The sequence below is a fragment of the Salvia splendens genome, chromosome 7 (genome assembly GCF_004379255.2).
Source record: "Salvia splendens isolate huo1 chromosome 7, SspV2, whole genome shotgun sequence".
In the NCBI taxonomy this organism is placed as follows: Eukaryota; Viridiplantae; Streptophyta; class Magnoliopsida; order Lamiales; family Lamiaceae; genus Salvia; species Salvia splendens.
In genome coordinates, this window is record NC_056038.1 from 4,859,302 (window position 1) to 4,920,249 (window position 60,948).

Consider the following 60,948-nt stretch of genomic DNA (forward strand, 5'->3'; position numbering starts at 1 on the left):
AAGATTGGTTTTCATGTTTTGTTGATAAGGAACATTGATCATTCTAATGAGTTGTGTACTGGAACTCTGTTGATAATCACACGTTTTGGTAATCATGTTTTTGAGGCGAAAGTTTTGATTGGTCATAACGTTGGTGAAAAAGTTTTGATTCCTATAATTTCTTTAACTTCTGATCCAAAATTGTCATTCAAGTTTTACGCACTGTCAATTCCCTTTGACTATTGTCTCATGGGTGATTTAATTTATAATATTTTAGTACGCAACCGTTGTGATTAAAGACATTAAGGTTACTATTGTTAATATTGTAATTATAATATCCGTGTTCCAAATTATTCATCATTTTGTATTACCATTTGCATTATGGGTATATAAAGAGGATAATCGTAAATATATATTTCCACGTGCATAGAATTTATTTTTTGAACACATATGTTTTGTTGATTAAAATTATTGAACTATTTATTTATTTAAATTATATGATTTTTTCGTCTCATATCCTCATTTGCACATATATTTTCTTTTATTTATATCTTATTCTAACTAACCCACTATTTATCATTAATCGTGTATCTCATATTTGTCATTTGTTTTATTTTATTTTACTCCACTCATATCATAAATTAATATTACATAAAATCGTTTGCCAAACATAAATGTTATATTTCTCTTTTTGTCACTATTTATAATATTTTTAATCCTTTATAATGTTATGAATACTTATTATAATTAACACATTTTTTCAATCATAAATATTATTAATTCTCTTTATCCATTTTTCAATCTCACTTTTTTTTCTTATCTTAAAATTTAACTTCATTATTTAAAAATCTTATGTCCCGTGCATAGCACGGGTGATAACACTAGTAATTATAAAGCTTGACACCTTCCTACATATACAACACACACAACACACAATTTCACACACTATATAATTTCTTCAAATTCAATTTTATACTTAGTATCAATTAATACATCATTTTTATTGAATAATAGATTCGAAATTGAATTACAATCCAATTTTTTCAAATTCTAGAATTATAATGCAATTCAATCTGATCCTAAACATTTTGGTCATCCAAATTCCAAACTATACCCTTACAAATACAATACCCGCACAATGACCTCAGCCTAATCTGCAGCCATGGGCTGTGTCGTTCATGCAGATCCGCACCATGCCCTTGGCCATGGCCATATTCTGCAGCCACGACGCCTCCATTGCATTTGCGAACATGGATGTGTTGCGAATACCCTTGAATAAATCATTTTGTTATACATGCAAAATAGTATTGTGGAAGATCAATTCAAATAAAAATTACTGCATTGTTTGCGATTGAAAATGTAGTTGCAAATATAATTGAACTAGTGTTATCACCCGTGTTATACACGGGACAAATGATTTTCAAATAATAAAGATATATTAACGGCTAAATATATTAAAATAAAAGGTTAGAGTGGAGAATATGAATATAATAAAACAAAGGATAAATTGGAAATATGCTTCCATTTCAGAAAATATAATAAGACATTAGAAAAATATGTGTTATAGTTGAATAAAGGAAGCATATGGTATATAACACTTTATTAGATGTATTTATATCCTTACACAATATATTTGGAAAACACAAAAGTAAAAAAATATGTATAAATTTGATCATGATAACATAGTACTCCCTCCGTCCACTATAAGCGATTAACATGTTTTTGGGGCATCCCACTGAAAATCTATTAAAAGGGTAAATGACTCCACTACTATATAATGTATCAAAATAATAAAATGACTCCACTACTATGAAACAGAGGAAGTAGTTTTAAATCAATAAAATATGAGTGTTAATGAGTTAGTTGAGTGTGAGTTCCACTACAAAAGATGGTAAAAGTAAAAGGTGACAAATTTTTAGGGACGAACAAAATGAGAACAAGTGACAATTTTTCATGAATATGGACAGTAATATTTTTTTTATATAATTTTAGTAATTCAAGAGATTTGGTGTCTTTAAAGAATTTTCATAAGTTAATATATGAAAATATAAACACAATTTGCAAACAATTGAGTATGTATTAATAACGAAATAATTTTACTTCCAGGTATTAATTACTTTCAATTTAAGTTAGATAATCTATTTATAATTAAGTTTCAATTATATATGCATCTTTCAATAAAATTTAGAAGGACCACTTTTCTGTAAAACTAATCGAATTCATCAAGTTAAAAGATTTATTTTATTATATATAACAATTTCCAATAATTATACCTATATTTTTAAATTAAAAATCTAATAAAAGGTAAAATAATAATATACAAATTTAATTACAAAAGAGAATTTAAATTAAAAGATATTATCATTATATTTAAAACATAAATATAATGATAATATAGCCATAACACCCAATTTGGAACTCTAAAGTTTTATAAATTTTTAATCATAAAATTCATCAAGCCCAAATAATACATTTCATAAACTAAAATACCAACACAAATAAAGCCCAAATAATACACTCCTTAAACTAAAATACCAACACAAATAAAGCCCAATTAATACACTCCTTAAACAAAAATACCAACACAAATAAAGCCCAAATAATACACTCCTTAAACTAAAATACCAACACAAATAAAGCCCAATTAATACACTCCTTAAACTAAAATACCAACACAAATAAACTCAAATAATAGTACTCTATAAATTAAACCCTATATGAAAAAGCGGCGTCTCCCTCTCCCCCCAAATCGGCGCTGCACTCTCACTCTCATCTCCCTCTTTCTCTCTCAATTGGAGGAATTGACTCGTGCATCCCCACCACGCCGGCAAGCCCATCAACCTGCATCGCCGCCACGCCTTCCGCACTGCCTCGCCGCTCCTCCATCGCCCTTCCTCTGCCGGTCTCCTTGTCCGTACTCTTGCAGAAAATGACGTCCGGCGATGAGGGAATAGAGGGAGTTGTGCCTTAGGGTGTATTGTAGAACGGCAGCTGATTCTCCCAACACCCACTCCGCCGGTCTGCTCGCCCGGAGAAGACAGCCGAGGACGCGGCTGTCTCGGAGTTTGATCCCCGCCGCGGCTGCTACTTGCCATCATCAAACGCCGTCGTCTCCTGCAGCAGGTCGCTGGTCCGGATTCGTGGGCAGCATTGCGCAGCCGAAGACTCGCAGCCTTGCCGCCGATAAGATCTTTTCACCTTCTTTTTCTTCTTCTCATCTTTCTCTCTAATTGCATTGAAGTATTGTTATTTGTTTCTGTGTTGGGATATATAGAGATTTTGTTTGTGTTGGTTTACATAGAAATTTTGTAAATAGTTTAAAGATTGGCCGGTACGCTTTATCGATACTTGCAAGATTACAGCTTTTTATTTCTTGAAAATCGTAGCACAGTTGTTATTCACTCAATTTTTCTCTCTTGGAAACTGCTGAAAATATAGGCTGCAGCAAAAAAAATCAGAAAATAAACTCCAAATTTAGCCAACTGGATTTTCCCAAAGTGCCCTCTCACATACTGTAATTTTTTCCCGCCAAAAGGATAAATTTGTCTTTTCATTGAACTGGCACTTTAGATTATGATAGATTTAATGCGATTTGAAACCAAAGAGCCTAAAGTTAATTTTTTATTTTAGATGCACTTAAAGGATAAATTAATTTGAAATAGAAGAATTTGCAATGTTACAATTTTATGCAAGATGTAACTATCTGTATACTAATATACTCTTATAAAAATAGAGTGAAAATGGGGCTAATTACATGTTTTGATTTTGAAGCAACTTAATACAGTATATGATAATTTTGTACATGTATATTAATTAATTGTTTGTCTTACCTTCCCCAGAATGCATAATCAAACACATTTCATAGTCTTTCATTAGTACTACACCTTTTCTCCTGTTATATCTATTCATTCAGCCCATTATATGATTATATCCATTCATTCTTCAAACAAACTTGGGCTGAAGTTGGAGCTTCTCCTTTTTTAAATCTAGTGATGTGTTTAGGTTTTAGTCCAGACCAAAGGATAGCAATTGAGGTGTGAAAGAATAGAACATAAGTTATTTAGTATCATTAATACAAAAATGCTTTTGATTAAGTTTGTTATCTAATTTCGATTATGAGATTTCTAAGAAGAAAGTTGTTTTGTTAATTTCAAACAATATAATTAAATCGTGTGCAGAATCAAAATCTAAGTATCCTACTTACAGCTGTGCCACCAAATTATCTATTTATTTTTAAATAGCATTACTAATTACATATAATTTCGTAACTGTATTAATACTTAATTTGAGTTTGCCGTTTGATTTACTAGTAGTATATGGTCCAAGTCCAAAACTTAGTTAAATGGGCTGACCCATAAATTGGCCCAATCTCACATCAGAATACCATACACTTAAAAATTAAAATTAAAACAAAATATGGTAAGTTAATTATAAGTTGATAGGAATGTCCAAATAATTTCATTGGAATACATTATGCTTAAAAAGTAGAGTATATATTAAGTGCTCATAAATATTATGTCAAGTTCGGCGAGCGGACCGGCCAGCGCTGGGAATCGGCTAGCCGGTCCGCTAGCCGCCATTGTGGATGCTCTTAGGGCATCCGCAATGGGGCGGACGATAGGTCGTCCGATGCCTCGGGCGCGCCATCGTTCGCCACTGTGGGTATGCGGACGATGCCCGATGCATCATCCGCACCCGATTAGTGGTCAAATCTATTGACATAGAGCATATAACACAATTACTATGGATTTGAAATTAAAACAATTTATAAATAACACAATTCCATTTTTGTTGCAGTTTTATTGAAAAAAGTTCAATATCTCGGAACATTGATGAATGCAATACAATTCCATCTTTTTTACAGTTTTATAAAGAAAAGTCAAACTTAGGACATTCAATTGCATAGATGTTGATGTATGATGGCTTTTTTGGGTTTTGGCTATATGAGGTTGCTTAAATGTTAGGATAGCCCATTTATCTAGTAGTGATAAATTGGTTTTAAAAAACACTTCTATTTATTATAGATATTATTAATAATATTAATGTTTTAAAATAGTTATCTTAATATTATAATTATTATTATTTATGTATTGTATATAACCTTACGATTTATTTTTCATGTGTCTGTCATTGCTCACCACTTTAGTGGTTTGAGACTTTTTGATAATAAAAAAATTACAAAAAGTTTCATTGCGTATTGAACTTTTGTCGATTCGTGTAAATGGTCGTAGTTTTAATTGGATGTTTTATTATTATGTAGGAAGGTATAGCTAGCTAAACTTGTTAGTACATGGTCTCATAATAGCATACGTATATATAGTGGATCCCAATTGATAACGTACGTACTCAGTGACAGAGCCAGAAATATAAACAAGTCGGTGCTGAAATATAAAAATTTAGATATATATTTTTTTAAATAATATCATTAGAATATTTAATTTTACTTATAACCTTTTTACAAAAGTTAAAGAGAACAACATTTTCTCAAGTCAAACTATACACCAAAATTCTAAGACACTTTGAAGACAAAAATTTTATATAATTATTCACCATAAAATTATACTCCTACTAAAGATTATAAATTTTTAAAATATTACCATTTTCTCGTATGAAACTATATGGCCTAAACTCTTACTCTCATAAACAATTTTATAAAAAAAATAGAGTAAACAAATGAAAAAATAAAGAGAACATCATCTAATATAGAGTAATTGTAACACCCAGAAAAAAAAAAGAAAAAAAAAAATCAATACTTCAAATTTAATTAAAGATTCTACAGAGATTTTCTTCCTCATATGCAAATAAATATCAAATAAATTCAATTTAATTCAATTTTTTTTTAAAAAGAAAAATTTTGAAACTTCCCTCAATCCACGACTAAACAACCGTCCCTCCCCTCTCTTCCATAAATCTCTCTCCCTACTCCCTAAATCTCTCCCACATCCCAACCAAATTCTCTTCCTCTATAATATTTGCTGCACAATCCGTTTCTCCTATCTCTGCAGCAAACAAGAATAATTCTTTAATTTCCTACTCAAAGTAATCTTGCAAACTTCCTCTATGTTACACGTTTTTTTTAATCAACTCATTCGATCTTCCCGGCAGAAATCGAGAACCAAATTGCAGAAATCGAGAACCAAATTCGAGAGAGGGAGCTATCGATAATTCTCTCAAAATCCGTTGAAGGTATACTCCCTCCCAATTTCAAGTTTCAATCATCAATTTATGCATAATCATAGCATCAACCGAACTAATCGCATAACTCAAGCATTTAACACAATTGAACTTTCCCACGGCAAAATCGAAATGCGAAAAGAACGTAATTTGAGTGCAAGAACTTATCTTTCGGGAATGTTCGGGTTGGTTTCGGGGCTGTTCGGAGGTGAATCGGGACTGTCCCGTTTGAAGTTGAGGGCTGCGACCATGTTTTGGGGCTGCACGACCACCGACGGAGCAGCGGCTCTCGGCGGATACAGCAGCAGCCTGACCCGGCGGCGACAGCAGCAGCTCTTCCGGCGTCTGACGGAGGCAGTGGCTGGACGACGGCAACGGCGGATCGGCGGCAGAACCTCTTCACTGCGACGGCGACTCTGGCGAAACCGAGAAATCAGAAGCCGACGACTCCGGCGACTCCGACGAAATCAAGGAAGAAGCCGACGGGAATTTGGAATTTTCTTCAGTCGACCGAAAGAAGAGAGAGGGACTAAGAAGAGAGAGATAGGCGTGGGGTATGGGAGTGAATTTTGGGCCTTTTTGTTTTTTTTTTTAAAAAAAAGATTGGGCCTTGGTTTTTCTTTAAAGGAATTGGGCCTCATAAATTTTGAATTGGAGAAATAAGGTGGATGGAGATATTATAATTAAATAAATCTTTGAGTTGATAATTAAATTAATTGTGGGCAATTGTTTAATTAATTATCGGAATAATTCTATGTACAAATAATTTACCCCAAGTTTCGAAATAAATGTAATTGCGAGGGGAAATACTTGCGATAATTCGGTTAAGCGCTTATATAATTTTGGGATTTTAATTTAAGCGCTTATATAATTTTGGGATTTTAATTCGACATCGTGGTTGAAAATACGAGGAGCCAACGGAGAAATTTTGGGCATAAGCGACCGACCAGCGTCGCACGCGATGCCTTGGGCGGCCGCCGAATAATCGAAAATATCCGAAAATCGAGAAACAAGATAAAAGACTTTAATGAGGGTGCATGCATTCTAATTAGCAGTTTTCTCGCTCTGATTGTTGTGTTATTATTTTATTTAGATAAAGAGAATTGTTCTGTGATACTCTAATCCGGAAAGAGGAAATACTCAAGTGCGACACCTTTAAGCGAACAAGGTGGGCTTTCGAACTAAAGTGTTTTCAAGAGCTTTCAATTTAATATATCGGTTCGAGCATCATGTTATGTGTGATTGATTTATTTTATTTATTCCAATGATGAGAAGAGATGTGTGATCAAAGTGAAAGTGTTGTTGCGCATGTTATGTGGTGCTATGTGTTGATTTATTGAGTGATATTATAAATTGCCTGGCTTTGTTGATGTGATGTGAAGATTGCTTATCTATATAGTGCAAAGATTTATGTACTATAGTTTATTCTTTAATATTTATATATTCTTTGTGTGATTTTAGGTTAGAAGTTAGAAAGTGATCTCTAAGTTTATCCAAAAATGAAGCAAGATCTGTTCAGATACCTTCCATCAGAAATCTTCATTGATATCCTACTGAGACTCTCTCTTGAAAATATTTCAACTTGCAAATGTGTCTGCAAACCATGGCTCAATCTTATTGAGAGCGATACTTTTCTCAAGTTCAATCTTTCTAAATTCTCCCCCGCCCTAGCCGTCTCCATTGTGGGGACAGATTCAAATTGGTTCAATGTTTTCAAATTGGAAGACGAGCATGAGCCCAAGCATAAGCACAAGAAGGATCCAATTATCAAGTTTAATTTCCCTCAAGCATCAACAATACAAGGTTCTGTCAACGGTTTGCTTCTTTTGAAAAATCCTTTTCGTAGTCATCTTTATGTATGTAACCCGACTACCCGTGAATTCGTCGAGCTCAGTGGGCGTCTTACTCGTCCTCGGGCAGATTGTTATGGATTTGGAGTGAGTAGAATAAGCGGACAACATAAGATTGTCTATTTTAACCCTAAGTATGACGGATGTCATGTATACACTCTTGAAGCGGGATCTTCGTGGAGATGCGTTGAAGTCACTTCACCCTCGTTTGATTGTTGCCACAACTCCAATGGTGCATTTGTTAGTGGTAATCTCCATTGGTTAGTTTCAAATCTATGGAGGGAGCCTCCTTATATTTGTTGTTTTGATATTGAGACAGAATGTTTTAGCACATTCTCTGCGCCCGTCGAAAATTTAGAGAGAGGTTTGTATGCTTGGAAGGGAAAGTTGTATACTTTGGGGGGTCGCCTGTGCTTTTGTGATGATCACCCATTCGACCATGATGGTGTTTATGTGGTCTGGTTGTTGAATGAATACGAAACAATTGATAAATGTTGGTGCCAGGTACATTTTCGCATCATGCAAAAAGGACCTTATCATAATGATGCCTACCTTCAAGGTGTTTATGAGGGTCGATATTACCATCGCAAACGTCTTCAGCCTATCAAAATTTACAGAAATGGCGACTTGTTGATGTTATGTGAAAGGAAGTTTTTTCTATACTACTCCAAAAAGAGGAGTGCTTTGAAAACAATTGGTTTGTTTGGTAAAGTGGATGATGATTGTTACTATATCAACTCCATTCTCTTCACTCCAAGTTTTCTCTCACTTAAAAGAAACTTGGGAATGAAGAATGTGATCTCATTTTAGTTTGTATTTTTTTCTTTTATCACTGGAACTTTAATTTACTTATGCTAACTGTTTTTAATTGAGTAAACTTCAAATTAAATCATTAGAAAATGGTTTTGCACATTTTAGGTCATTGAATTCGAAAAAATCACCAAGTCTCTGGAAAATTACTAATCACATTTCAGGTCATTCTTAACTTTTTCTTTCCTATTTTATCTTTGAACTCTTAAAAGCATAATTGAAATAAATTTATTTGTATTTTCCGAATTCAAATTTAACATTTGAAATTTACATGTACTCCCTCCATCTCATAAAAATATGGGCAATTGATATGACACAGGAATTAAGGCAAAATTGGTAAAGTAAGATAAAGGAGTAGAATGATAGTCAAAATAGTGTTAGTGGATAGTGAGACCCAAATCATTAGTAGTGTTTAATGATGGTATAAGTTGTAAATAGATTGATGTATAATGGTAATAAAGTGGGATAACTTTCCAAAATGGAGTGCATATATTTTTGTGGGACAAACGAAAATGTAAAATGCACGTATTTTTATGGGAGAATACTATTTTTTCATAATTTGCGCATTAATTTTGCATGATTATAAAAAAGAATTCCAAATTTTCTAATCATATTCTAAATAAATTAATCATAGTTTTTTTCATAACTATTATGTATCGCATATATCAAGCTAAACCCCCTCTAAATATTAACTACACGTTTATACATTCTTACAAGATAAACATAAAATATACGCACGGTAGATTCACTAATTACACCAATTATCAAGACATCTTTTGTATTATTGATGAGAGATGGTCAATCTCCCAATCTAGCAAACCAATTATACAAATCCTTGATGAGTACAAGCAAGATACAGATAAGAACACTAACACTAGTCAGAATGATCGATTCAGACTCCAAACGATCAACGAAGTATCACCTGCACAACTCAAGTAAGATAATTAGTAATCAAAGACAAGATCCTTAGATGATATGAAAAAATACGGTAGAGATTAAAGAAAACAAGGTTTGAAGGATATGTGGCTTAGGTCGCAATAACAACTGCACCGGGCTAAGAACCTCCTCAATCTCAACCAACCAAAAGTCACAAGGTGAACACCGCACTCTCAGAAACACAACCAGAACGCTCAAGACCACAAGAATCTCTCAAAACACATTGAAATGACCGAAGATTTCTCCTTCGGCTTAGAATGTAGAACACAACCGATCAACCAAGCGCCAAACTTCGTGAGACAACACAGGAGATGCCACTGTTAGAGAATCTCAGTTCAGATCTCACAAAAAAGAGAAACAACGATCCAAGAAAAAGATCAGAATCGATTTCAGAAGACAGAGAAGGCTCTAAAGAGACGGTGTAGCACCAATCCCTAATGGCATAGAGAGAGAAAGAGAGTGAATGATTGGAATAAGAAAGTGAGAGGGACGGTTTACTTAACCCTCACAGAACACGAACATAGCTTCAATCGGACGACTCTCATTCAGGATTCTCGTGGATTGCCATCGGCTCACCCCAGGTAAGTAATGGATTGATCCGGACTTGGGCCAACACCATGCATCTGGGCCAGACATGTTAATTCATATGACCGAGCCCAATAGGAATTAATTTGGAGCCCAATAGAAATAGGTCCACAAACTATATCCCACACACACTACTACCAAAGGTTTGATAAACGTGAGTATAAAGTCTAGTTTGGTAATATTCGAGTTTAAAGCCGAGTTTTAGGAACCGGGATTTTACCAAAATTGAAAAAAAAAAGAGCTCCCAATTAGAAAATCTAAATTTGAGATTAATTTTATTTCAAAGTAATGGATATAATGTTTATTATAGTGAGATAATTAATTGGATTGGAAACCCACCGTCAATTGTTAGTCTTCTACTGATCTACTCTATAAAAGGGAATAGAAATCGGAAACCCAACGTCAAGATCAAAAAAACACACCGATCCTCATCAAGAAAAAACCCCACCATCACCAGCCATTAAGGAGTCGATCCTTTCTGCATGTACGCCAATGAAGAATCCGGTCGAAAAAACCTCTGATCAAGGAAGCGGTAGCATAGGGAATGCACAAGCCATGAACACGACTTGGTCGACCAAGAAACGGCGTAGTGTATCTGCATCCACGATTAAGGAGTCGATCCTTTCTGCATGTACGCCAATGAAGAATCCGGTCGAAAAATCCTCTGATCAAGGAAGCGGTAGCATAGGGAATGCACAAGCCATGAACACGACTTGGTCGACCAAGAAACGGCGTAGTGAATCTGCATCCACGATTAAGGAGTCGATCCTTTCTGCATGTACGCCAAAGAAGAATCCGGTCGAAAAATCCTCTGATCAAGGAAGCGGTAGCATAGGGAATGCACAAGCCATGAACACGACTTGGTCGACCAAGAAACGGCGTAGTGTATCTGCATCCACGATTAAGGAGTCGATCCTTTCTGCATGTACGCCAATGAAGAATCCGGTCGAAAAATCCTCTGATCAAGGAAGCGGTAGCATAGGGAATGCACAAGCCATGAACACGACTTGGTCGACCAAGAAACGGCGTAGTGTATCTGCATCCACGATTAAGGAGTCGTTGCTTGCCGATCAACAAACGGCGGAGTAGTAGCAATGAGGCGCTGAGAATATTGGAGATGCAAGAAAGAAAGGAGAAGGAGGCTGTGGAAACCGCTGGCACAGAGGTGAGGAATCCCACCAAGAAACTGCAGCCGAGGAGGTCGCTGAGAATATCGGAGATGCAAGAGGAGAAGGAGGCTGTAGAAACCGCTGGCATGGAGGTGAGGAATCCCACCAATAAACTACAGCCGAGGAGGTCGCTGAGAATGTCGGAGATGCAAGAACGAAATGAAGGAAAGGGAAAGAAGGAGGCTGTGGAAACCGCTGGCGTGGAGGTGAGGAATCCCACCAAGAAACTGCAGCCGAGGAGGTCGCTGAGAATATCGGAGATGCAAGAACGAAATGAAGGAAAGGGAAAGGAAGAGGCTATGGAAACCGCTGGCGTGGAGGTGAGGAATCCCACCAAGAAACTGCAGCCGAGGAGCAATGCGTCGCTGAGAATTGGTAATGCAGAAGTGTCGGAGATGCAAGAAAGAAATAAAGGAAAGGGAAAGGAGAAGGGAGCTGTGGAAACCGCCGCCATGATGGTGAGGAAGCCCACCAAGAAAGAAGTGGAGGACGATGCTAGGCGCGTCACTGAAATTATAAAAAAGTGGACTGCACTTCGATGGGAACCTGCATACAGCTCTAAAAGTCCTCCCATTTCAAAGAAATTCTACAGGCTCGAGTCCAAGTGTGACGATGATTTGAGAAAATTGCTATTGCCCGGGGACCAAGCAGCGGTGGTTAAAGACGGTCTTTCCGTTCCGACCGTGGACGATAAAGGCAGGAGATTTAGCGTGGTCTTGAAGCAGTCAAGTGGCTATTTGTTTTTGACGGGGGAAGGATGGTCGGAGCTCGTTCAACTCAATATGGTTGAAATGAGAAGTGTTTTTCAAATCTATAGTTACAGGGATGGCCGTTTGAAATTTGGTATCTTTTTTAAGATACCAAAATGATGTAATTTAGATACCAAAATGAAACAAAATACATTCTGGTCACTTCATAACATATCAAAATGCTTAGTCTTCTTATCACTACATTCTGGTTACTGGCATTTAAATTTAATTTCATCAGATCAAACAAAATTACAATATGAAATAAAGTAAGTATATTAAAAAACAAGATTAAAATGAGATCTTGAAACTTCGGTTTGGTCCATGGATAGGAATTAGAGGCTTCAAATGATGGATTTTTCTGTCGTTTTCAGAGGCAAAAAGTTCTTGAAGAGCTAATTCAGATGGTATTTTCTTCATGTCGCCGCCGCAGCCATAAATTGAGCTGTTCTTTATTTTCACTTTTTTGTGTGTTTTTCGTTGTCTTCTTCACTCACTGTTTCTTCTTCACCTGTTGTTCAATATCTGTAAGTGTGTTTGCTAATTAAATGGAGTATGAAAATCAAGGCCCAATAAGCATAGGTGAAGTGATAAAAGCCCATGAGGCCCAATACACATACATTTATTTCTCAGCTCACAGTAGTGGTGTGGCGTCGTCGTCTTTGAGCTCAGAGTAAAATTTATCTCAGATTCTCACTGCAATTCTTAGTTAATGCTCCGTAATCTGTAGTTAATTATTCAAATTTTGTTTACTGATGCAGAAATTCGACGGGAGGAAGCTGAAAATTGAAAAATGGCGCTAGGGTTAATATTCGACATGCAGTGAACTTGTATTCTTAACCAGATTACATTCAAAAGTACAATAAATGTTAGATTCTCTGGGCTCTGTTTCTTGTCGAGTTAAAGCTTCAAGAGCCTATCTGAGCAAAAAATCTGGCTTGGTATTTGTATGCAGGTGGTTATGTTGTGGTTCCTGAAAAGTTGCCAAACTATGTGGTGCCAGATTTGATGGGATTCAAGGTAAATAAGTCGATTTAAGGTTTATCCAAAATATAAAAAATGTGATTGCAACTCACATGTATGCTACTTTATAACCCACTAATCCTTTTAAGTTATGCTTAGTCTAATTTGAGGTGACTGTATTTGGTAACTTGTAATTTTATGAACTACCTGCAAATGATGGGGCAAAGCTCTATCCATTCATATGTAAATTACCAGAACGAAGACTATTGTTTCCTGATAATCAGGTAGATTAATCCAGGTGATTTCATCGAGTAATTAGTTTAGTTGCCAAACTAGCAAGGTACATATACCTGTACGAAGTTATATACATTCAACATAAAAATAATTGAAAAGATAGTAAATTACATGTAGTATTGGTGTGATGGGGTACGGACTAAACAAGCCCAACAGCAATGACGGCCCATCAGCCCGAAGCCCAAGGAAGAGTATGAGTTCGGCATGACCAAAGAGTTCGGATGAGTTCGGCATTACCAAAGAGTTCGGCCTCAGCCTACAGCTCGGTAAAAGCCAACCAATCAAGCTCTGCTCTCAGGTCGGCATCAAGCTCTACTCTCAGATCGGCAACCAAAGCAGTTCGGTCTCAGTATTCGACCGAACAAGGAGTTAGTGGACCCATGCAGGATTTCCACAACTTCCAACACACCCACTACCACGTGGCGTCAACTCAGGCCACGATCTTAGGCCATGACCTACACGACATCCACGACCTAGAGTGATGATGTAAGCCACGATCTTAGTCCAATGTATAAATAGAACTTAGATCTGGTAGAAAAGGGTTAGAATCTCTCTAGAGAAATAATCATATAGCAAGTCTGTGTTGTAAGCTGTAATTCGCAGATCAAGCAATACAAACCTGCCCCCATTTCTCCCCGTGGACGTAGATTTACCTCAGTAAATCGAACCACGTAAAATTCTCTGTGTCGTAATTTATTTTTACGAGCATTTATCATCATCAAAAATTCGCGGAATCATCACTGGCGCCGTCTGTGGGAAACAGAGAACAAAATTTGTGATAAAGCGAATTTTTGATCCATTTTTTCCACCCAAAAAATGCATACCAGATCGCAGAGTACCCGTATTCCTGCCCGTGAGAACCAGGAGGAAGCCAATCCATCCCATAGGTCGGGAAAACAGCCTAGGGATAAATCCACCACCAGTTCTCATGGTGGAGGAACAAGCCGCTCCAAAAGCCGTCACACCGAGTCTTCCCAGCAGCCCGATTTGAACGAGGCTGTCAAGCTGTTTTTGGCGGAAAAGCAGGAGGAATTCTTAACCTTCCTGCAAAAAAGCCAAAAGCAGCCGGGGACAAAAACGGCGGATTCTCCCTCTCCCTCCATACGAGACAGTCACTACCGCAGTAGTGTCATGTCTTCCAGAAGAAAGAATCCTCGGTACCGGAATCACAGGAGAACTCCATCTCCTCCATACCGAAGAAATGTCGGGTTCGCCATGTACGGAGTATTGAGGACTCCGTTCTCGGACGATATTACCCGAACTCCCCTTCCACAGAACTACCGAACTCCGTCGATAACCTATGACGGACTCGTGGATCCTCATGACTTCCTGGGACGCTATCAGTATAATATGGCGAACCAAGGTCTCAATGAGGTCCATATGTGCAAGCTGTTCCCCGAGCTGCTCATCGGGAACGCCAGAAGGTGGTTCGACAGCCTTCCTCAAGGCAGCATTAGATCCTACCGAGATCTGATGGATGCTTTCCACAGGAGGTTCTTTCAGAAAGCGGAAGCCCGAAATACTTCGGCTCAGCTGCTTTCTATACGTCAAGGTCGCGACGAAAAGATCAGCGACTTCCTGACGAGATTCCATAAGGAATGCCTACAGGTAGATAATCTCAATGATCTACTTGTCATTTCGGCATTCCAAAATGGAATCCTGCCCGGAGCTCTCTACAGAAAGCTCGTGGAGTGCGGTCCGCAAACAGCTCAAGAGATGTGGGACCTTGCGGACAAGTTTTCTCGTGCCGATGAGGCAGACCGTCGAAAACGGTCTTTAGACAGCTCATCTAGAGAAGACAAAAAGAAGCCCGGTCATAGCGATCAGAGGCATCCTCGCCGAACACCTTCTCCACTAAAGGAGAGATAGCGGTCATCCGAGGTGATCGAAAAAGAGCAAGTGTGTTCGCAGATTGCGCTTAAAAGTGCCTAGCAATCAGTTCGGCACCATCAAGCATAGCAATCACAGCAGCCGGAATCAGAGGCCGGCGAAATGACCGAAGTCACACCGGAGCCGAACTCGATGGTGTACGGCACTGAAGCCGTGATTCCGGTTGAGATCGGCATATCCAGTCCCCGAACTCAATTTCTCCTCAGAAATGAATGGTGACGGACTAAGAGCCGAACTACATCTGGCCGAAGAAAGAAGAGAATTGGCCTGCATAAAAGCAGCCAAGTACAAGGAGCAAGTAGCCCGGTATTATAACCAAAGGGTGAAAAAGCTGCAATTTCAAGTGGGAGATCTCATCTTGAGAAACAACGAAGTAAGCCGAGCAGAAAAGCTGGGCGAACTCGAACCCACATGGGAAGTTCCATATCGGGTGTCAGAAGTCCTCGGCAAAGGGTCTTACAAATTGACTCACGTGTCAAGAGCACAAGTACCCCGAACATGGTACGTTTCCAACCTCAAAAAGTTCCATTTGTAAGAGACAGTCCGGTCAATGTGCTTTCTTTGGTTTGCTTGGTTTTTGTTCGTCTCTATGTGCTTTTTATTTGTCTATATGCCTTGTCTATGTGCGTGTCGTCTCTTACAAATGTTACTGAGGTATCTTGTTCTTCGAAGGCTGATCCCCTTCTTAGAACATATACAAGCTAAACGATTGTGAGTCAAAGCTTCTACAGAAGATACAAGACCACAATTCAGCTTAAACAAGCAGTTCGTCCGAAACGAGCTGCAACAAGCCAACGATTGTGCGTCAAAGCTTCTAAAGAGGATACAAGACCACAATTCAGCTTAAACAAGCAGTTCGTCTGAAACGAGCTGCAACAAGCCCACGATTGTGTGTCAAAGCTTCTAAAGAGGATACAAGACCACAATTCAGCTTAAACAAGCAGTTCGTCTGAAACGAGCTGCAACAAGCCCACGATTGTGTGTCAAAGCTTCTAAAGAGGATACAAGACCACAATTCTGCTTAAGAATCAAGCACTTCGTCTGAAACGAACTGCAACAAAAGTCCGATTCTCGCGATAAAACTTGCCTGAATTAGGACAAGGGAAAGTCCAATCCACGCGATAAAACTCGCCGAATTAGGACGACCAAGTTCGGTCAAAGCAGTTTACCTCATAAGACCGAGGACGACCATGTCTAGTCAAAGAGGTTTACTGCATAAGACCACTTCGGTTAACTGGGAAAGTCCGATCCACGCGATAAAACTCGCCGAATTAGGACAAGGGAAAGTTCGATCCCGGCGACGAAAATCGCCAAATTAGAACACAAAGACGAGTCCGGTCAAAGATGTTTATTTCATCAGACCAAAGACGAGTCCGGTCAAAGATGTTTATTTCATCAGACCAAAGACGAGTCCGGTCAAAGATGTTTATTTCATCAGACCAAAGACGAGTCCGGTCAAAGATGTTTATTTCATCAGACCAAAGACGAGTCCGGTCAAAGATGTTTATTTCATCAGACCAAAGACGAGTCCGGTCAAAGATGTTTATTTCATCAGACCAAAGACGAGTCCGGTCAAAGATGTTTATTTCATCAGACCAAAGACGAGTCCGGTCAAAGATGTTTATTTCATCAGACCAAAGACGAGTCCGGTCAAAGATGTTTATTTCATCAGACCAAAGACGAGTCCGGTCAAAGATGTTTATTTCATCAGACCAAAGACGAGTCCGGTCAAAGATGTTTATTTCATCAGACCAAAGACGAGTCCGGTCAAAGATGTTTATTTCATCAGACCAAGGACCAAGTCCGGTCAAAGAAATTTACTTCATAAGACCGAGGACAAGTACGATGAAATTTTTTCGCTAAGCTGTAAATACAGTGTTAGAAGCGAAAACAAAATTTCATTTATCAAATCTTGTTCAGCATACAACTCCGCTACCCTACAAAATGGCGTTACGCTATTACAAAGGACTATTCTACTGTCCAGGGTTGCTGAAGTTAAGCCACCTATCTGCAAAATCCTCTGGAAGCCGATTTCGGTTGTTCCGAGCAGATGAAGAATAAGCAGGTCGACGAGATGCTATCCTCGACCCAACGCCTCTTCCCCGAGCTCGAGAAGTCCTAACACCTCGGCGATGAAGAGTCTCTGCAATAAGCATCTGCTGATCTTGCTCGCTCATAGTCACAACTCCTCGGCGAATTTCAGTCCGTCCCTGTCTTGACGATTCCGGTTGCTCCTGAGCCCGTTCTCGTCTTGACGTTTCCGGCTGTTCCGGAGTTCGTTGTTGGCTGGGAGTAGGATTTTGAACAAGGGAACCAGAGGTTTGATCTGGAGTGCGAGCATCTGTTGGCGCGATATGCCGAAGGAATCTTTCTATGGAGGGGCGCCGAGAAAGAACAATGTTGTACCGAGAAGCCCAGCGCCGCAATGATGTCACGACTTGTTGGCAAGCCGAGCTCTCCAGCGCATTGTTCCTCCGGAGTACATTATATTCCTCCCACAGTTCGTCAACTCGACTCTGAGCATCTGATATGGTCATTCCCCCGCGCACACGGATGTAATCCTCGTACGCAGTCCTCTCAGCAATGGTCGTATTCAGCTCGGCCTCCAGATCATTCTTATCGGACTCTAAGTCCTTATTATCGGCCTCCAGCTTCACTAAACGAGCCAGAAGCTCGTCATTCTTCGTCTGATCGGCTATAGCTCTTTTCTCAGCTTCGTCTAAAGCCGAAGAGTACAGCCGTTTCCAGTGAAGTATCTCCAGCTCCTTGAGAGTTAAGAATACAAAGCAGCTACGTCAGTTCGGCATTTCAGCTTACCGAGCAGGTAGTAAACCACAACAGGAGTAAGAGAGTACGAAAGGCTATACGAAGACACAAGAGCAGAAAGAAGAATTTTTTCATTCATAAGAAAAAAATTTTTCTATACAAGGAGGGCTTCAAGGCCATTTCACATAAAGGAAGAAACTAAACTAAGAGAAGGGAGACGAAATCATACTTCGCTAGCTTCGTCTCCACCTTCTCGGTGAGGTTCAGCTTCCTTCTCATCTGCTTCAGCTTCAGCCTCTGCCTCCTTGCTCTCCTCAGCCTGCTCGGCGCCACCGTAGCCGATCTGCTGCGTCTCCTGATCGGCTTCCTTCTCCGGATGCCCGGCTCGCTCGACTTCGGCCTCCCGCTCCAGCGGCTCGGCCTCACCCTCTCCGTTGTAAGTCGAAGCGGGTGAAACGGGTCCCACGGAGGCAAAGATAGCCTCCAGGTTCTCGTCCCGATCAGCTCGACAACTCCGGACTCGGTCTGCAGAAAGCAGGACCGAGGATGAAGCGAGCTCCTCAAGGAGCGGCAGATTCTGAAGCCGAGCTGCTATCTCTCGGCTGTACAGAGGCAGCACGACATCGGCCCCCTGCTCGCCCTTATCGGCAATTAGCCTTACCAGGCTACCGACAAAGGCCGAGAACTGGCTGCTCAAAAAGAGTTTCTCCGTGTAAACACGGAGAGCCTCCCCTTGGGCAACCACGGCAGCAGCATCGCTCCGCTTCGCCTGCTCTCGCTGGATGACGAGCTGGTTTTTGGCAAACTGAGCTTCATCCTGGGCCGAAATCCTAGCAGCTCTGGCCTTCTCAAATTTAGCCTCAGCCTGTTCGGCCCGATGACAAGCAGCCGCCAACTTCCTCTGCATCTCGGCATAGTCATTGGACGCTTTGGAGAGTTCGACGGCGACGAGCTTGGAGAGCATATCGTTCCTCTGAAAATGGATAAGGAAAAAAGTCAACAGAGGGCACCAAAAATACAGGACAGAAGCCAGGCCAAAGAATCAAGAAGACAATTCACCTCGGCGAAGTCCGTGGGCCATAAAAATGGCTCACAGATATGCTCCGAAGGAGGCGCCAAGACCACGTCTTTCTCTGGCGCTCTCGGGGGCTTCTGGGTCCTCCCCTTCCTACTTGCCGAAGTCGACTCCGGCTTCTTTGGACCCGAAGAGGTCTTTTGCCTCTTCGGATTCTTCTCGGCATCAGGCGTCGAGCTGGTAGCCTTCTCTTTCTCCGGCTCCTCAAGCTCGGAGGACTTTCGGATAGCCTTATTCAGCATGAACACTGCCAAAAAGCAAGAAAACAAGGTTAGTTTTCTTCGTTAAAGCAGTAGAGCATAAAGATAAAGAGAAATCCTCACCCTCGGCCTCTTCGTCCGAAGACGAGATATTGAACACGAGGTCGCCCTTGACGAGCTCAGTTTCCGAATACTGTTTCCTAATCATAGGAATCTTATTGAGCTCGCCCTCGAGCTCGGCCAACGGTTCTAACCGAGGATGGGGAATCACGGACTTCGGCCTTCTCCAAGGAAAGCCCGGAGCCGAAGTCCTATTATAAAAAAAGAAACGGTTTTGCCATTTCGGCCACTTGGTTTTGCAGAAGGCCCTAAAAGGCTGTAAGGGGATCAAGTAAAACCAAGATCCCTTCCTTTTAAACTGGAAAAAATTAAGGATTGCCCTCAGAGACAGATCCTTATCTAGCCTACGCAGTTCGGCAGCAAAAGCCGATAAGTGCCTCCAAGAGTTCGGAGTCACCTGACCTAAAGGGAGTTGAAAAAAATCAAGAAGCTCTACAAAAGGTGGGGGAAGAGGAAAACGAAGCCCGCATTCTAAGCAGGCTTCGTAAACGGTGGCATAACCCTCCGGCGGGTCGTTAGCCCTATGATCATCGTCGGGAACCACCGCCTTCCCCCCAGGTAAAAAATATTTCTCGTGAAGGGATATCACAGTATCCTTACTCAAGATACTGTGAAAATACTCTACGGTCTTCTCCCCGGATTCTTTCCGGCTAGAAGACCCCTTATCCCCTTTCCTACCGCTACCCGACACCGAAGAAGAAGAAGAAGACATTTTTCTTACTTTTTGAAAGTGAAGAAAGTCTGAAGAAGCTCTTGAAAGCGGAAGAAAATTTCTCGAGAAAGAGAGAGTATAGAAGACGCAACAGCAAAGGTGTTCAAATGAGGAAGAAAGAGCATATTTATCAGATTCGGCGAAGATTTCAAAATCGTCGCACCGTTTCGAATCCCACCTTTTCAGGATTCAACGGCCGGATTTTACTGTCGCATTTAATGCAGTCACATGCAAGGCACGTCCCCTGACGTCAGCCTCCCCCGTACCTTTATCCAGAATGCCGAAGTGACTCGCTTCGCCGAAGTGATTCACTTCGTCTTTCGGGGGGGGTAGTGATGGGGTACGGACTAAACAAGCCCAACAGCAATGACGGCCCATCAGCCCGAAGCCCAAGGAAGAGTATGAGTTCGGCATGACCAAAGAGTTCGGATGAGTTCGGCATTACCAAAGAGTTCGGCCTCAGCCTACAGCTCGGTAAAAGCCAACCAATCAAGCTCTGCTCTCAGGTCGGCATCAAGCTCTACTCTCAGATCGGCAACCAAAGCAGTTCGGTCTCAGTATTCGACCGAACAAGGAGTTAGTGGACCCATGCAGGATTTCCACAACTTCCAACACACCCACTACCACGTGGCGTCAACTCAGGCCACGATCTTAGGCCATGACCTACACGACATCCACGACCTAGAGTGATGATGTAAGCCACGATCTTAGTCCAATGTATAAATAGAACTTAGATCTGGTAGAAAAGGGTTAGAATCTCTCTAGAGAAATAATCATATAGCAAGTCTGTGTTGTAAGCTGTAATTCGCAGATCAAGCAATACAAACCTGCCCCCATTTCTCCCCGTGGACGTAGATTTACCTCAGTAAATCGAACCACGTAAAATTCTCTGTGTCGTAATTTATTTTTACGAGCATTTATCATCATCAAAAATTCGCGGAATCATCATGGTGAAATTAGGTTCTTGAAAATGATCGATTGATCGCACTTCAACTTTTAGTTGCCTGAACTATGTAGAACTAGAAAAAATAGTCAGCAAGCCATAAGGTCGTGTCTTCTTCGAATTTAAGCTCTGATATAGAAATGTATTCTTGTACTATATGCTAAAAATAGCTATCATGTTTGTGTTTGGTCTCATCATTTAGTTTGGCAATAGATGAGATTGAGGGTACCCAGGCGCCCGATGTCATGCCCTATACGTGTCATCGTCCTCGGGGCGCGGACGATGCCTCCACTGTGGGTGCGCGCCATAGGGCGCGCCCTATGCCCACGCCCTAAGCTTCGGGCGCGAAAGAAGCGCGGACGATGGCCTATCGTCCGCGCCATCGGGCACCATTGTGGGCTCGGCGGACGATGGGCGCGGACGATGGCACACGTTTTTTATTTTTTTTTTAAATCTTAAATTCGAAAATTTTGTATAAATACCCCATACCCCACCTTCATTTGTAACATTTCATTTCACGATTCCACTCTCGAAACTCACATTTACTACGAAATTGATTCAAGTCCCAATAGTCCGATGTTTAGTGGTGATGCGCGTTGGCCGGGTACAGAACCCGACGAATATCGGCCGTTCGACGCCAACACGCAGTACGATCCCGAATTCAGTACGGAATCATACGGTTTGTCTGACATGGAGTCGTCTCCAAACCGACTTGTCGGCCCCTCCCGCCGCCGAGGCAGCTGACATCGGCGCCACCCCATCCGCCGCAGCCGCCGCTTCCGCCGCCGCAAAAAAGAAGCGGATCCGGCACCGCACGACCAATATGCCACCTCCGGCAATGAATGAAGAGTACGCCCCCGGCCGTACGAACTACCAGCCGGATGAAACCCGTCTTGGCGAGGTGTTGGGTGGATATATCGGAGGACCCGGTATTCGCGAACAACCAGAAGCAGCTAGCGTACTGGGAGCGTATCGCCGAGCGCTACAATGCGGCGAAGCCGCCGACCGCGTACAAGCGCCAACGGGAGCAGCTCCGCAAGCACTGGGATCAGGTGAAGAAGCAAGTCAACCTGTTCGCGGCGGAGTACGAGAAGTGCGCGAGGGAGCAGGGGAGCGGCGAGAGCTTGAGCGACGTGCGCGATAGAGCGCTGTTGTCGTACTAGTCCCAGTACGACGACTTCAAGCATTTGGCCATCTGGACGCTCTTGAGGGACAAGCAGAAGTTCCAAGCCGGGATTCTGCACACTGGTGCGCCAAAGAGGACGAAGACCACCGAAGCTGGTGGTTACACGAGCAGCGAAAGCGGAACTCGTCCGGTGGACCTCAACCGGACGTACACAGAGGAAGAGAGTTCCGACACACCGATGTCCTCCCAGCGTCCCATAGGCGTCAAGGCTGCGAAGAACAAGGGGAAGGCGACGACGACATCATCCTCGACCGCCGCCACCCCATCGCCGATCCCGGTCCCGATCCCGACCCCGACCCTGACGGCCGCCGCGTATGAGTCGTTGGCAACAGCCTCGATGGCGAAGACCTTGTTGCAGACGCACAAGGCCCTCGCGAAGTGTGCGGACCCCGCCCAAGCCGAATATCTCCGGCGGTTGATCGATGAGTTGCGCTGGAAGTTGGGAATTGCGTAGATTAGCCAACTTGAATCGTGTAACTTTTGTTTAATCAATGCAGTCTTCGCCGATTTTTAGCTACTCGTTGTGTTTTTTTAATTAGTTTTCATTATATATTTGAAAATATTTAAATTAATTAATTAAACAATAGTAAAACATATAGAGCATGCCATAGGGCGCGCCTTATGGCGCCACACTGCAGGTGGGAGGGTAGGAGGATGAAATTGATTATGCGTGAAAAAATTCTTTTTATTGTATAAAATATAAGTTTTCTTCCACCTTTAACATTTTATTTTCTTCCTTTGAAATTTTCTTTAATTTTATATTATCAAAATTATATATCAATATTCAAGTATTATCTTTCTATTGACTGTGATATTAAATTTTACGAGTGTCCATACCTCAAAAATATTTTAAAATTATTTAATTATAATAAGTTGAATAATGAACTTTTCTTGCATGTCACAAAATTAAGTGATAATATTGAAGGTCAAATTATATTTATAAAATTTATAAAAAAATATATAGTAAAGATATTTTAAAAATATAACTATATGATACGTTTATTAAAAATTTATACTCTTCAAGGTATTGAGGATATTTTATCCGAAAAAATTTAGAAATAGTAAAAAAATACTTTGGTTGATATTAACTCGTTGTTGACGGACCTCAAATGATATTTTTAAAGTTTACTGACCTAAAATGATATTTGATAAAGCTCATGGAAAAAAATGTTCCATGTAAATAGTATTACTATGTTATATGAAATGTGGATCTCTCACTCCTACTCCATTCCTACTCCAACACTCACAACACAATAAAATAATGTTATAAAATCCTCCAACACTCACAATAAAATAAAATAATGTTATAAAATCTCACACTCATTTATACTCCAACACTCACAACCCAATAAAATAATGTTATAAAACCACATCATCACTTACATGTTTATAATATTATTTTATTTTATTGTGACGGTTGGAGCAGGAAATCCTTTTCGGTTATGAAGTACATTCACAAATTATACATCACAAAAAATCAATACTACTAGTTACAAAATGAATTTTCATTAATTAGATAGGCCAAGTTAATTCCATTTTCTCTGTCTCCGTCGAAATTCTCCATAATTCAGGTAAGGTTCATTGCTCTGTTTGAAATAGATAGACAAGAAAGGATTTAAATTGCAGTTTCTGAAATTGGAAAAGGGAATTTGCGATTGCTACAGTTCTGTTGGAGATGGGTTCAGGGAATTTGGGGTAGCACTATTCAAAAACGCAAAAAAAAAAAAGACGATTTGGGATGGGTTTTGGTATATGGTTGGAGGTATTTTCACTGCAAGATTGGGTTTTACTATTAGGGTATGGTTGGAGATGCCCAGGAAAAAATTGGAATTGAAATTTATTTCTGAAATCCTCATCGTCGACAAGTATTTCTCTTTCTCGTGTGATTTTATTTCAGTTCTTTGATTACATTCGTGATCAGTTCGATTTCGCGTTTTGTGTTGTTCAGTTTTTTCGATTACTCCTGTTTGGAGTGTTTAATACCACTGGCATTTTGTCAAGCAGCCCGAGTCCTAACGCAACTTAGGTCTTCCTTGTTTGAGATGTAGAATTTTTTTTAGAAGTTGCTTTTATTACATGGGGAAATTTGTTTATGTTGTGAGATAATTGGCACATCGCCATTCTATTTGTTTATGTTGGGCCATGAATGCGATTTCAAGCTCCTACTCTTGTGCTCGAACAGTTATCCATGTGGTGATTTAAGTATATAATCCAAAACAAAACAAGTTGGATAAATAATTTGGTCAATCATGGTTTTTGAGACTTCCTGCTAAAATTACTGAAATTCATCTTCTTATTTCATGAATGCTGATTTTATTGTTAGTCATTCATTTCGTTTTTCCGCCGTATCTCTTATGTGTTCTGTTTTCGATGTATAAGCAATCTAAGAGATGCTGTCACTGCGGTACTGAATGTTATGTAGGTTATAACCTTCAATGGCAACTGGAAAGACTCCAAACGAGAACCCCTCATCCATAGCTTCTACGCCAGCTGCAGCTTCATGTCAGAAGAAGAAGAGTGAAAGTGCAACTTTCCTAGAGGATGTGAAAGACCACATTGATGAATTCATCCATGCTTCTATGGACGAACACAAGACTTGTTTCCAAAAGACAATCAAGAAGGTAGCTTAACGTCTTGGTCTAGTATTTAGATTCCGGGACTTTTGGTTTCTCTTCTTGTTATATACTACTAATATATATTTGACACTCTTGATGGTCTTTTAGATGTTCGGGATGTCAAAAGCTGTTGCAGAGAAGAACTCTGAGGCCAAGGAAATTGAAAGTTCTTTGCCTCTTCGAACGACTGTTGCTGAGTAAGGTGTATTCTGCCCTGCCTTGACATGAACTTAATAGATACTAGTATATTTAGTTGTTGTCACCAGTTTTAGATATGTGGAGTAAGTCATCTTTGAGACTGTTACTTGGAAGTTATTAACTTGATGTGAATCTTGTACTACTTGGCAACCTTGGGCCCAGACAATTCAACAATATTCACAACATCTTGTCAGTATTTTTTCCATTTGTTTGCAATACATAATCTGGCTGCCTTTGAAATCCTACAGACAAAACTCCAGTAGAAGGGAGGGGATTAGAAGTTCCATGCCAAAGTGTAGTCTTTCTACTGGTTCCGTGTGTAGCATTCTAATTTCTAAGTCCTCCTACTATGCTTTCACTCACGACCGGTATAGTGAGCACCACTGATGATTCATAGAGAATCCACATTAGTAGAAAATAGAAATACTCAACCATTGCTGCCTTGCCTCCCTTCAATATTTTTGACATCATAGTTATTTTGAATCAGGTGTATAAGTAATCATATTATTATAAGCTCAATACTTGGGTCATTTGCAATTGTTAGGGCCAAAAATAATTATGTTCAGTTAACACTACTGTAATACTCCTATGTATTACTCTCTATAACATCCGGCCTCTCTGTTCTCTTTCTCTTACATGGAATGAATTACCACATAAACAGGAAAGTAGAAGATATCTAGAGCAACCAAATTCAAATGTAGAATTTCCCATCTCATAAGATTCATATTGAAAAGCAACAATAGAAGAAAAACTGAAGCCTAGAACATAGTAACTAACTTATGCAGCTTTTGCAGTACTGGGTAGGGAAATGCAGGGATAAAACTCAGTTTTAACAACACCTCCTCCACGGTTGTTGCTTCCATGGCCCGAAGCCTCTCTAGTAATCATCTCATGTAACTGCAAAAACTCTTGAAATTTCTTCCTTTTCACGCTCTCCCTCCTCCTTTCATGATCCTCCAACCTGAAACATGTCAGCCAACAACATTATACAAACCACTCCTTGCTTTCTTGAGAGAGAGAGAGAGACATACTCTTGGGAGAAAGGAAGAGGACGAGGAATCCCATTTAGACAGATTGGAAGGCCACAACTGCTCGAGACTGATAGCATTTCTTTTGTTTTGTTGAGTCTTTGTTGGGAGAGAACGCTGTGGCTATGGAGGCAGATTAAGTTTGGGATTTGACCAAGGGAGGGATGCATATAAAGAGTGATAGAACTGGGGTTGGTGCTGCTGCTTTGATCGTAATAAAGAAGGTCGCATTCGGAAAAAGACACTTAAAGCATTCAGGGGACATAATAATAATTGACCGGTCAGATAGAAGAAGAAGAAGATATTACTGTCTTAAATTTTTTTATTAAAAAGGTTGGATTAGGGTGGATAAAGATGTGATTATTAGTCAGATCTTTTTCAAACACGAATTCGAACTACAGATGTAGCTTGGGATCCGAGAGAGAAAAATAAATAAAAAAATAGAGTCAAATGGGCAATTTGGTAAAATAAAGTTAATTCTGACCGCAAACTATATAATATGTCCATGCATACTCAAATTACCCTTTTGTTAAATGCAAGTACTAAGTACTAATGTACTACTCTAATTAATCGTACACTAATGATGTTAAATTTAATTTTTTAGTTACAAAAATAATTTATGAAAATTTCGTGTGTGTGTGTGTATGTTTAACATACTGGATAGGTTATTTAGTATATTTTCAATTCCAAATGTTCTATTTGTATCAAATACGGGAATATGAGCACGTTATTTTCGGCGATCTATTGTGATAATTGTTTTTTTCTTGAAATTGTTGATTATTACTATTAGTTAGACAATTAAACATTAATTTTTAAATGTACCATTCATTTCAATTAGTATTTATTTACAAAAACTGAAAGTTTAAAAAACTGCATATTGACCAATTGGTATTTACAAAAACCGAAAGATTAAAAAACTGCATATTGACACAGTGAAAGCGAATTTGACAAGATACTCGCTCCCTCCGTCCCTAATAATTTATCGCCATTTGACCCGATACGGGTTTTAAGAACTGTAATAGAAAGTGAGTTGAAAAAGTTAGTGGCATGCAACGGCGGATCTAGAAATGTTTTTAGTACTATATTTGATATATTCGATAGACAAAAGTTTAAAATTGGTTCAATATATTTTGCTCAAAAGAACTTTTATAGCCATACACATTAAGGGTGCGATTGATTGGTATGACAATATAGTGCAAGAAAACTAGATAGAGATAGTGTTTTCGGGCCGAAAATAAGATAGTGTCAAGATAGTCTTTTTAAAATGTTGTTTGATACACAAATTAGTTTTGTAGATATAAAATTGTAAGGACAAAATTACCCTTTTATATTCAATTTCTTTTATACATCTTAAATATCTATTTTTTAATTACTTTAATTATATAATTGATTATTTAAATAAATTAAATGACTCACGATTGATTGGTAAATATTATTATTAATTACAGCAAAATTGATTTGATTATTCTTAAGGCACATAATTAAAGCTTACTTATATACATCTTAATATATTTAATAAAATATTACTACAAAAATTGCATAAAATTAAATGACTCACGATATTTAGTAGGAGTATTAAATATCTAATGAAATGAATCCCAATTCCCAAGTTCCAACAGTATACTGTATACCCAAAATCCATTATGCAATTTGTCTCATTTCCCACTCCTAACTCTCTCTCTCTCCCTCCCTCCCTCTTGCCCCATTTTCTCGTTCAGCCCATTCTCCACCGCTTCGACTCCTCTTTATGAAAATGGTCGACGGCACCGGCTAAGCCCCTGCTGGAGGGGCTTGGCCTTAGCTGGTTCCGCCACTGGATGGAAGCACTGTGGTCTTCTTGATAAGGTAGAGAGAGGGTGAGAGGAAGAGGGAATTACAGAAGAAAGATATGGTAAATTGAGTTGCAGAAGAGAGAGAAAGTGGAAGTGAGAGTGGGTGAGAGAAGAATGTTGCAGAGAGAGAAAGGAGGGTAGTTATGACTATCATGGACAAAAAGCTTATTATCGGAGGTTTTTTGTGAGATAGTGTATTACCAAATTTCTGGATAGTCCACCGGGCCGAGACTGGCTTTTCACTTTTTTCGGGCTTAGAGATATAGATATCATACCAACCAAAAACTACATAGAACCTAGATAGCAGGCTATATCTATGGCTATCGTACCAATCAAACACGTGTATTAGCTTTTGTTTCAAATATTTACGATTCTATCAAAAATTAATAATGGACAATAAGGTTGCTAAAGTTTTCTTTTGAAACTTAACTTATTATGAAACTAGTTTATAAAATTGTTACAGAGTATTACTTACATGAGTAATTTAAAGTTATATAAAATGAACGCTATTGGTGCTTTGAAGATATAATCAACTAATATATGTTTAATAGATGCCTATAATAATATTTATTGTGTAAATTTCATTTATTGTTTAAGAATTGAAGTACTAAAATATCTAGCAATAAGTCGGGTAATTATATTTATGAAATAACTCTCTTGAGAAGTGGAGCCCGTTATTGCAGTCCACTAATTTCTCAAATTTGCCCAATAAACTCATATGTCATCTTCTTCACTAAGTCCCTTGCGCACACGGCATACCAATAACTTGATTAATCTTATGATATTGGATCGTTCTCCATTGCCGCTCAGTTAGCAACTCTTTTTCGCTCTCCAATTTTTTTTTGCAGAGGGGGCGACCATGCCTTTTTTCAGGTAAAACCTTAGTACAATTCAACCTTCTTGGCTGTCGGGGGAGGGGCGACCGCCCCTCCTGTCCCACTATCCGTCACTGGTGACATGTGTATCCTATTTTTATATATTAGTTTTATTTAAAAAAATGTAAATTAAAATAAATTAGTGAAACGTGGAGTTCATTGCAAAAAATGTTAAAAGTCAAAGGGATAAATTTTTTGGAACAAATTTTCTGGAATGGAGAAAGTTCTAGTAATATCAAATTTAAAAAATAAAAAAATGGGGTGAAAGAAAAACAAAGAGGGGTGATAAATGTACGTTCCAGACAAACATACAATCTACAAATATGGGTAGAATGAATCAGGATGCATTGACTTTGACTGTATGCACGGGACGAATATTCACTCTAAAAAAATGAAGGTAATATTTCATTTAAACTATGACGTTGCACTGAATTACGGTTATTTCTGTAACAATCTTTAACTTAATTTAAAAGTACTACAGTAGTATAAAGTTTGAAACTATCCTACAATGCCTAATTTTGGAGAAATAAGTGGCAATTGACAAATCTTATGTGACGGTTAAAAAATGACGTATTCTTGGGGACAATTCCTAATTTTGATGAAATCGGTGATGATGTGGCAATTAACAAATCTTATGTGATGGTTAAAATAAAATAAAATGACGTAATCTCTATGGCAATTCCTAATTTTGGTGAAATCAGTTATATGCACCAATTGACAAGTCTTATGCGATGATTAACAAATTAATATGACGTCATTTTTGGATAATTTCTTATTTCGGTAAAATCGATGATAATGCGACAATTGACAAATCTTATGCGAATGATAACAAATTTATATGAGTGTAATGTTTTGGATAATTTCTACTTTTTGTGAAATCGATGATAATGCGACAATTGACAAATCTTATGCTACTGTTAACAAATTAATATGACTTCATTTTTGGGACAATTCATAATTTTGGTGAAATCAATGATAATGCGACAATTGACAAATCTTATGCGACGGTTAACAAACTAATATGACGTCATTTTTTGGGACAATTCCTAATGTTAGTGAAATCGATGATAATGCGACAATCGACAAATCTTATGCGACTATTAACAAATTAATATGACGTCATTTTTGGGACAATTCATAATTTTGGTGAAATCGATGATAATGCGACAATTGACAAATCTTATGCGACGGTTAACAAACTATTATGACGTAATTTTTGGGATAATTCCTAATATTGGTGAAATCGATGATAATGCGACAATTGACAAATCTTATGCAACGGTTAACAAATTAATATGGCGTCATTTTTGGGATAATTCTTAATTTTTGGTGAAATAGCTGATAATGGGACAATTGACAAATCTTTATTCCTTGTTGACAAATTAAAATGAAGTCATTTGTATCATGATGCTTGTGCCATTAAGGCAGTACTACTAATTTAAATTCCGCAAGAGGGGATGAAAAATGGACAATTGATGATTGAATGTTGTTTCACAAAGTTAAATTTTCGTCCGGTTAAAGAAAATACTAGCTCATAAGATTATACGATAATCGACAAGGATTACATTATTAGATGAACATCAAATGATACACGATTTTCCCTCTTTTTTCAATTTAATAAAATATCTATTACAAAATTTTAATTTATTATCAAAATTATATCCTAAATTTTGTATACTACTATTTCACTAGAATTAAAGCTAATTTTTGGTGAAAATGTTTTCTAAATAATGTTAAAATTGAGAAATATGTGAAAATTGTGTTTTCCTAGTACTAGTTAAGCACTTTCAAAAATTAAAATGCAATGAAATTAGTTAAGAGTTAAGAGCATCCACAACCGTGCTATTGCCAGCGAGCACGGTTGTGGGCCCGGCGCCACTATTCCTGCTTGCTCTCTGGCAAGAGCACAACACCCACAGCTGTGCTCTTGCCCAAGGACGAGCACAATTCAATTTAAAATTCAATTAAACAAAAACATTTCCATAATATTAAAATTCATTAAAAAACAACAATAAATATTACAAATTACAAATAAAATAAAAAAGACATAATTAAAATCCTAAAAATTAAAAATTACATAATTAAAATACTAAAAATTAAAAATTACATAATTAAACTCTTAAAAATTAAAAATTACATAATTAAACTCTTAAAAATTAAAAATTACATAATTATTGGCTAATATTACCCGTGGAAGACTACCGATCTGGCGGCAATAACCCCAATTGTTTTTGGAGACCCAATATCATGGCCTCGTGCTTTTGAAGTTGCGTGTGGGTCATAGTTGACCTATCGGCCATATTGAGTTGGCCTAAGAGCATCCACAACGAGTTGTTCGGGGGTGGAGGTGGCGCATAGGGAGTGGATTCGGGAGCGGCGACGGCGGTTGGCCGCCGCCTTCTTCCTTCCTTGCGGTCGGCGTTGAGAACCGCTCGGTCCGGCGTCGGGGCTACCCAAGTTAGCTCCGGCGAGTTGGCTAGCCACTTCTTCGGAGTCGGCGTCGGATAGGGATACCGACCTTGACCGTTTGGAGGAGCCGCTAGAGGAGGATGTTACGCCTTCCATATACTTCGGGTGCGTCCGCGTATCCTGCCAAACGTTGAGGTACTTGAATGACTTGCAGTTCATGGATTGGTAGGTGCTCAACGCGGCAGTGATGATGTCGACCTCGCTCCGGCCGCTCCCGACATTCCGCTGTTCCTGGAGGAAATAACCATTGAACTTGCCAATTTCATCGTTGGCTCGGTCGATGGCGTTGCGCACCATACTCTCGTTGCGCTCGATCGTTCCTGGCGGCCGGTTTTCATTGTACCGGCGAGCGACGCGCCACCAAAAGTGCTCACCGGATTAGTTCGTGTCAACCACCGCATATTCGGATATTTCCAAGTACGCCTTGAACAATTTATCCATCTCCGCCGGAGTGTACGGTGTGCGGACACCGCGAGTAGGAGGAGTCGGAGTTTGGGAAGGGGCGGTCTGCCTAGGCTCCGGTGTCCACCCGTATCGCCCTTTGGAGGCACCTTGATCATCGATTGGGTATGGCCGGTAGCCACCCGGAACGCCCGAACTTTGTGTTTGAGGATGGGCTGAATATTCCGTTTCCGGACTAGGAAACGGTTGTGAACCGAACCATTCGGGGTTCCAACCGTGAGAGGGCGGGTGGTCATCGCCTTGGCGGGACATTGTTATGTTGTATGGTGGAAGAAAGATTGAGAATGGATATGAGAGAATGAAGATGAGAATGAATATGAGAATGGTGTGGTTTGATGTGATTTTTTGGGTGTGAAAGTGAGGGGTATTTATAGATGAAAGTGTGTATTTTGGGGGAAAAAAATAAAATAAAAAGTGGTAAAAAACGGTAATAAACGGATATTTTTTTTGGAAGTGAATTTTTTTTTTAAATTTTTAATCGGTTTTTTTAATTAAAAACTGATTTTTAATAATAAAAAATACTCAAAGGCAACGGCTCGCCGTTCGACATGTATCCTGCTTGCTGGCACGGCGGCGAGCCTCGTCTTTGCCAGCGGTGCGGACGGACGCGGGGCACGGCGCCACGGTTGTATATGCTCTAAAAGCTCCTAAAAAATACTGGTGGCTTGGACCGAGAAATAGCCAAGCAGAACCCGGACGTATTCGCAGTGAATAAACCGAATTCAATACACCGATGATACGTCCGGAAATTTGGTAGGTTGTTTTTCTCTTTTCCGGCTGCTTTCTTTTGGGGCAAAATCAAACACACACAACACCTTGCAGTGTGTGGATTATAGCGAGAGATTCGGGCAACACGACGAGCCGCTGTTTAGTACCCTCGCAACCCTTAATCACTTTCCGCCCTAATTGCGCCGCTGGTTTTGGTGCATTTTATTGTATCAAATTCACAACTTTTTTTGTAAGTTTTTCTGTCTCTTCTAATTTAATACCGTGTGCTGAGTTGTGCCTGCGTATTTATATGGAGTATTGTTTTGATGAAGCGAATTGGCTGATGATGTGAGGGGGTCTGGATTCCGATGGCTAATTGAAGAAGACGCGTGGCTCGGCAGCTTTATCTGATCATTTGTTGTTGTTTCTGTGAGTTCGGCTGTGGGTTGGAGTGATTTTTGGGAGTGAAGAGAATGGACGTGGTGGCTAGCTGCAAGGTAATATTAGTCTGATTAGGAGTTTATTTGCTTGTAGAATTGTGTTCTACATTCAGATTCTTTACTTGTTTGAATTATCAGTTTGGTGGCTGTGTTTTCATTTTGATTACTACTCTGAAGATGTCATGCAAGTCGTTGTTAACCTAGGCCATTTTGTTTGAGGCTTATATTAGGAATTAGCAAGTTGTACTATTTGGGTTGTGTCTTTCTGATATTGTACCTGCGTGCCACAGACTTGTGTAATCTGGAAACTAGTAGTATCAATTAAGTGCTTAATGTGATCAGTGTTATTTGAATGTGCCACGTGATACAGAAGCTGGTAAAGACATAGGATTGGGTTTAGATTGAAGCTTTGCCTTTATGAGGCAAGATACATGAGAATTAGAATTTTGGTGATTAAGAAATGAGCTGTCGTGATATCATTGCGGTTATGTTTGCTAAAATTGCATTCAGGTCCTTATCCTGCATTGCATATTTCATTTTTCATTTCATTGCTGTAATGCTGGAGAGTAGGAGTTGTTAAGGAGATATATTGCTCTGGTAAGAGAAAATAATTAATTTTGCTGAGAAGTGATTTTGAGGTTCTATCCCCCTTACTTTTTGTCTCGAAGGGGGAGAATGGGATATTGTATACATTTGATGGCGGTTTCCAGTTCTGGATATGTAGGATATACGTATTTCTTTATTCTTTGTGGAAGCATTAAGAAATCTGTAAGTTCATGATTCCATAGCCTATCACTTAGAGAATGGTGACGTAGAGAAATTTGTTTGGTATTCAGGATTTGGTTTCTGTTTGGAAGCTAGTCTCATAAATTAAAAGCCAATATATCTGTACATAAATTAATTCGCTACCTTTTTTGAGAGATCACATCAGCAATCTGAAATTTGTCGGTATCCATATCATATATCTGTTCATGATTCCATAGCTTATCACTTATGCGAATTGGTTTATTCGCGAAGCTTTTACTAAAGTTTATTTTCTGCAGTTTCTTTTGTTTCAAAATAACAACCAAATGAGTATATGTTCTAAGGTAAATAAGAAGTCATTTGAATTCCAATAAAAGGCCGAATAAATGTGACATCTCCGCTCTCCCCTGATTCCTTTGATTGTAAAATTATTTTGGTTCATTTTGTCTCTCACCTGTTCTGTTGTCCTCTACTTACCCTTAACCCTATGCTCATTCTAGGAGAAATATCCCTACTTCGTGCATACTTTCTTTCTTGTTCACATTTACTCTTAGAAAGGGCAACTTGATCAGTTGATTGTTATTAGGGTTTGTTACTGTTTTCTAGCTAAGAGGGGCGGAAGCCTCGAGTGAAGCTATGTATGACAACCCCACATTTTTCTTTTTGCAAATGCGAGGCATTTTTCTCCTAGTTTTTGGAAGTCCATTACTTATTTTAATTCAATACATTTAAGAAGAAGGTCAATGAGCATATGCATGTAGACACATCATAAGTGTATGAGGTGCTAGTGACACACACATGAATATGCTGTTCTTGATGAGTAACGAGGAGGGAATGTTAAGTTTTAAGAACTAATATGCTCTGACATGGAGACCAAAAGCAAGGATGCATTATCACAAAAGCTTGAAGTTAGACTAAAAGATTAATGCATATGTGTTTGATTGGATTAGATAGTGGTAATATTCTTTGAATTAATTTTGCTTGATAATTGTGAATTATTTAACTAATGAAGGACAAATTTGGCCGAGATTGATATGTAAAAAATTGTTGTATGGTGTGTGCTTAATATCTCATCATAACAATAACTATAGTAGGTCATTTGTAATGTATAATACCCCCTTAGCTGGGGAGATTTTATATGCATCATAACTGTTTGTTGATACGTCTTTGAATTAAATTTTTGTTGTGTTTCTAACTTACTGTTCTTATTAAGAGGGAATTCTCATGTTTCTTTGTAAACTTTTTTGTTTGCTTGTGTTGGTCCTGTTTTGATAACCCCTGGGTTTAAGAAATGGTTTATTTATGTTTCTCAGCTAGTACTTACTATTATTTTGAGAAAAAACTCAACAATCGTGTTTCACAGGACAAATTAGCATATTTTCGGATTAAGGAGCTTAAGGATGTCCTTACACAACTCGGACTTTCTAAGCAGGGAAAGAAACAGGTAAGATGTTTATATATTGCTATTGATTGGCATTTCTACAATAAGGAGACTTCCACTCAGTCCTAGACTCCTAGTCTACTCTTTCTTTTGTGTACTTGTGGGCTCGAGCCTGGGAGCAATCAGTTGGAAATTAAGACTGTAAAATATCTATGTTGTTCACAGATGGCAACCTACTTGTATAATTGGGTTGTTATCCTGCATGTTTTAGTTTCCAATAACTCGAGGCTTGACGATTCATAAGTTAAATTTTTCTCTTTAGTATTATGGACTACTATTACTTTCTAATTCTATTATCCCGTAAATGTTTTATTTCCTGCTTCTGAATATTCTAAGTCAAACAACATTTTGAATCTTTTTTTGTATTCAATTGGCACAGGACCTTGTTGACCGAATAATTGCCATTCTCTCCGATGATCGAGGTAATTGGCTATGCGATCTCTCTGTTACTTTAACAAATCTGTTGAATGAGGACAACTATTCACTTTCTGTCGGAATGTCTTATAAAATTAAGCAAACTCAATTTGCATTGGTCCAATGAAAATTATGCATCAAAGTACTTTTCATTCAAAGTACTTGAGAAAGTACTGCGAAAGTTCTTGACAAAGTTTTTGTTCTCTTACCCAAAATAATCTGATATGAAGCTCTAATCTCATTGTTGCTAAGTAATAGAGTAAATATGGTGATAATTGGATTAAATGAATAATCCATCTACAGACAAACATGTGATGGCATGTCAAACAGTACTTATGAAGAAACGTGAGGAATACTACTAGACTTGTAAACCTCATTTTTCTGACATAATATCTGATGACTACAAAGCGTTGGAGAAATGAATTCTATTATTTATTTGTAACAGTTTCTGGAACCTGGGCCAAGAAGAATGCTGTTGGAAAGGATGACGTGGCAAAGCTCGTTGACGACACTTACAGGTATTATATAAAATTTAAATCATGGACTTACTGCCTTTTTGTCTTAGATAGCTTTTATTATCTACTTACTATGTCCTTTTTTCTCATGCTGTCTGCTATGTTGTCAAGGAGTAGACAGTTGTTCGGTTTTTCTTCATTCACTCTTACAAATTTATGTCCCATTTAGATTTCAGAGCTATAGTACTTAATACTATAGAACGTTTAAAGAAAGCAGAAGAAACTTACTTGAGGTGGTGGGTTAAAAAATTGTTTGTGACAACATGAGGAAAAAACTGCAACTTTGAGATAAAATATTTCTTTATAAGTAGGGAGGAATACTCATTGGTTGGACCTGATTTTATGCCCATTATCCTCTTTATATATTCAGAAAAATGCAAATATCTGGGGCACCTGACCTGGCATCAAAATCACAAGGCATTTCAGATGGTACAAAGGTAAAACCTAAAGAGGAGATAGTAGATTCACATCACATGGACAAGATACGCTGTATCTGTGGAAGCACATTGCCTACTGATTCAATGATTAAGGTATGTACAGTGTGCTGAAGTTTGATGTTCATGAGCTCCTACACTCTGTTCATCTTGATATAGTAGGAATAAGGTAGGATAGTTGTTAAAGGTGTACCAGAGGGCACAAATTTCACCAAGTGCGTTTGACTTGGTCCTCCTTAAGCAAGTTGGTATTCATAATGTTTGTTATACTCCTTTTGTCCCTAATAATTTGTCACCATTTGACCCGGGCCCGGCACGGTTTTAAGCAAGTTGGTTTTCATAATGTTTGTTATACTTTTGGTTTGAATAAAGTATGTTAAAACTTGAACCATTGATTATAAAATGACGAAAGTTCATGATATTCCTAACGAGGCTAATGAAAAATGTAACTGTTGATTATATTCTGACCTGTTATTCTTTAGTACTCCACTTATTAAGTTTCAAGATCCAACTTGCTTTTACATGCTAGTGAGTAGTGAACATTCTAAATAATTTTATGTACATATTGGTGCAGTGTGAGGATCCAAGGTGTAATGTATGGCAACATATAGCATGTGTGTTGATTCCCGAGAAACCAATGGATGGTGTTCTACCTAGTCCTCCAGAGACATTTTACTGTGAAATATGTAGGCTGAGTCGAGCTGACCCGTGAGTAAAAAATTGCACCTTTATTGTTCTTGTGGAGCTTGTTGATTCTCATAGGCATTATATTCACCATTTGATTACCTTATTATTCGTTAACCTGTTTTACTTTTAACCTTTATTTTGTTTGAGCAATCAATACAGATTGTGTCATTTCCAGAAGTAAACCTTTCTTATCTACTTCCTTCACAATCTGCCTTTTTCTATTCTTTTTATTGCCTGCAGTAATTTGTAGATACTTTTTAATGAACTGAACATAAAATGGCAGATACTTGTAGAATTCTTGAGATGCTTTGGTTGTATGTTTATCCTTGCTTGGAATTTCTATCTCGTGCATATTAACACTGTCACAACTCACAAGCAGTTGCTTGTCTTATAACCTGAGATCTGGTTCAAGCTTCCAACTTTTCTCCAATTTACAGAATTTGTTTACTGTCATGCCAATGTATTTACACTCAGCTGAAAGTATATTCCAATTTATTTTCAAGTAACTTTAATTTGTGAAGATTTCTCATTATATAACTAAGAGCTTGCCCAATGTTGGATACTTGTTGGGTTATTATCAGATATGCTAAACTCAAAAACATGTATGGTTCTATGTACTTCTCGGCCCTTAAATTATTTATCAGTGTTTTAATATATGTGAAACACCGTACCCAATTGACATGCTCCAACGTTTTATACTTGATATGAAATGATTGGTTTCTTTTGTACTTGGAATCAATTTAGAAGAATGCTTGATGCCTGATAGTAATCGTTGTGCTGAAATATGCAGCTTCTTGGTGTCAATGGCACATCCTCTGCTTCCTGGGAAATTGAATGTCACAAATGTTCAAGCAGATGGGTATGTCGATCGGATATCCTTCTATTATTAGCATTCTGTAAGGTTCACATGTATGAGAGCAATATGTCACACTCTAATAGCTGAACCTGAGCATTTGTGCGATTTAAGTGCTTTACAAGTGATATAATTTACTTTAAAAGATGATATTCAGCAATCTAGTATGTTAGATGTGCAACTATATTCTTTGTTCTAGCTTTTCAATGTCTTCAGATCTTTGTTTGTTGTGGTGCATGTACCAGTACGGTATAAATACAGTGTACCATGGAATGCTGATTGTGTCTTCTGTTGCATATAATACATTTAATTTTAGTTCAAATTCAAGATTTGGCGTATTGTGTTGCAGCCTGGTTAAACTTTTCCTGGATCACTGTTGCACTCTCTCGATATATCCATGTTTTGAGAAGTGGGATTATAAATTCTGGCAATTAAATTTGTGGTCTGTCAAGATGCTTACCATGCCGACTTCCTATTTATTTGTTTCTGAGGTTTTCTTGTTTATGTATGTTTTGTTCCATTGAGTTAGTTTAATTTGTGGCTGCATTTCTGCACATTTGTGGCCTGCAGCTCTAATCCTGCTCTGAGCATCGAGAAAACATTTCAACTAACTAGGGCAGACAAGGACTTGTTGTTGAAACAAGAATTTGATCTTCAGGTTGGTGATCACTTAATGTAATAGGAAAATTGTATGCGTTGTAACTGTTGTTCTTTTGGTATATGCTAATCTTGTACATGATTATGATTGTTTTCCACCTAGGCTTGGTGCATGCTACTCAATGACCAGGTCACATATAGGATGCAGTGGCCACGATATGCAGATTTGCAAGTGAATGGTATGATATCCTCTTACAATACTCAATTTTGTGAGTCTATTAGATTAGAAGCTAACTTCTTCTTCAACTTTTCCGAAACTGTTTCTAAGTGCTCTTTCGTTGCAGCTAAGTATAGAGATGCTCATCTGATTCTAATTTGTTGTTGTGCTTTAGTACATTTCAAAATCAGGACTTGCCTATTCATCCATGTCCAAAGTATGATATTATTATAACCTTCTTGTTTGGGAGGAGGGTTGCTAGCATACATTTTGATTTTTCTGTAGGCATTCCATTTCTCTTTTGTTCACTTTGATGTGAACGATAAAGGACATAGTATTGCACTTGCTCACAAAGGGAACAATTTTGTTTTATTAACCTTATAGGTATACCGGTAAGGGCAATAAACAGACCCGGTTCTCAACTTCTCGGAGCAAATGGTCGAGATGATGGACCTCTTGTGAGTTTTCTCTTCACATTGCCATCTTTTTTTTGGTGTACCATGTATGTATGAACTGTCAAATTAGAAAACCATTCATTGTTAAGGAGTTATGTTTATTTATGTGGAAGCTGGTGTTTTGTGGGGGAAATCAGTAGCCCAGTTATGTCGTTCATTCATTTTTGACTAGATATTCTGTATTGTTGTTTACATATACCTTACTGTGTATCTTGTTGTTTTTGTCAGATTACAACATGCACCAGAGATGGAATTAATAAAATTTCCTTAACAGGATGTGATGCTCGCATTTTCTGTGTGGGAGTTAGAATTGTAAAGCGGAGGACTTTGCATCAGGTTGAATGATTCTCCTGAAAATTTTATTTTGGTGTATATTTTGAAATGTCTCTTGCTATATGCTCATGTGGTTTGGTAAACTTGAATATTTTAATTAGCTTAAAATAATGCGCCGGTAATATGTTTCTGAATCATGCTGTATGGATATGATCTCACCCTGTTTCATAGGACCAGGCTTTCTAGTGTACTCATGGCCCTTTTTGTAAAACTCTTAGGCCTTAGCAGTTCCTCTTTATGTTGAAGTATATAGCACGGTGTCATTCTAATTGTGTCATTAAACTTTTGTGTGTCTGTGTTTGGGGTACTGTACTCATTATTGATGTTTAGCTTGTATTGTCTCAGTTTCTTTGCTTGCCAAAATTTTCATTTTCGTTCTGATAATTAGGTCATCTTCTTGAGTTTGCCATCTAAAGATATGAGGGACTTGATCTTGGTTTCTATTGTACCGTGAATCAGAAGTTTGTGGAACTTATTGGCAGTGTACATTTGTTTCAGTTTTTATTAACCTGGACTTAAAAGTGAACTTTTGCCGTCGTTTCTCTAGATTCTTAATTTGATCCCAAAAGAGGACGAAGGTGAGTGTTTTGAGGATGCACTAGTGCGTGTTTGTAAATGTGTTGGTGGGGGAGCTGCCACAGAAAACGCTGATAGTGACAGTGAAATTGAAGTTGTTTCTGATTTTGTTCCTGTCAATCTCCGCTGTCCTGTGAGTAATATTATCCTAAATACTTGACCTGATTGGCATAATTTTATTGAGAATAAGATGTCTCTGTCGTCTTCTTCCCATGAGCAGATCTAGTATGATGTTGATGCATTTTTTGATCATAGTGTACTTCTCTACTTCTATGGAATTTTGGGTTTATTTTACAACTTCTACATCTGTAGTTGCAAACCATTTACTTCTGAAACATCTCAGTGTATGCTTTCCCAAAGATTTATTTTATCACTGAAACTCATCAAAAAATTTATCGTCTTGTTATTATCCAATTAGTTTATTTTAATGCCATGGAATTCTTATAATTACTTTCTATACTTTTTAAAATTATATTTCATCATATGCTGTTTATATTATGTGGGTGAGATTGTCGCATAGTATGCAGCCTTGTTTCTTTGTTAAAGGTTACTCCAATTATATTGAATCTGAATAGCCTCTAATCTGATGACTGTATTATTCAGATGAGTGGCATGAGAATGAAGATCGCTGGAAGGTTTAAGCCTTGTGCTCACATGGGCTGTTTTGATCTGGAAGTATTCGTGGAGATGAACCAACGCTCTAGGAAGGTAAATTGGTTTGTATATTTCCTAAATGCCTGTTCTTGCTATGTACTGAATGGACAAGAATAAGTTGTATTCCATCATAAGTTAATTACACTGAAACTTAATTTTAAGTCCTTCCCTTCCATGACTCTGTTTCTTATGTTCTTCACTGCTGTCTGGAAATGCAGTGGCAATGTCCCATTTGCCTGAAGAACTATTCTTGGGAGAAAATCATCATAGATCCTTATTTCAATCGGATATCACACAAGGTACTGTTCTGTACATTGACTGATTGATGTATTATATCTTCTGCTTTTCTTGATTTATATTATGCTCACTTCATTATGTATTACAGATGCGGGATGCTGGAGAAGATGTGGCTGATATTGAGGTAAAGCCTGACGGCTCTTGGCGTGCTAAGGCAGAGGGCGATCGTAGAACTTTTGGGGAGCTTGGGCTGTGGCATTTGCCTGATGGCACCATCTGTTCGTCAACTGAAGCAGAATCAAAGCCAAAAGGAGAACTTAAATCAGTTAAACAGAACGGTTCTGATGGTCATGGTGCTCTAAAAATAGGAATTAGAAAGAACCGGAATGGTTGCTGGGAAGTTAACAAAACTGATAATGCGCGAGGTGTCGCACCTGCAAATAGACTTCAACAAAACTCCAAGAATAATGGTGAAATTATAATTCCTATGAGCAGTAGTGCCACCGGTAGCGACAGAGATGGTGAAGATGGCAGTGTTAATCAGGATGATGAGGGAAACCTTGACTTTACTGCAGTGAATGTTACTGAATATGAGTCCATGCCCCCAGGTTTTGAATCTCCACATGTGTTTAATGATCCATTCACTGCTACTCCAGGTGGAGATGCTGAAGTAATCGTCCTTAGTGATTCTGATGAAGAAACTGAACCACTAAATCCCTCGAAGGTTGTTTACAAGAGCAATGGGGCAGCTACTAGTAGCATTCAGTTTGCTTCACAGCATGGGATTCCTGATTCTTTTTATGAAAATCCTGCTGTTAGTAACGGTGTAAATTCATGCCTCGATCCTTACAATACAAATGATGACGAGTTTGGGAGTAATATTTGGTCATTGCCACCTGGTGGCATTTCTGGACCTTTAGTTGACATGGAAGACGTCACTCTTAATGGCCAGTCTTCTATTAGTGGCTATAATTTGCCTCCGGAGACTTCTATGGGATCTGCTGCACTCATCCCTGATTCTGATGCTCAACTTACTGATATTGATGGTGGTTTAGTAGTCAATGATTTGGCGCATAATGGCAAGGACCACCGCTCACTTCAAATATTTCTTTCTGCAAGGCATTCTGATTCTCCAGCTGTGCAGACTGATTTGAGACATCATCCTGATGCATCAAATGGCATTCGTACTGAGGACTGGATTTCTCTCAGGCTTGGTGATGGTGGTGGAGGGGGTCAGGGTCAGCCTACAATAGCAAATGGCTTGAGTTCAGCCAATCAATTACAACCGAAAGATGGTAACTTGGATGTGTTAGCAGATCATGGTAACACTACTGCTATCTTATTTGTAAATTCCCCTTTCCCATCCCCTCAAAAATGGATAAAAGATGAGTACTTTTAGGTTAGCTCTATTCTTTAATCATCAGAAAATCGAATCTTCATTTATGAGATTAGTTGTTTCGACCATGTGTAACTTCCTTAAGGGATAATGATTGTGGAACAGACTCACCAGATTGCTACTACTAAAATTGCATCTCAGTTGAATGTAATATTTGATGAGTTGTTATTGATATAATCCTTCTGTATATTTACTTATTTCATTTCTTGGTTGACAGCAACTTTTATGCTTGGTATGAATGGCAACAGGACCGGTAAGACGAGTAGGGAAAGAACAGATAGTCCCTTTTCGTTTCCTCGCCAACGGCGATCTGTAAGACCAAGACTATATCTTTCTATTGATTCAGACTCCGAGTAGAGCAATTGGAGAGGCAATCTGGAGGAAATGCCTTCTTTTCGATTAGATGTCGATAGGACTTCGGTCAGATGCCTTGTTTTTCTGTGGAGAGTCTCATTCATGCTTTCTAGTTGATCATCTGTACATTTTAGCAGATAGAAGAAGCTGACAACATTACCTGCCGCATTGGGAAATGAACCCAAAAAAAAACCTCTTATGCTTCTTCGATAGAATTTGGTGAGCCATTTATTCTCTTCTTCTATTTTGAAGCTCAATTCCTGTTGTGCTCTGCTTTCTGATTGCTTTTATTTAATACTTATATTTTTCACCTTGGTTGTTTGCAGGTGCAGCGCTGCTAGATTGCTCATTTTGTAGTTTCAGAAAGATGGTAAAGTTGGAGTTCAGCTAATTTTGCTTGAAGGAAATATGAAATATTACATTTAGGTTAGAAAAAATAACCTATAAATTGCACAGCATGGCATTAAATACAGTGTTTCTTTTTCTTAAATTATTAATTATTAAAGTGTTTTTTTAATCATTTCTCCAACGCAATTCTCCCTTAATGATTTCGCCACTAATGGGACATTTAATGAATAGTGCTACCGTTTGCGTTGCAACTAAATAAATACATCTCGAATTTGATTTATTATTATTAATAATAATAATTTACAAGATAACAAGACGAAAGCTCAACCACTGATTGGCATGATTGTTTCTGTTATTATTAATTGGTTGGTTTCATTAAGAGCATCCATGAGCAATTGTTCGTCCATCCTTGCCAGCGGTGTGGCACCGCTGTCTGCTAGCACGGCGCTGCTCGATGCATTGAGCACGTCCGTGTTAAAGAGCAGGCGACGTGGCGCGTTCTGATTGGCCAACGGCATATCCATTGGAAAATCATTTTTTTAAAACTTGAAAATAATACCAAAAAATAAAAAAAATATATATTTCACAATCCTAAAAAATGGCCGTTTTTTTGCCCGTTTTTCTATATTTTTTTATTTTTTCCCCCAAAATCATCTATAAATACACACATTCATCATTCATTTTTCACATCAAATCATCTCTCATTCCTCTCTCGTTCATATTTTTCATAGAACTTATCTACACCTTATCTCTCACTCAAAATCTCAAATGGATTTCACCCATCTCATTGCGGAAGCGGAGCGCGAAAAATAAGAATACTATGAAAAACATCGTGTCGCTTATGAAGCATATGTCGCAGCGAATACCCCCGCCCCTCCTCCTCAACCAACTAGATCAACTCGCCGCTACATCCATCGTGACCGGGAGGGAGCCCACGAAAGGCTCGTTGTCGACTATTTTTCTGACCAGCCGCGGTTTCCGGAAGATCACTTTAGGCGCCGTTTTCGCATGTCAAAGCGCTTGTTCATGCGTATTGTCAACACATTGTCCGCCCGTGTTGAATACTTCCAAATAGGTCCAGATGCAGCCGGTCGGCAAAGTCTCTCGGCGTTGCAGAAGTGTACGTGTGCCATCCGACAACTCGCTACTGGGCAAACGGCCGAGCTCTTCGACCAGTATTTGCATGTCGGTGAGTCCACTGGAATCCTTTGTCATAAAAAATTTTGCGAGGACGTTCGTTCAGCTTTCGGTGATGAATTCCTTCGGGCACCCACCACCGATGATTGCCAACGGTTGCTTCGTCTTCACGAAACAGTCCATGGCTTTCCCGATATGCTTGGCAACATTGACTGCATGCATTGGAGGTGGAAGAATTGCCCGTCTGCTTGGAGGGGGCAACACTTAAGCGGCCACAAAGGCGGCGGCCCAACACTTATCCTTGAAGCGGTCGCCGACTACCGCCTATGGATTTGACATGCATATTTCGGTATTGCCGGATCCAACAACGACTTGAACGTGCTCTTTTATTCACCCATCTTCAATGATGTGTTGAATGGTGTAGCACCGGCGATCAACTTCACCGTCAACGGAAATGTATACCACATGGGTTACTATCTCGCCGATGGTATCTACCCAAGGTGGTCGACTTTCATTAAGACGCTCAGCAACCTGCAAGACCCGAGACAAGTTCTTTTTGCGCAGCGTCAAGAGTTCGCGCGGAAAGACGTCGAAAGAGCCTTTGGGGTACATGAAAAATATCACCGATATCATGTACACGTGTATTATCTTACACAACATCATTATAGCCGACGAAGGACCGAGAGCGGCTAGCTTTTAGGACGAGGATGAAGCCGGAAGCTCAAGCGCGAGGTCTCCCCCACACCGAGGTGTGCATACGACGGTGGGTGAGAGGATCGAAACAAGGCACACAATGCGCGATACCCGAACCCACGTTGAGCTACAAGAAGACCTAATCAAACACATGTGGGCGAAATTCGGCCACGAGTAGGGGATTTTTTAATTTTATGAATTTAATTATGTAATTTTTAATTTTTAGGAGTTTAATTATGTAATTTTTAATTTTTAGGATTTTAATTATGTAATTTTTATTTTTTAGGTTTTTAATTATGTAATTTTTAATTTTTAATGTATTTTGTAATATTATCCCGGGTATTTTTAATGCATTTTAATTTTGTGGAAATGTTTTTATTTAAATTGAATAATGGAAAGGTGGGACCCTTGTGCTCGTCCTTGCGGAAGAGCACGGATGTGGATGCTCTAAGAAACTATGTTTACAAAGTAGTGAGATTGAGTACTATGATAGTAATTAATAGAGTGAACTTGACAATTGATCCATAAAATATTTTTATTTGTAGTTGCTTCTAGGCACTTATAAATTATCATTCGTGAGTCAATTTTCATGATAATGCTCAATGCTAAAGCGTTATGAATGAAAGCGATTTTTGGGGGGGGGAAAGAAAAAAACTGAGAAAATTGATCTCTTACTCCTTAAACTTGAGCAATCAATAAATCATTGGTGTGTAGCAAACAAAACCACAAGCACTCCAATAATTTATGCATTAACTTTTACTTGAAAAATGAAGTCCTAATTTTCAGTATTTCTGATTTCACAGTTATTTGAAGGTTTCCAAACAAGATAAACGAAATATGGAATCACAACTAAGGCATCAATAATTACAAAATAGTATACACTATTTTTGTTTGGAATAGTAATATACTTAATTTTTTAGCTCTTATATCTGCCACTCGTTCAAATACTCTGTAGATATATTCTTACAAAAACTTTCCGTAAATATATCTCAAATTTTAAATACAAATTTACATCAATAAATCGAATAAATGATATCTCCATTAACAACTTTTAAGAAATTACTAGAAAACAAACATTACTAAAAGTCAAGCAATATTACAGGAAATTGTTTGGGATTTGAGTTTCAGTAGTTTTAAGTTTTCAACTATTGCATCCGCTCCAAAAGATTTAAACCATTAAATCTTTCTGGCGTCAGCTGGAATAGTAGAAAGAACAAATCTTTCCAACACAATTTTATGCAATGGATCATTAAAATTAGGGTCCCTGAAATGTAGTAGTAATAGTTTATGAACCAATTATGAAGTTCACTCTAATTAATTAAAATGGTGAGTTCAATACAGTACAAAAGAGAAGGGTCAGTAGGAAATTCGTCGGCTGCAGAAGGTAAGGTGTCTCTGCGACGGCATCCTCTGTAAATTTGGATACAACTTTTTTGTGCGACACAGCGGTAGAATTGACTCAGTTTGCCATTCATAAACCCATACTTTGCTCAGTCATCACTTTCCTGGTCAAGGACTGGAAGAATGGCTAACGCTGATGAATCGAGGTGCATGCCTCTAACAATACCATCATAACTGATCTTTATTTTATAGCACAAAAGCAATATGGCATCCCATAGTGCAGTTCTTCCCTGCAATCAAGGACATAGATGGTGTGTTAACACGTACGCATGCCTACAAATCGACTACAATGAACAGAGACCATTAAATCAATGTACGCAGACTCAAATGACATTAAATTGGGAAAGAGGGAGGAGCATATAGCAGGAAAAGAGAGGAAATGATGGAACATGTTCTGCAAGTCCTAATGGGCTATTGGGGTTAGACAAAATGAATTGAATTATGTCATTTGAAACTGTATTACAAATTTCTAGTTGTACAAGTAATTCCAGTTATCATGTAGAAGCAAAAGCATATGACTAGCATCGTGTACTATAAATTACCTGGAAAGAGAATTGAGGCTTCTTGTCCCAGTACAAGGCGAATACTGGGGGACTTTGCTTCCCAACAGCCAGAATACAAGCCCCCGGATGTAGCACTGAGGGAACACCAGATATAACAGCTATGTACTTCTCAGGAAACCTATCTTTAGGGGGCAGAACACCCAAAAACAAGGGGTTTTTGCTTGCCTGAGTCCCAGCATATGTTGTAGGATCGACATGCAACATCCATTTCGGGTGTTCTAGGAAGGCGCAAAACAGATAAAGAAGCAAATGAGAATCACTAGGAAGATCAAGACTCCATTTCTTGTTCTTTTTATCATAGACCTCGCCATTTCCCAGATACTGATAATTCTTCAAACATGTTCCATCACCAAGTTCTACAAGATAATTTGATATATATCAAATGATAAAAAAACAACACTACAGGAAATCTATTAATTGATTATTTCAATTTGTTTAGAACCAAGAAATTAGGAAAGCACATACCACGAATCCTTTGTACAGTATAATCTGCTCTTACACTACTTTGAGGAAGTAAACCTTTACCCCATTCCCCTTTCATCAAAGCATGGAGTCTCTGATGCTCCGTAATGGCATCCATACCCTCTCGCAAAATAGAGATTGCTGCGGCATGCTGCTGGGATTGCTGGAAATTAATGCCTTGAGCTTTTGCTAGAAATGAAAAAGGAACACTAAGCTGTTAAACAAACTTCTCCTTCAAATTCAGGATTGTATATTAAAATCATAATTTCCATAAGTGTAACATACAAGTATCAAAAACTTGAACTAGAGTTGCACGAAGCTGATAAAGAAGTCCATCCTCGTCAACTGCAAATGCTGGCTTCCAGTCATTACTTCTATCAATTGGAGATACATTAGCAGTACCAGGCGCATTTGGTGCATCACTTCCAATTTGGCTAATGTTAATTGAAATATTAAGTTTTGCAGCTGCTTCAATAACCTAAAAACTTCCAAGAGGTAAGTGGTGTTTCTACTAGCAGCAAAACAAGATCTGAGAACTACGATTGAATATGCATGCATTATAAAATAGGTCATTTATGTAAGTACATCCAAACAAGTATGCAGCGAATTAGATCTGTACAACCAACAACCTACACCCATCGATGAGAATCCTAGGTGAATGATTACACTAGCTTGAGTCAAAACAAGGGCAGGCCTTATTTCATTGTTCCATGGGAAGAATGCTTAAAATTTTTATTTTCAATCACTAGATTTATAGTGTCTCCTAAATAGAGTATTAAGGGAGTAGGAAAAGAGGTCAACCTAAGAGTCTCCCAGTCATAGCTATATCCAGAGTCTCTGGAAACAATATACTATAAACTAAAAGTGCACTGAAATTAAATGCCAGAAACTAACAGGTGATGCTACAGTGTAAGGTTTCTGTTATCCAAAGAGAATTTCTAGTGCAATGATAGAGTAAAGATCCATATAATAATATAAAGGAGTCCTTTTTTCTCTGTCATCAAAAGAAGTGAAGCAGAATATTTTTAGTTAAATCCTGACTGCCAGAGAGACATCCAAAAACTCGTAACTAGATATAGTAATCCATACATACTCACTGAAAAATCTCCATGAATGTGGTAAAAGATACAGGGGAAAATTAATTTCACCTTAATGTGGCTGGTATCAATCTTTCCAATAAGAGGATTGAGTACAACAGCAGAAAACCACTGCCTGAGACGGTCACGCCATTTCTCTATATGTGGATGAATGCCCAGCCTTTCAAAAGCTTCAATCGATTCTTCCATAGACATTGGAGGGGGAAGCTCTACCTCTCCTTTCTTAGGTGGAGTTGTGAACTTCTGGGAACCAGGGGACATCCTAACTTGCCTTAAAGGCGTACTTCTTGTAGCTCCAGAAGTACTAACTGAACCAGTTAGGGTGTTTGGACTGGTCATCCCAAATGCATTTATGCTGGGGGGAGGAGTTGCCAATTTACTAGCTGTTTCAGATATCTTCTCATCTATATCAGCCAGAAAACTTTCAAGATCTTTCTCTGTTGCTAAATCTTTCTGAAAGGCACGACGCTTATTTGACCAAGGAGTGCCAGTCAACTGATCTACTCCAGGTGAAGACTGCAGTGATGGTGACGGTATCGATGACCGTGTAGAGGCCGCAGGTACAAGATACATAGAAGGAGAAGCAGGTGACTTGGATGGTGTACTATAAGCATGCATTTTTCGCCCACTACTAGAGCTTGATTTCCCACCACTCATTTCATGATTCGAACTTGATGGATGAAGTGGGATGAGCAAACTTGATGGGGAAGGCGAGCTAACTTTTGATTTAGGAGGTCTCTTTGAAGACTCCTCAGAATCCCTTTCAATTTTTGACCTTAACCCCAAAAGGCCAAGCTGTCGATCGGTAAGGCGTGTTAGCTCTTTTGTGCCTTTGGAAGGAGATACTACAAAAACCTCTCTAAGATTTCTTATTCTCCAAACTGAAAGGACTTTGAAAAAAGCAAACACAGCTGCAAGCAGTATGCAACTTGCCATTGCTGCTATAACTTTGGAACATATACCTGCATATTGAAATCGTATCACAAAACCGATTGCTAGAACTAGTCACAGCATTGCTTTCAGAAACGGTAATGAAAATCAAAACTCTACTTACTTGCAACATCTTGAGAGATAAACCCAAGTCCAAAATCAGCAGCAGCCATATTTCCCCTGCATTGATCACATTCACATTAGCACAAAATATTTCACACCTCATGTCAATGTACTGGTTTTATCAAACATCTAAGGTTCAAAATCACGTTCAGTACAGAAGATTTCCCAATTCATGCAAGGGTACTAAATATTTCAATTCCCATGTCATAACTCCTATCACTAGTATAATTGGAAAAAGGCAAGATCAAGGAAAAAAACATAGGAGTATTAGTTATGTGTAATATATATATATATATATATATATATATATAATTCATTTCAAAATTTCAAGATTAAGCTCAAATCAAGTATCTCACTCACAGTGGGAACTAATGGCAACCTCTTTTTTAATAATTTAACCGGAATGCGGAGCATAAACCTTGAAACAACCGCGAAATACCTGTACAAAGAGATGGCGAGGGCGACGGCAGAGCCGCAGAAAAGAGAGAGGATGAAGAAGACTGTGGAGGCGGAAGGGCGAAGGCTGTTGGAGGTGAGGGCGGCGGAGAGTGCTGGGTTCTGGTACACCGCAAACACCGAGGGCTTCGATGCGCCCGCCATCTGCTGCTGTCCTCCACCACGATCCATCACTGGTAGCGGTCGGCTGATTTATGCCAATTAGCCTGTTTAGGGTTTAGCAATGTGAATTTCAGCCATTGTTGGGGTTTTTGGAGCTCGATGAGGAAGCCGGAATTTTCGAAATTTCAGCGCTTGTTGATTTCTCTTTTATAGCCCTGATACGGGTCGGGTTATGCTCCGTATAAGTTTAGAGATTCCAAATATAGAATTTTAAAGATTTCCAAATAGAAATAAATGTACTTCATAAAAAATTCTTCTTCAATAGAAAGGAGTATTGAGAAAGTATTGTACATTCCTCAATTTTAAAAAGGTATTTACCTATTTTCTATACAAAAGATAAATATAATAGCTATTTTTGTAAACTTTTTTCAATTTACTTTCTTCTGTATTGAAATTTACTTGTAGATTTTTCTAAAAAGGTATATTTACCTTAATTGAAGTGATCAATAAAAAAAACTCCATTTCTTAATTTACTTTTTTTTCGTTGGAGATGTTCTAAATCAGATTAGGGCTAAATAGAGACCGAGCCTCACAAACTCAATGGAATTAATTGTTTAAATTGATCACAATTTAATTTTTATTAATAATGAATTATTAAGCCTTATTCATATTACAATTATGACTCATTTTTAACTAAATCATTTATCATATTTAAGATTTTAATATTCATGAATTATTTTAAGTTCAGTGTTAGCTTTGATTAATTAACTCTTCTACCAACTCGCGTACGCTGAGTCATGTTTTTCACAAGAATACTATACTCTCTTGATAACCCAATATACTAAGGTATGGTATACTAGTAAATAAATTTGTTTTAAAATTAATTTACAAATCTATTTATAACCAACTTCAAACTTTAACAATTCTATTTAACATACTATATAATACACGATAATACACGGTGTGATCAATTGCTAACTCATTACTCATCCATTAATTGTTAACTACAACTAATTTAAGACCATATAATTTTCAAAGATCTAATGGTCTACCTACCCATTTGTCATGTGTAATTTCATTTTATTATTATTTAAATTTAAAAAGATAAGAAGAATTAACAAATTTAGGATTTTGGTCAAACTGTCAATATAGTGTAAAAAAATATCAACATGATGCATTGAGTATGTCAACACAATTTTGAATTGACATTTTATATGTGTTGACATTTATTGATAGATATGTTGATATTAGACTGCTTCGAAAAAAACATGAAAATTCAAGATTTTTTTCAAATTTCGACATCGAAACATATGCATGTAGGATCTCGTTGGAATCCTTATAAAATTATCTTTAATTTGATATATGTTGAGTGAAAAAATAATTTAAATTGAGATAATTATATGCATTTAAAGTTTTGGGATATTTTTAAAAGTTAGTTATAATTACTTTGTTATTAATTAACATACATAACCTAATTGACATTTTTGATCCACTATATTGATACTCGAAATTCAATGATCACAACCCGACCCTTGATTTAAAAATCTAATGTCTAATTATAGTTAGTAATTTAAGGGTGAGTTAATAATACAATGCATCCCCTGAATAGTAGGAGTACTCCATATCAAATAAAATATCATTAGTCAAATTGTACAATTTTCAGGAAAATAGAAGAAGAAAAACAAAACAATACTCCATTATTCTCTCTGTGTGTCTCAATTGTGCAACAGCATAACAACATTACATTAGACAAAGCACCAACACATACCAACTCATGTTTATAAAGAGGAATAAATAGCATTCATGCATAATAATAACCAAATCCACCTACTTCAACTACATCGTTTCCTTCGTACCACGAACACAAACACAAACACGACCACACTTTATTTAGTAACGTACACGAACTTCGTCCTCACATCCTTATCACAGTCGGGGAAGAATCGGGCTCCCCTACTGACGACGACTTGGACACATCAGGCGCAGATGGCGCTTCTTCTAGGCAGCTCTTGGTGTCGTCGCTGTTCATTCCAATGGTCAGCTTCTCCACCTCCTCTTGTGTGTATATGTGGATCTTCGTCGCCACCTCAACAAACTCACTGCATTCATCAAACACAGAGCAAGAATTTGGCTAAATTCCGCAATTTACTAGCTATTACCCCCAAAAAAACAAAGCATTGTTACGAGAGGGACTTACTGCCAAGGGTCGTCCCCAACTACCATCATGTCGTTCTCACTATCGGTGTACAGTATGCGCCATCCGTGATTTGGATCGCGCAAGAGGCCCTCCATGTTGAACAGCCTCTCGAGTTCAGTCAGCAAATCATCATAGCCATTCAATCTCGAAAGATCAATGGCTCTCCCCACCAAGCTACCTTGTTTGTGAACCTACGAACAAATATGGTAATCACCCTTTCGAGTCTCGTGACAAAAGAGTATTAATCAGCCATCGCTGCTCAACTTGCTCGAAACGTACCTTTGTACAGCTCCTCTTGCTAGGACCCTGTAGATTGATGGCAGCAGGATCTTCTGTCAAGGAGAAACCGAATATCTTGCAGCTCGGAACATTCTCCTTCAAGTTGCTTTCACTGTTCACATTTTTAAGACCAGACGTCCTCTCCTGCGCCCTCGGTTCGTTTGTCAGATGTGGCATTTGACCTACATCGGCTTTAGTCCCACTCAGAATAGAAGTAGGGCTCAGAACATGATTTCCTGTCAGGAAATTGGAGAAGTTGGACAGCATGGGTCCTCCTGTATGGATGCTCTTGTGCGGAATCGCCATGCTTCTAGAACCTTCTGAAGCCAGGGGATAGAAGCTGGGCATCGGCCTCTGATTGTGAATGTTGTAACCATGCTGAGGTTTTGACCAAACACCGAGATCCGAGCTACTTCTCCCCGTGAGAGATTTGAATGAGCAAATTTCTTGACCTTGCAAGACCTTAGGAAACCAAGTGGATTCCAGAAAGCCTGTGAAGTTGGCGGGCGCGCGGTTTCTCATAAACTCGCCATAGTTCATTTTATCCATCCCGTTTGGCACAGGATTAAGTGTGGTAGGTTGCACACCAAAATCGAGCTGGCGGTTCACGCGATCACCTCTGTAGAAAGGTGAAACTAGACCTACATTTTCTTGACCTTGCAAGACCTTGGAGGATCGTACCGACTCCTCAAAGTCCAAAACAGCATCCCCACCTGCATATAAAATGAGATTTTAAGGTCAGCCAAGAGCAAAGAATGTAGAGCAGAACAATTGAAATCCGAATGGAAAGATATGCACCAGCAATCGGGCTACCATGTGGGGCAACGTGCAGATTCGACCTCAGTTTCTTCATCCTAGGTGAGGACTGGATACTCAGAGGTGCATAGTTACCTGATAAATCAATGTCCCATGGAGAAACTCGTTCTTGGTGGTTACTCATGATGTCCTCGTCCCAACGCACCTATAGCATTTGCCGGTAACAAGGGTGTTAGTGACATTGCAAGAAATGATTGGATAAATGTAATCACAATGACATTAGAATATGTTATGCTGATCTATCTTTGCTACTAACACTAACTCAATTTATGATTCGACTCCAAGGGGCTCGAACCAACTTCCACAATCGTTTATTGTAATATAAACTCTAAAGCAATTAAGCAACAAAATGAACAGACGTCAATCTCAATTCCACCTGTTGGCCAAAATCTCGCAGAAAAGTACTACAACATCATGAAAACAGAACAGGGAAGATGAAAAAACCGATAGATCCTTCACATCCATTATAAGCCAATAGTTGAGAACATGTGTCATTTAGGTCATTTATAAGGGCATACAACGGAATGAAAACGATAAACTAGACGTCCTAGAATAGCAAAAATGCAAAATCACAGAAAGGTTGCCTGGCTATGAAGTTGTACTCTACCATCAGGCATCTCCATTTAGAGTTCTGCCATCGATAGGGATCCATATCACCGACTCCAGTCACCACACCACTGAACCTGCAAACATAAAACAAATACAATCAGCATCCATTGCAGAATGCAGAGGCTAAAACGGTAAAAATTTGATGTGTGGGACCTTCTTTCAGGAGAATCATCAAAATCGAATCGCATTCTGAATCTTGTCCCAACAGGTACCCGGCTGGTGGTACACTTCACATATTTCTTGGCGGGGATAATAAAATCAGCATGGCTCGCCCTGCAAAATAAAATAAAGTTCTAAGCAGACGTGTCACGTGATGTCAGCGACTAATAGTACAACACCATGTAATCTAAACATGCCAGTGATTTCTTCCTCATTCAGTAAGAGTTCATACACATCTTCTACATTTGTATTATCCATCAAATTTTAGCTACAAGCATACTTCATTTGCCCAATCAAGTTAGGATTTTATTGCCCAAGCACTCAATACTCGATGCTTTTTAAAACGGCAAAGACAGCTAACAGCTCCTCAAATAATATCTTAAACAGTCAACAACTCCAAGACATATGCTTAAATCAATCATATTTGTGAACTTATCTTACTTTATGACAAAAGTAATAGAGCTATAGTCACTGGTATCATTTTTGAGACTATAGATTTTTCCCATTGTATCATTAAATATGGTTGAAAGGCTAAAATGTAAATTTGGATTATAAAAACAAGATTGTCGATCACGGAACTGGTGCTCTCTAGAGGTAAAATTAGAGAGGGTCTCATCTATAGACTTGCAGTTACAGCTATGACCTTTGCGTCTCCAATCTACACACATGTTTCGAGGCAAACAATCCTCAAAGCAAGTTATGTTATTTTCACTAGAAAGTGTTCAGAAACACTGTTGTATTTCCATGGCATTGTGGAGACAATAACGTGCTATAGGAAAAAACAGCTACAGATTTACTACTAGGTAGTCTCTAAGCTTTTATCTTCAAATGTGTTCTTTCTATATTATCAGGCAAAAATAACAAGGTTAAGCACGTAAAAGTACAAAATTGCGAAACAGTACCTTGGGCTGTAGAAAACATGAAAAGAGTTGTTGCTTGATATAGCATTTGCAACTGGAGAGAGGACATTGGGATAAGAACTCTGATTCTTAATGATCGAATCAGGCAAGCCATTCCTAGGCCGAGCAGCTCGTCTAATCCCTAACCGTAGTTCTCCAGCTTCTCCTCTGCAGTATGGTAAAAACACCATATAAGGCAAGGAACACTTTAAACAACAATGCTGCATAGAAAAGCTCAGTTCCAACATCAGTCTCTTTTTCCTTGCAACAGATCATTAATCCCACATTTTACTTACACCAGTATGTGCCTTCAAATCAACTTATGTTTACATAAATTAATCTTCTCAATTAAAAGTGTGTTTAGATTTTACACAATTCGTTTCCAAGCATCTTGCATATGTATTGCTCAAATGCAGAACTTCGAGATAAGATGCACCTCAGAAAGAGGACAGCATCCCCCGAAACAAGATTTTTCTGACTAACAAATATGCTCCAACCAGTAGTGAGCAAATGCCGCCTTGGCTGGCCTGCAATATCATAATCGAACACTCAGAATCTCCACAAGAGAATGAGTGATACACGAACCTTATACCTCTATAAATGTGTCTGAACTTCCACTCCACTCCATGCAGGTCTTTGGCTATGAGTTCCTGGGAGGGCCTCTGCTCTTTATAATCCTACAACCAAACATGATTCATCAGCAAGACAAACACTACTCGAGCTACTAGAGAATTCACGTGTTATTAGCCAAACCAGAGGGGGGAAGCAGTCTTCAGCGGCTCTACGAGGAACAGAAAATCCACCATGGGTACTGGTATCTGAAGCAGTCAGGGTCTTGCAGAACATGTGGGAAGTCGACTTTGCAGGCATGACACCATACCCATCCTCGCCAGTACCCGCACTTTCACTCTCTTCGCCGTTCAATTTCACCCCTTCGACCTGCATCAGCACGACAACATTACAAAGGCAGAAAGTGGACAATTACCAAATTTTCTCTAGCACTACTCCAAGGCCTGATGACCGACCTATAACTAATTCTAACTGACGACGAAACATAAAACAATAAGAATTTACAATAATCATCATAAAACCCAATTCTTTCACTAATCAAGAATTTCAAAAAGTAGAAATCAGGAACCAATATTCTCACCACCAATGAATTCACAATCAAGAATTTCAAAAATCAAACATCCAATCCAACTAAAAAACCAATACATATATCTGTAATTACCAACAGTACCTCTGGTAGAGGAAGCAGATTCAGTTGAGTGTAAACCTCATCATTCTCCTTGTTTGCCTGTTACAAAAACATTAACCAAAACTTAAAACAAGAAAACAACAAGGCCTAAGTGTTGAAACCACACCCTAAAACAAAACCAGCAAGGCATTGGGCACAAAACAAGAGCTCAACAAAGCACTCACAAGAAGCTGAACATCGACAACCCGGCAATAGATCTGTGGAGGAAGATCAAAAGTGGGGACATCCATAGGAGGAAAGGGGGAGGCAGAGACAGCCTGCTCCATGTGGCCTTGAGGGAAATAGACCACCACATTTCCCTTCTTGGGCAAGCTGGTGAGAGGTCCAGCACAAGCATGCCAGAGCTCCACATATATCGATGGTGGAGCAGATTCTGAACAAGGGGAAGAAGAAGATGAGTGAGAGGCAGCATTCGGTGACAAAATTGAAGTTTGCAGAAACGCATAATCACCACTACCACCTTCACATTCTCCTCCATTCACACATGCATTATTCTTCTCCACTTCACTCACAGCATGATTCAGATCGAATTCCATGACTTCCCAGATGAAAAAGTTTCCAACTTTATGCTTTTCTTGAACCAAACACTTGAAGTCACTCTAGCATTAGACAACCACAAAAACAAACGCAACTAACACAACAAAACAAAGGGGCAAAGAACATTGATCAAGAAATAGGCCGAAATGAGCAATTAAGAATGTTTCCATAAGCTCTATGGGAGTTCCTAGATAATTGCCAGATGAATTATCTTAAAAAGCAATCAATTTTGAGCAAGAAAATCCATAAAGGGCAAAGGGGTTTTACAAAATAGCAAAGAGAAAAAGAAGTCATTTTTTTGGTGAGGATAGGATAGCATAGCAAGAGAGTTAGTAGTGTGAAAAAGCAGTTGGGTGATCTAAAAGATGAGAAGGAAAGAGAGAGGGGCATCAAATAATAACAAGAAATTCGCAGTATGATTCCTCCCCCATTTGCAGCTCTGTGAAGGGGGAGCAGAAGCAACAGACGTAGACAATTGCTTGGCAAGCACAGAACCAAAAGGCAAAGGAAGCCAATGTAGTAGTAGTGCTCCATTTGGACTTAAGACTGTTTTTGTGTGTGTGTATGTGTGTGAGAGATAAAGAGAGAACTGTGTTTAGTGGAGGGGACAAGCTAAGACAGTACAGAACCCACAGCCAAAGCCTAACCCCACTCCTTTCTTGCTTCACTTTGCATTAGCTTTTGTGGTTTTTCAGTGTGAAAAAAGGAAAAATTAACAACATTAAGATGTTTTTTTTTGGTGATTATTAAAATTTCTTTATCACTTTCAGGTTGAGGCCCCCCTCCTCCGGTCACCACCACCACCAGAAAAAGGAGGGGGTTCCATTGAATGCAAACAAAAATGTATTTTCCCTTCCTAATAAAGAAGATATTTTTATTCAAGAATTTGAAAACAAAACATCCATTGCAATGTACCACTACTATTGGAGATTTTACTTTGACTAAATTCATTGAGGTACTACGATTGGAGATTTTACTTTTACTAAATTCATTGAGGTAAGAAAAATAAAAGGGGTTTGATTAGTTTACCATCGCATCTTTTATTTAATTCAAGTAGCGTACATGCCACCGTTTTTTGAGTTTTCATATTTTGTTTTACATTCTTTATTTTACCTTGCATTTCAATTCGTTCTTTAATTTTGTTGCATTAGACTGACGCACTTTTAATTAATTATATTATTTCATTTTATTTGCTCTATAATTGTATACTTGCATTCGTACATAATTATGTATAGTGTGGTCATCAATAGAAACATTAGTAGCCGTACATAATTGAATACTGATTTTTAGTGAAACTATATATTAATAGTCCAAATTCTAGATGTTTGCATCTTAAGTAGCTCTAGTGAAGCTTGCTAATTTTAACCTATTTTATTACTCCATCTAAAAAATAATTCATCCATTAAAATTAATTTATGGAGTATGTATTTATAGTAAGTTTTCTATCTAATAAGAGAATCTCGTTCTTTTAATCAATAATTTAATCAATTTCTCTCTGTTTTTGCGTTTTACATTTGATGCCACATTGGATTTATGTCTGTTAAATCACAATACGTATTTTACATGAATACACCACCCTTTTAGTGTATATACTTATAAATAAATCATACTTTCACCAACAAAATTTGGACGTCCACCCACTAATCTAGATTAGCCTTATCCATTTTATTATAATGCTCGTAATTATTCATCATAATAATCATATCAGCATAAAGTAATGGGATAGATATTAGAATAATTATGCGTTAGCATACATTACCCATCCATTAAGATTTACAAGGTGGAGCTCTAATTATGCCATTGACAATGGCAATAGCATTTCTCTTTTTTAGGACCTACAAATGCATAATACTCCATATTGGAAAAGTTCATATTGATTGTAACTCAACACTCCCCCATATTTATTTTCATACTACTGTACTTGTTTTGATGCTACTTATCAATAAATATTAGATGGAGTAAGACATATTCATTTAAATGAGTAATACTCCATAATACCCCCCATATATAAATATATATACTCGCTCAATTGCTCGCTTAGTTTACGATACTATATATTTTTCATCTTTTTATTGACATGAAGTTTAATAACTCAATTAACATAACTAGTGGAGAAGTTGTGAGTGGAATAAAGATGCCACTTAATTCATAAGCTATATGGTAGGTATAGTTCAATTAAAATTTGTAAATTGAAACAAAAAAGGTATAAAGGTATGGAAAATCTTTTGTGGTAAGACTAGATTTAATTAATTAGTCAATTGATGTAATAATAATTTTTATGTGCGGATTAACTGAAAAAGAAATTATGTGCGTATATATGTACGCGTATAGCGGTTGTATTGTAGGTATTGGTATTTGGTAGAGAGAGAGAGAGAGGTGAGAGAGGAGGTGGGGCCAAGCTAAAATGTTTGGCAGCAAATACAGGGGGAGTGCTCTGTTGATAGTAGTTATTATGGGGCTTCTTTATTCATAATCTCTCAAGTCATATCAACTTAATTGTCTTTTCCTACCCTCCACTCTCCTGCCCCCGCGTGCTCTACTTTCTCTCTCGTGTTTCCGCTTCATTTTTATTTTTTTAATTAATCACATTCTGTGATACAAAGATTAAAGATAAATATTTAGTGAATTAAATATATATATATATAATACATAAGATAAAATAGATAAATAAAATGAGTAAAATAAAAAATAATACTGTAACATTTAAATGTATTTGCAGTAAAAAAATGTTAATTTAGTGAATTAAATAAAAATATATACAATAAATACAATAAAATAGATAAATAAAAAGAATAAATACAAACTAATAATATTTAAATGTATTTGCAGTAAAAAAATTGCTAAATTAAAGTGGAACGATCATGAGGAATATTACAACTCAATGATTATTCCATAGAATCAAACATAGTTAAAATACAACTGAGATAATATTTATTCGATAAAATCTACTTATAAAGTAGTATGATTTTGATAACAAATATTACGTGTATAATTTGCATATAATAGTTAGTTATATACTCCCTCGGTCTCACTAAAGATAAGCTACTTTTCTTTTTGATTTGTCTAAATTAAGATGACCCGTTACTAAAAATGGAAACACATTTCTCTATATTTTATTCCCTATCTCTTTCTTTACTCTCGACACATAAAATAAAGCTGCATAAATTCATGTGTCGTCCAAGGATTGGGTCATCTTCCTTGGGACGGAGAGAGTACTTAAATGAATAGTAAAAGATAAAATAAAAGAAAATTATCGTGAGATGTTCGTACTCGCAAGCCATTTCATTGAAATGGTGAGTCGCAACGTGTCTCGCTGGGTTCCGGATTGACTGGACTAGCCAAATCATTCACATTATGGATCCTCTGATGTATGAGACGCACAACTAAATTAATACTCCAAAAGATTGCAAGAACAATTACATCTTTGGCGTGGAAGACTAGGACTTTGCTAAGGAATGGGCTTCCCAAAAAGCAATATTTTTTCATAAAACGTTATTTTTTGTATTTCAATTATGAAATAGATGAAATAAATTAAAAAACCATGTTCAAAGAATATCTTATTTTAAATATTCATTCCAAGAAGCCCATATCTATCACTCCCCAAATGTGATGCACCAAGATAAAAGTGAAATTAATTTTTGTAGTTCGAATAATAGTTAATGGTTAATTTAATATACATAACTGAATATACTGATTATAAAAATGGATTGGCTATATTTTAATGTGACACTAAACGAAAGGTGAAGCGTGGGGGGTGAAATGAGGTTGGGGTGCGGCTTTGGCGCTGGTGGAAGGGGCCCACACCTGAATATTTGCTTTAAAATGAGGGTTGGACTCCCCACAAATAACGGCTATGCCATTCCCCCACCTTTCACGCTCACCCTTTTTACTTATTTACCTTTTCACCCCACCACTAATTTTTATGGAGTATATAAAATATTCGTTATTTT

General features: G+C 38.2%; 5 protein-coding genes and 1 long non-coding RNA gene across 11 annotated transcripts; 3 read left to right on the forward strand and 3 right to left on the reverse strand.

Moving 5' to 3' along the window:
- Window positions 1-7,652: 7,652 nt before the first annotated feature.
- On the forward strand, window positions 7,653-8,637 carry LOC121741730 (putative F-box protein At3g16210). Its single transcript, XM_042134614.1, has 2 exons — window positions 7,653-8,263; window positions 8,508-8,637. Exons 1-2 carry the CDS (start codon window positions 7,653-7,655, stop codon window positions 8,635-8,637), a joined length of 741 nt encoding a protein of 246 aa, XP_041990548.1.
- Window positions 8,638-11,451: 2,814 nt separating this feature from the next.
- On the forward strand, window positions 11,452-12,372 carry LOC121741147. Its single transcript, XM_042133846.1, has 2 exons — window positions 11,452-11,744; window positions 11,859-12,372. The coding sequence occupies exons 1-2, from the start codon at window positions 11,452-11,454 to the stop codon at window positions 12,370-12,372; spliced, it is 807 nt and encodes a 268-aa protein (XP_041989780.1).
- Window positions 12,373-25,888: 13,516 nt separating this feature from the next.
- On the reverse strand, window positions 25,889-26,640 carry LOC121811262. Its single transcript, XR_006052516.1, has 2 exons — window positions 26,243-26,640; window positions 25,889-26,172 (listed from the first exon to the last, which is right to left on the reverse strand). It is a non-coding gene; the product is annotated as an uncharacterized LOC121811262 (long non-coding RNA).
- A 5,936-nt stretch (window positions 26,641-32,576) lies between these two features.
- On the forward strand, window positions 32,577-43,449 carry LOC121741620 (E3 SUMO-protein ligase SIZ1-like). Of its 4 annotated transcripts, none has more exons than XM_042134471.1 (19): window positions 32,577-32,835; window positions 32,918-33,082; window positions 35,133-35,213; window positions 35,590-35,632; window positions 36,070-36,142; window positions 36,510-36,669; window positions 37,148-37,281; window positions 38,051-38,119; window positions 38,463-38,555; window positions 38,684-38,771; window positions 38,874-38,949; window positions 39,312-39,385; window positions 39,611-39,718; window positions 40,263-40,424; window positions 40,895-40,999; window positions 41,164-41,244; window positions 41,331-42,477; window positions 42,796-43,151; window positions 43,259-43,449. In XM_042134471.1, the coding sequence occupies exons 2-18, from the start codon at window positions 33,059-33,061 to the stop codon at window positions 42,933-42,935; spliced, it is 2,658 nt and encodes an 885-aa protein (XP_041990405.1). In that variant the 5' UTR covers window positions 32,577-32,835; window positions 32,918-33,058; the 3' UTR covers window positions 42,936-43,151; window positions 43,259-43,449. The 4 variants fall into 4 exon arrangements, with proteins under 4 accessions (XP_041990405.1, XP_041990407.1, XP_041990404.1 ...); XM_042134470.1 differs by having other exon boundaries at window positions 32,579-32,835; window positions 41,331-42,504; XM_042134473.1 differs by lacking the exon at window positions 40,263-40,424 and having other exon boundaries at window positions 32,578-32,835; window positions 41,331-42,504.
- Window positions 43,450-46,330: 2,881 nt separating this feature from the next.
- LOC121742241 lies at window positions 46,331-50,412 on the reverse strand. The gene is made up of 7 exons (XM_042135327.1): window positions 50,126-50,412; window positions 49,688-49,743; window positions 48,685-49,595; window positions 47,822-48,014; window positions 47,540-47,725; window positions 47,054-47,430; window positions 46,331-46,741 (listed from the first exon to the last, which is right to left on the reverse strand). Exons 1-7 carry the CDS (start codon window positions 50,311-50,313, stop codon window positions 46,601-46,603), a joined length of 2,052 nt encoding a protein of 683 aa, XP_041991261.1. The 5' UTR covers window positions 50,314-50,412; the 3' UTR covers window positions 46,331-46,600.
- Window positions 50,413-51,912: 1,500 nt separating this feature from the next.
- LOC121741953 (auxin response factor 4-like) lies at window positions 51,913-57,682 on the reverse strand. 3 transcript variants are annotated; one of them, XM_042134942.1, is made up of 13 exons: window positions 56,922-57,677; window positions 56,626-56,834; window positions 56,444-56,500; window positions 55,957-56,142; window positions 55,796-55,880; window positions 55,640-55,730; window positions 55,207-55,371; window positions 54,299-54,418; window positions 54,144-54,219; window positions 53,519-53,681; window positions 52,721-53,433; window positions 52,442-52,632; window positions 51,913-52,343 (listed from the first exon to the last, which is right to left on the reverse strand). In XM_042134942.1, the coding sequence occupies exons 1-13, from the start codon at window positions 56,995-56,997 to the stop codon at window positions 52,160-52,162; spliced, it is 2,316 nt and encodes a 771-aa protein (XP_041990876.1). In that variant the 5' UTR covers window positions 56,998-57,677; the 3' UTR covers window positions 51,913-52,159. The 3 variants fall into 3 exon arrangements, with proteins under 3 accessions (XP_041990876.1, XP_041990877.1, XP_041990875.1); XM_042134943.1 differs by having other exon boundaries at window positions 53,612-53,681; window positions 56,626-57,682; XM_042134941.1 differs by having other exon boundaries at window positions 56,626-57,680.
- Between the last annotated feature and the right edge of the window lie 3,266 nt (window positions 57,683-60,948).

What these genes read in the sequence shown, in the direction of transcription:
- LOC121741953 (XM_042134941.1), bottom strand. Translation starts at nt 56,997, where the DNA reads ATGGAATTCGATCTGAATCATGCTGTGAGTGAAGTGGAGAAGAATAAT. An exon ending in TTGTCGATGTTCAGCTTCTT is followed by an intron (nt 56,501 to 56,625) that starts GTGAGTGCTTTG and finishes TTTTTGTAACAG; the next exon opens with GCAAACAAGGAGAATGATGA. An exon ending in GTTGGGGACGACCCTTGGCA is followed by an intron (nt 52,344 to 52,441) that starts GTAAGTCCCTCT and finishes TGATGAATGCAG; the next exon opens with TGAGTTTGTTGAGGTGGCGA.
- LOC121741147 (XM_042133846.1), top strand. Translation starts at nt 11,452, where the DNA reads ATGCAAGAAAGAAAGGAGAAGGAGGCTGTGGAAACCGCTGGCACAGAG. An exon ending in AAGAAACTGCAGCCGAGGAG is followed by an intron (nt 11,745 to 11,858) that starts GTCGCTGAGAAT and finishes GCAGCCGAGGAG; the next exon opens with CAATGCGTCGCTGAGAATTG.
- LOC121741730 (XM_042134614.1), top strand. Translation starts at nt 7,653, where the DNA reads ATGAAGCAAGATCTGTTCAGATACCTTCCATCAGAAATCTTCATTGAT. An exon ending in GTTAGTGGTAATCTCCATTG is followed by an intron (nt 8,264 to 8,507) that starts GTTAGTTTCAAA and finishes TGTTGGTGCCAG; the next exon opens with GTACATTTTCGCATCATGCA.
- LOC121741620 (XM_042134470.1), top strand. Translation starts at nt 33,059, where the DNA reads ATGGACGTGGTGGCTAGCTGCAAG. An exon ending in CTCGTTGACGACACTTACAG is followed by an intron (nt 36,143 to 36,509) that starts GTATTATATAAA and finishes TTATATATTCAG; the next exon opens with AAAAATGCAAATATCTGGGG. An exon ending in AGCGGAGGACTTTGCATCAG is followed by an intron (nt 39,719 to 40,262) that starts GTTGAATGATTC and finishes TCGTTTCTCTAG; the next exon opens with ATTCTTAATTTGATCCCAAA.
- LOC121742241 (XM_042135327.1), bottom strand. Translation starts at nt 50,313, where the DNA reads ATGGATCGTGGTGGAGGACAGCAGCAGATGGCGGGCGCATCGAAGCCC. An exon ending in TTGATACCAGCCACATTAAG is followed by an intron (nt 48,015 to 48,684) that starts GTGAAATTAATT and finishes GGAAGTTTTTAG; the next exon opens with GTTATTGAAGCAGCTGCAAA. An exon ending in AGCCTCAATTCTCTTTCCAG is followed by an intron (nt 46,742 to 47,053) that starts GTAATTTATAGT and finishes CCTTGATTGCAG; the next exon opens with GGAAGAACTGCACTATGGGA.